At 43.0% G+C, this 72,089-nt stretch overlaps 2 protein-coding genes across 3 annotated transcripts; both read left to right on the forward strand.

Moving 5' to 3' along the window:
* Positions 1 to 2,879: 2,879 nt before the first annotated feature.
* On the forward strand, positions 2,880 to 6,331 carry hmgb2a (high mobility group box 2a). Of its 2 annotated transcripts, none has more exons than XM_029498080.1 (5): positions 2,880 to 2,903; positions 4,700 to 4,859; positions 5,085 to 5,233; positions 5,323 to 5,497; positions 5,700 to 6,331. In XM_029498080.1, the coding sequence occupies exons 2-5, from the start codon at positions 4,713 to 4,715 to the stop codon at positions 5,874 to 5,876; spliced, it is 648 nt and encodes a 215-aa protein (XP_029353940.1). In that variant the 5' UTR covers positions 2,880 to 2,903; positions 4,700 to 4,712; the 3' UTR covers positions 5,877 to 6,331. The 2 variants fall into 2 exon arrangements, with proteins under 2 accessions (XP_029353940.1, XP_029353930.1); XM_029498070.1 differs by lacking the exon at positions 2,880 to 2,903 and adding an exon at positions 3,800 to 3,914.
* A 445-nt stretch (positions 6,332 to 6,776) lies between these two features.
* wdr17 (WD repeat domain 17) lies at positions 6,777 to 53,817 on the forward strand. Its single transcript, XM_029500243.1, has 27 exons — positions 6,777 to 6,863; positions 8,909 to 9,037; positions 9,234 to 9,417; positions 9,502 to 9,732; positions 13,069 to 13,179; positions 13,641 to 13,781; positions 14,179 to 14,301; positions 14,392 to 14,591; positions 15,531 to 15,699; positions 36,254 to 36,345; positions 36,414 to 36,496; positions 36,575 to 36,661; positions 36,769 to 36,933; positions 37,998 to 38,113; positions 38,252 to 38,338; positions 38,608 to 38,757; positions 38,837 to 38,967; positions 39,284 to 39,409; positions 39,873 to 40,028; positions 40,104 to 40,168; positions 40,260 to 40,392; positions 40,474 to 40,562; positions 41,504 to 41,603; positions 41,725 to 41,864; positions 41,946 to 42,057; positions 42,130 to 42,271; positions 53,442 to 53,817. The coding sequence occupies exons 2-27, from the start codon at positions 8,915 to 8,917 to the stop codon at positions 53,567 to 53,569; spliced, it is 3,384 nt and encodes a 1,127-aa protein (XP_029356103.1). The 5' UTR covers positions 6,777 to 6,863; positions 8,909 to 8,914; the 3' UTR covers positions 53,570 to 53,817.
* The last annotated feature ends 18,272 nt before the right edge of the window (positions 53,818 to 72,089 follow it).

Raw genomic sequence — 72,089 nt, forward strand, 5'->3', positions numbered from 1 at the left:
AGTGTTTTAAATTGTGATTGACCTTGGGCACAATTTGACAACATAGTTCAGTTTTGAGCACAGATTAAACTGTTTTGAGGTGAAAGTTTGGTTTTGCAAGAAGAGTCTGAGTGTGAATGTAATTTGAAAATTGGGTTTTGTGTTCAGAAGAAAAAGAGAGCTGCTTTCGAGAAATGTGTCTTAGAAATCAAGAAAAACTGTATTTATAGTGTTTAGGCTGATTGCAAAGTGAACTAATTATCTAAAACACTTTTCGCATCTGACAGTGTGCCAGAAATTTGGCAAAATAGTGTAAATAATAGCCATACATGTGCATAGTTTTGCTAGGCGTGTGTTGATCATGTGGAAATTGAGTGTAAAGCAGTGAGTTCAGTTTACAGTTCCGCATGTGTTGCTGAGTGGCAGTGGACTGTACCTACAGTTTTGCAAAGTGTGTGCTACAAAATTGCAACTGAGTGCAAAGCAGTGTTTGTGCTTTTAGTTTTGTAAATTCAGTGAGGGGTTTTGCTATGAGCATTAATAGTTTTAGAAATTGTGCTATAAGAATCATGGTTAGGGTTTTAGCATTCAGAAAAAAACTGTAAAGAGGTTATTTTATTGTTTTTGGGTTTTTTTTTTTGCAAATTCTTGTCAAAAAAGCCAAATTATATTGCCCATCATTTAATTTATAACAGCAGTAAAAGGTGGAAACATCTAAGGGGGGAGTAAATACCTTATAGTCATTGTAGAGCCCTGTGGTTTTTGATCAATCAAAAATGGTAAAGATGATAGGGGTTATTTAGGAGTGCAAAAGGGAAATAAGGATCCTATCTTGATTTTCCCCCCAAATGAATATAAAAGGTATTCATTATCTATTAGAGCATTAGCGAAAGATAACCATGTGTAAATGAAATATATAAAGTTATGTTTGAGAACTTAAAGTTCACTTTTGAGTTTACTTTGTGCTATATTGTCAACTTTGCATGGTAAGTACCAAAGCAATAAACAATTTATTCTTTGCATTACTGTACTGTACCTTGCAGATTTTCCTCCTTGCTTCTTTTTCTTATGTGGGCTTATGTAATGTTTCAAAATAATAATTCTCACGGTATAAGTAAATTGTAAAGTTAAATGTTTTGAGTTTTTTTAGTCCCCAATTTCCAGTGCTTCCTCTGGATGATGAAACCTCCCCTGGATGACAGTGACTCTCTGGATAATAGTGCTCTCCTGGATGATTATTTTTTTTCAATTGTCTACACACATTTTCTGAAAGCATGCCTCATATTCTCAAAACTCTACACACAAATCAAAAAACAGGCACACAAAGGGGAAAACCCCTCAATTCTCCTGCAAAGTTAAACTTTACATTCAAAACCATGTTATTTCTTCTCAAAATGGTATTTTGTTTTCAAGTGACACACACAAACCATAAAATAAATAGACATTTATAAGACCCAGTTGAAGATTGAAGTGCTCAAATGTAAAACACTAGAAGAAGAAGAGGAAGAAAACACTTCTTCTTCATTCATCAGTGACTTAGGCCTTTTTTGCTCAGAATTACACTTACTACAGACAGTACATACATAAATGTTTTGTTAAATATTTTAGAATATTTTTTTTATACTCAGAACAAATAACAAACATATTTAATTTTCCCCACGAAAATAGTATACACAATTTACCTTCCAACCAACACAAAGTTGCACATACCGTCGTCGACATACAAAACAGCAGAATGATTATTTACTGTATACAGTTACTGTAAAAACAAAAAAGCAAAAAAAAAAAAAAAAACAACAAAAAAAAAACAACAAAAAAACAAAAACAAACAAACAAACAAAAAAAAAACAAACTGCGCTACATCCTCTGTTCTGTTTCATCCACATCACAAGCTATGTTTTCCCTGGCCAAGCAGTGGGGGAAATATCTCCTTGCGTGGCCAATCCAGCCATGAAAAGCATCAACTGCTATATTTCCACGTGTCTTCCACAGCGTGGAGAAGGGGTTCGAAGTTTGTGGATTTTGCTCATACACTTTCCATCTCCAGACAGAAACAAATTCCTCGATAGGATTGAGGAATGGAGAACAAAGAGGGAGATAAACGACTACAAAGCGTAGGTGGGCAGTGAACCAGTTACAAACCAGAGCGGCCCAGTGTCCCGGATGACAACGTACCTGAGCTGCTCTGGTGGAAGGAGTGTGTTGTGTAGGGTGTACAGAAATGTGATCAGATGGGCAGTGTTGTCGGGGCCAAGGGTAGCATGGTGATGGATGACGCTGTGGTGCTTAATTGATGCACACATTGTGATGCTCCCTGGCCTGGTCATCAACGATGGCACACTGGCCAATGTGTAGTAAAATACTGTAAATACTGTGTAGGAATACATTTCCCAACTTTAGAATTTTGAACGACAGTGTGTTCCTTGTGAAAACAAAACGTTTTCCTCATGAAAATTGTGCCGAATGCAGAGAATTGTATGCAGTGTTTTGAAAAAAGTGTGTTTTAGAACTGCAATTTGAGTGTAAAGCAGGAATTGTGCTTGTAGTTTTGCGGAATTGGTTCAGGGGGTTGATGCACAAGTTACATGTTGTGGTCATTGAATCTCAAGAATCAGAAAACGAGTGTAGACAATTGAGAAAAACAGCGCCTCCTCTGGATTACAGTGTGCCCTAGCATTGGCCCCTCCCACAGGTCAGTACTGCTACGAGGGAAACATGATCACAGACTATGAACGAGTGCAGATCTAAATATCCACCATGAAGCACATCAACAAACAGACGAAAGTAAAGCACAGCCTGTCTGATAGCCAATCACAATGGAGCTACACTGCATCCATGGGACAGTGAACCAGGGAGAATGTGTGCAACTATAGGGAGCAGGCTACAGTCTGGAAGGTTCTGCATGGTCTTCGCAGGGAGCAGAGGTAATTTGGCTGAGGTTTCTTTGATATGTATATGTCCCCCCGCCCTCATAGAGATAGCCCATCTGCTTAATTCATGGTTGACCTGAAGACAACGAGACTGATATCTGATCACCCTCCACCTTCTCCAGGTGCAACCATCATTATGGAAACACAGCCTATAGTCCCCTTTATGTTAATGTACAGGAGGATATGCATATCTTAGTCCATGCACTTACATACTGTAAGACTCCACGAGGTGCCAGTCAACGCAATCTGAGCTCAGACAGTATATGTAATTTTAACATACCATACGACTTCGGTACTACTTTCTTCCACTGTTACTGTTATTATGGTGGAAAAACTGTGATTCAGTCACACACCAGGCTAACATCGAACTCGTTAACCTTCCGACTAGTGAGGACGTGCGTGCGTATGTATGTTTTTTTTTTATGTATGTATGTATGCATGCATGCATGCTTGTTCTCAGGATCATTGCGATTTCTCGGACACACATAAACAAGCGGCCCAGGCAGCCAAAGTATATTTTGAAGGGGGTGAACCCGGAAGTGCTATTTTCCGTTGTCTACGGATCAGAAAAGGTGGGGGCTTGTGTTTTTGTGCTAGCGGTGGCTGCTGGACAGGCGACGGCCTTTGATGGTTCCGCTGCTTTTAGTCCCACGGAAGAAAGAAACGGTTAAAACGCTTGCGCACCAACACGCCAACAGACGGCCCTGTTCACAAACAAAGGAGTTTTCGCGCCGAATGTTTAAAAGCCAAGTCAAACCAATCAACGCACAGGCGATGCATACAAACTTGATTTCTCTATCACGCACATACTTCTACCAATCACAACGGCGTATCTGCCCTGTGTCGTACGTTTAAATTTAAATGCTTCCGTATAACCAATCAGCGGAGAGCGAGGAGGGGCAAGATGAGGAATTCTGGTCAAGTTAGTTGAGCCCTACAGACGGTGACAAAACAGTTGGCTTTCTTCCTCATTCACTCGTTTACAATTTGACTTGCTACAAACAGGTAAGAGCTGCCGCATTGACGCTGTTTTCAGTAAGCGCTGGCATTTACACATCGATTTTCAGGGATAGTTTGTGTATTGGTACGGCGGTCGCGTTTTACACTTTAGGTTTAAACTCTAATAACAGAATAAGTTGTTTGGTTTCAGACTTGTGTGTCGGTGCAAATCACAACGTTGCATACATTGTATATGGGAAGAAAACTCGGATATGATGCTTTCACCGGAGAACTGGTAAAGTTTCCGGGTTTTTTTTTTTTTTTTTTTTTTTTTTGGTGCTGTGGTCTGTAGTGTGCGCAGCGTACTATTCAAACGCCATTTGATCCGGTAGCTTAGCTGCTACGTGACTGCGGCTCCCGCCTTTAAAGTTTGAGTTCGGCGTCAGACTCGGGCCGGTAGTGGGTCACTGTAGCTCTGTGGTCAAAAGTAGATAAACCAACACATCAGGCCAGAACGATGCTTTTAAGGGACTTTGTTTGATAAGTTTCGGCGCAATTTAGTTTAGGCGGGAAGATACAAAATGGAGTCCCGTCTTTTTGACCCAGAGAGACAGAAATCCGATTAAAGCCTTAAAACAGCCCTGGGCGCCCGCTGGCTTGTATGTGCCGCTCTAACATTATTTGAAAGACGAAAGGTGGCTACGCTGTCGTGCTTTCAGAGTCCGTGTTTACATAGTCCAGCATTTCTGCCTTTCAGAAATACTTTTTTTAATCCCCAGGGGAAATTCCGCTATCTGCTGGGAGGCGGGTGTGTTTTCACAACTTAGTGTTTTTGTGCCGCTTCTCCACAGACAAACCGCCGCCATGACAAAAGACCCAAACAAGCCAAGAGGAAAAACCTCTTCCTACGCTTTCTTTGTCGCAACCTGCCGCGAAGAGCACAAGAAGAAACACCCAGGCACCAGTGTCAGCTTCGCAGAGTTCTCCAAGAAGTGCTCTGAGAGATGGAAGGTGAGCCTCAACATTGTTCATTAAAAGTTTCAGTCTGGGCAAGAGATCCTACTTTGTGTTGTGAGCTCTTTCAACAGTCAAGTTGTGGAAGTGCAGCTTCTGCCCTGCCTTCATTTTTTACCCCACCCCCTTAAACAACATGTGAAGTTGGCTCATCTTGCACACACCCACTGTTTTTATGAACCATAATTCGGGTGTTTGAGACTGAATTTTAAAAAATTTCAGACCATGTCGGCCAAGGAAAAGGTGAAGTTTGAGGAGATGGCAAAGAATGACAAGATCCGCTATGACAGAGAGATGAAATCATACGTTCCTCCTAAGGGTGCTAAGAAGGGCAAAAAAAAGAAGGACCCAAATGCCCCAAAGAGGCCACCGTAAGTCTTAACATACTGCATCATGTATGGTTTGTAAAATGATCTGAATTTGGTGAGTAGCCTGTACTAACTCTGCTTTCTTGTCCTAGCTCCGCTTTCTTTGTCTTCTGTTCTGACCACCGCCCCAGAATCAAGGAGGAGAACCCTGGTATCTCCATTGGTGACATTGCCAAGAAGCTTGGTGAACTGTGGGCCACACAGAGCTCCAAAGACAAAGCACCCTATGAGGCCAAGGCTGCAAAACTGAAGGAGAAATATGAGAAGGTACAAATGACTGTACTGTCATTACATGGCATGTAATGCCTGCGCAGTTTGGTAAAGAAACAGAGTTTAAATGCAAAATGGGTGCTTATGCTTTCAGATCTGCCGTGACTTTTTTTTTGGGGGGGGGGGCATGTTTGCGGCCCGGATGAGGCACCGTTTGTTGTTGTAGGGGAACGGGCCTAATTCATCTTCTATGTTTCAGGACATTGCTGCCTACAGAGCCAGAGGAGGTTCAGGTAAGAGTGATGCTGGGAAGAAGAGTGGCCCTGGGAGGCCTTCTGCCAAGAAGGCAGAGCCAGCGGCTGATGATGATGATGATGACGATGAGGATGAAGATGATGAGGAGGAGGAAGACGATGACGATGAGGATGACGACTAAGAAATTTTTTTTGAGGATGTTAACAGTAAAGTGAGTCCATCAATAGAGCCTGCTGTCCCTGTCGGTCTTGCCTCTGTAGGACTCAGACCTGTATCCTCCTTTATTCAGGGATTTAGTTTTATTTTGACTTAGCACCATTATGATTTTGTTCCCCTGCTGAACTTGGGTTTGTTACATTTTAAGTCCTTGTTGCTGTGGTAACAGTAGCCACAAGAACTTCCTGTGATATGATGGACTGACTCCTGTGCAGGCAGTGGACAGCAGCTGATCAGTTTTAAAGTGATTGTTCTTGGGGGCACTGCTCATTTTCTTAGTGGTGCTGGTTCTTCACTGTCATTTTACTACCAGGTTCTAGTTTGATTCAATGTTTGCAGCCATTTTAATGTGGAACTATGAAAACTTTCATGTAGAATGAATTTTTCTTTTGTAATAAAATTTTGTATATTGACAACTGATGGGTGGCTTCGATTGAGGTGCTTCTTATTGTGTGACGGGTCTGATGTTAAATGTTTTTGAGGTGACCCTCCAGTGAAATTTGGCGCCTTGTCTGATCTGGTGTTCTCCCATGGAGATGACCATCTGCTAGGTACATCACCATGGTAGCTGGTGCCAAACTCCAGATACCATTGAAACCTGTCAATATCCAACTTACTTCCCAATATATGTGATCTGAACAGTCTTTACTAAATAAGATAATGATAAAGCTCCACCCTCTTCATCGCTGCAGCTCAGCACATGAAATTGGGGTGGGTGGGGTGGTCGAGGTTGAGAAGAGACTTCTTCCTGCTGATCCTCCGGATTTCATACTGATCTCCAAGGGAAACAGTATGACTGACAATCTGCATAGCCAGTAACTGATATAGACACGCATTCCTGCAAGCCAATCGCCTCTGTGGTTAACACCCACCTCTTGCGGATGACGAAGAACAGGACACATTTCAGCACCGGGGAGCTGTCCGGCGTGCACGAACCAACCGACACTTGACGGTGAGATATAAATAAACAGGTGTATGTGTGAGTGTTTGCGCGCGCGTCTGTGTCCCCAGCAGCCATGACACCTCCAGCTCAAGGAAGCTGCTAACTGCAGCTTCATGTTCCCAACGGCTGCCCTGCGCTGCGACAGTCAGACAGCGTGAGCCGGATCAGACCTGTTGATGGGTATACGTGGTCCCGAGAGAGACCAGCAAACAAAGGGTCAGGGTCACCGGTGCTGACAAGTCGTTGGCATCAGTCGATGCGAACGGGGTTTGTGTATCGGTTCACCGTCGGTTGCAGCCACTGGGTGTTCATCTTATGTCTCTGGTGTAGTGCGGGACGCCTCTCTGAGACCCGATCCGTCGGGGGACTCGGACATAGAAACCTCGTGCTCACCTCTTGTGTGAGGCTGATAATGATAAACACCATAGCAACAGTGCCATTTCATACACTACATACTTTTTTATCGAGTCCTTTTACTAAATCTTCATACAACGCTAATAGATGAGCTTTCACGAGCAGCGTCGTTGAATGTGAGTAGTTCAATGATAAGTCTGTTGAGCAGTAGTGTATAGTAGTAACTGAGCGAACCAAGTTTTAAACGGAAGACACGGTTTGACTTCAGCTAGTTACATATAGCGTTCACTGCGGTCATCAAATAGCAAACAGGAAATCCTGGTCCTGTGTTTCTTTAAGTCCACGTTTTCATTGGGACTTATCTTAACTCGTCCTTAACCAGAGGCGGGCTGGCCATAGGGAGGTTCGGGAGGTTTCCGGAACGGCCGGTCCGTGGGTTAGGGTTAGGGTTACGTTTTATTTTTTTATTTAATTTATTTTTTCTAGTAGAAGTCAGTAGAGTAAAAAGGCCTCTCCAAGCCTAGCTCCCAGGCTGAATTTCAACCCAACACCGCCCCTGTCCTTAACAGATAATCACCAATGGGGTCTCTGTATCAGATGAAATGAGCAGATTTGTGAATTTTGGCATGCGCCTGACAGTCACATTTATTCTATAATCAAAAATCATCTCACGACATCTGAGGAAGATTCATGAGATATAGAAGACTGGTTGTACGATTAGCAGAAGAGATAAAACTATAAAAAGCAATGACTAACTTGTCCTAAATAAAAACTGACTAGTATAAAAAAACAAGTATGCAGTTCAACATGTGAGCTAACTAATGTAGACATGAAGTGCTAGAGGCTGTTTAGGCCTCTTGGTTTGAAGCTGTCCAAGCCTAATTTGGACAGTATCACCCCTCAGACCTGCAGTGATCAGTCAGTAGGTAAGCACCGGGCTCAGCCAATCACAGCACAGATTAGTTCAATCTTATCTGTAATCAGGTTATCTTCTCTAGTCTGTGGCTCTAATGTTGTGGTGGCACCCCAGTTGTAGCAACGCAGTCCTTCTCAGGGAGGTGTGATTCTAGGTCACTCTTTCATGTTGCGTGGTTGGTTTATTTAATTCCACCTGAGTGGACATATCCACCAAGGCCAAGCAATCAAACACATCTGAACTTTCTTATTTGAACCAAATTTATACTCATCCTCAGTAACATTTCTCCAATCTTGTGATGTTCCACTGGTTTCACTGCTTCCTGACAAACTCATCGAATATTCAAGAACATCTAAACACTTGGCCTTCCCTTTTAAGTGGACCTGTCCCTCAATCTGGGCCTATCCCTCAAATTGGACATGTCCCTTTAACTCAATCTGCCCCTTTAAATGGACTGCTGGAGCTGTCCTGAAACTGGACCTCTTCCTGAAACTGAACCATCCTTTTGACTTGACCTGTGCCTTTAACTGGGCCCAGAATCTGCCCTTTTAACCCATTTGACCCCCTTCAAAATGGACCCAGCCCTTTAATTGGTGGACCCAATTCTTAAAGATGACCTGACTCAGTATGTAATGGGTTCCTTCTGTGTCTATTCCCCATCCTCCACAAGTTAGTTTAGATCCATTAAAAACCTTTAGCTCTTCCAGTTGTATTCCCCAACTCTTCCTTACCTCCACAGTTGTCCTGTGAAGGGGCTGGTCCTGACTGTTGTGTATCTGTCCAGGTGAACATGTCCAGGGTAAAGCAGGTGGGGCTGTTGGCTGCCGGCTGTCAGCCCTGGAACAAAGATGTTTGTGCCGCCAGTGGAGATCGTTTTGCCTACTGTGCTACTTTGGCCATCTATATCTACCAGGTGAGTTCCTGTGTGTTACGATGGTGATGAACCTGTACCCCTGTTGTGTCTCTTTGTATATTCTATTAATCTTATACTGTATTTTCATGCTCAGTTAGCTGACCTACCACATGATGGAGCTGTTAAATACTCTGTGAGGGCCCTGCCTCTCGTGCTTACCTGGCCGTGTTCATTGGTTTTGTCTGTGTTGTTGCAGTTGGACCAGCAGTACAATCAATTCAAGCTGAGATCCATCATGTCAGAGCACAAGAAGACCATTACGGCCATCAGCTGGTGTCCTGACCACCCTGATCTATTCGCCTCAGCTTCAGCTGAGAACCTGCTCATTGTGTGGAATGTAGCAGAGCAGAAAGCTGTGGCCAGACTGGACAACACAAAAGGTAGATGGATCAAACCAGGTCTTGTGGACCAGAGGGGCCTCCTCTCAGGTCTTACACTTCACAGTGTTTCTTCTACTTACCCAGGTGTTCCTGCATCTATCAGCTGGTGCTGGAACTCAGCTGATGGCGTGGCCTTTGTCTCCCAGCGTGGTCCTCTCTACATCTGGGTCTATGCAGGTCCAGACCCTGGGCTCACTGTGCACAAAGAAGCCCACTCCTTCCTGTCTGACATCTGTCTCTTCAGGTGGCACCCCAACAAGAAGGGCAAGCTGGTGTTTGGACACACTGATGGAAGTCTCTCTGTTTTTCAGCCAGGTACCCACCTACTCATTCTGACCTGAAAAAACCAAAACCAGGAGGAAGAGACTCAGACTAACTAGAGCCAAGTTGCTCTGGGAGCAGGGGTTCACAACTAAAAGTCAAACATGTTTTTAGATGTTTATACAATGTATAAAAAAAACCTGAAATCTCTCATTAACTAAAGTTGCCAAACTGCAGTCAGTTGTTTCCTGTTTACTTTGGTCACCTGTTTCCTTGGGTCCAATTTCACAAAGCAGGTTTAGTTCAAACTCAGAGTCTGTTAACCCTGAAATGAGGGAAACTGAGTTTTCCGTTTCATAAAGGGAGGTAACTCAAACAGGAGAAAGCCTGTTTCCCAGAGAGAGGTAACTTAAGCTCTTGGCCAGTTACCGTAGTAACTGTCACATCCGCACAGCGTTTCTTTGCAAATGGGAGTTTTTTGTAAATCGGACATGCAGAGCATTTGAGTAAGGCAACTATATGCCATAATCAGAGATTAAGTCACCATCATCAACACCACCACCACCACAGTCTAGGATGAGAATGTGTTCATACTTCTGTGTAGGCTAAATATCACACAATTTTAAGAAGTGTGAATGGGAAGAGAACAATCAGTAACATATCAAGATGTTAGCTCTACAGGCCTTTTAGGATCCCCCTCTGTGAAGGCAGCAGACACAGTATCCTTCAAGCTCTTCATCCTAGATGAGTGATATGTTTCAGTATACTTAAACTACCATTTGGAAAAATCTTTGGAGTATTGCCTACTTACAGTTACAAGGCCTGTTGTGGCGTGAGGGGGCTCAACCAGGCAGATAGAAACATGATCAAAATGAGGGACTCCTGTGAGATTATGCTGAGGTCTTTATTCTGTTTGAATAAAGTTTTTATATTTGATCTTAAACTGCTGCCAAGTGCACCTCTCCGCCGCAGGATTGCACCTAAATGAAATAAATAAATAGGCTACCATTCAAGCAGTTTTCCCCTGTAATATTATTGTGATTGCAAAGGACTACATTTCAACTTACATATTAACCCGAGCAGAAATGTTCTCCCATGCCTTCTCCCTCTCTTTTGCTGCTGCAGTGGTGTTGCACTTCTTTCTAAAAACATGTTCAAACTTGCCATATGAACGCATTAAAATGCCCAATTCTATTGAGGTGAAAAACGCGTCCCTTCTCTTCCCCGAGTCTGACGTACATAACCCAAAGATAAGGTCCAATTAATCAGATCTAGAATGAATGGTTCAATTAAATAAAAAATCTCTTTAAAGAGGCTAGTTGGTACTGCATTTAATAGACAGGTTGATGATTTGGATGATGAGACTATAGAAGCTAGCTCTGAGAGATTCAGAGGTGAGAATGATTCCAGATGTACAATACGCATTGCAGTTGATTCAGTATTTTATTCTCTAATGTAGGTAAGAGCGGATGAATTATTTCTCTGATTGTAAGAATTTTATCTGTAAAAAAAGTCCATAAAATCGTCGCTGCTGAGAGCTAAAGGGATCACTGGTTCAATTGAGCTATGGCTCTCTGTCAGCCTGACTACAGTACTGTTGAGAAACCTGGGTTTGTTCTTGTTTTCTTCTATTAGTGCTGAGTGATATGAACTTCTAGCACTGCAGAGAGTTCTTTTATACATTTTTAAGCTTTCTTTCCAGGTTCGGTGAGACTCTTCTGAGTTACTGGAATGCCAACATCTTTCTAATTTCTTTGATGCCTGCTTTAAGGCACGGATTTGGGAATTATACCACACAGCCAGCCTCCTCTGTTTGATTACTTTCTATTTGAGAGGGCCGGCATCATCAAGATTCAAACACAGTGTGGCCATAGTGCTCCCCTAGATCATAAGGTCATCAACCTGTGTATGGGAGAAATCCTCATTTGAATTTAGATATGGCATTGTTGGGAATGATGACTGGATGTTCTCTTTAAATTTAGCCACAGCATCTTCAGATAAGCATCTTCTATAGCTGAATTTATTCCTAAAGGCTATACAGCCAATTAAAGTAAACTCAAATGTAAGGAGGTAATGGTCGGTTAAAAGAGAGTTTTGAGGAAATATTGTTAACTTGTCCATTTCAATGCCATATGTTAGAGCAAGGTCAAGGATATGATTGTAGCGGTGAGTGGGTTAATTCACATACTGGGAAAAGCCAATTGAGTCTAGTAGGGAAAGAAACTCAGAACTAAGGCCTCTGCCTCCTGGTCTCGACTCTGGGTTGTCAGGGTTTGGGCTTTCTAATAAAATCGGCCATATTCCTAGTTATGAGAGCGGCCCCGTCCAAGGTGGGATGGACACAATCTCTCCTAATCAGACCAGGCCTCCCCCAGAAAGCCTCCCAGTTATCTATGTAGCCCACATTGTTTTCGGAACACCACCTCAACAGCCAGTGCAGGGTTAGTTTTGGCATACTTGCACACCGATTCCACATTAGTTTTTGTGACTTCCAACTGGCGAAGTCGGGTGTCGTTGATGCCGATGTGAATAACAATATTACCATATTTACGTTTATCCTTCGCCAGCAGTTTCAGATAAGACTGGCTGTCGCCGGCTCTGGTCCCCAGGATACACTTAACTATGGCCGCCGGTGTCGCTAAATTCACATTCCTCAGAATAGAATCGCCAATCACTAGAGTCAGCTTTTCAGTGGGTGTGTCGCTGAGTGTGGAGAACCTGTTTCAGGCTGTCACCCAGCCGCCCTGCTGCTTGGGAGCCGCTGGTGGGGAGGAAATTGTCTCGGCTGCCGTAGGAGCTGGTCTAGGTCGGCCCGCAATGGCTACAGGGGGGGTTCTTGGCAGTTTACTGTTGATTAATCAGGTGAATAGCAAAAGAATAGCAGAGACAGCACACAAGGCAACAGCACAACCACCAGTGACCAGAACTGACGTAACACGCTTATGCAACACTGATATTATTATTCCTCTTCTTATTTCCTAGTTATTCCTAGTTATTATATCCTAGTTATTTCCTCTTCTCTTTCATGTGTCATTTCCTGTTTACCTTGTTCAGCTGTTTCGAATTTTCTATCATCAGCTGTTTCTTTAGTCTGGTCAGCTGTTTCCTGTTTTCTTTGATCAGTTGTTTCCTGTTTCCCATAATCTTCCGTTTCTTGTTTCCTTTGATCAACTGCTTCCTGCTTCTGTTGAAGCTGGAACTGCTGCTGAAGGGGGTCCCGCAAAGACCTGGAACAAGGGACTTGACACTGAAGTTATTGAGAGATTAAAGTTTTTTCTGTTATTGTGGGTGGTTAAAGATCAGGGTATTCTTTTATCCAAATGAACTATTCTAATGCCCTCCCAGAGCAGAGTCTTTTACCTGAACCCAAATGTCCATTAACCTTCTCAGGGACTAAGAGCCAGAAACATGTACTGCGTCCAGAGTCTCTGGAGGGCACAGATGAAGAGGACCCCGTCAGCGCTCTGGAGTGGGACCCTCTGTCAACAGACTACTTACTGGGTCAGTCAAACTAAGAACAGGATTTTGGGTCCCTTATTGTTTTGAATGTTCAAGTTATTCAAGTTTCCATTATTATTTTTGATGGAAGGAACAAAAGAGTATAAAAAATTTCTCAGCATGCCCCACCTGCATTAGCAAACAAACGCGTTCATTCTTGTGTCCAGCTATTTACGGCCCTGTTCTCAAGGAAATGGCTCCATTTAACGTTAGCAACTTGATAGGCAAATCTACAAATATGAGACACCACAGCTGCTGGCTCTATCTTGGATGTTTGTTGGGGTAAATACTTGTATCCAAGTCGCAGCGAGGAAGTATGATGACATGTAATAGTGTTGTCTAATTTTTTAGGGAAAATTTTTCATTTCTTGGGGGAAAAATCCCCACCGGCCTCTCCATAGGCTGTATTGACATACAGATACATGAAGTATGTTTGACACACAAATGTCTCCTATGTCTACCAGTGTCAAACCTCCATAATGGGATCAGGTTGGTTGACAGTGAGGCCTTGACCTGCATCACGTCCTTCTGCTTCCCCTCAGCTGCTGCATCGGTTCAGTGTCTGGCCTGGGTTCCCTCTGCACCAGGCATGTTCATCACCGGAGGTAAACACCAGGGCTGTGATTAAATGGATGGGTTGTGTGTACGACATGGGTAGACTTTATACATTGATCTCTTCCAGCCTGATAATGTGCTGCGTCACAAAGCAAAAATGCTTCAGGGATGGTTTGAGGAGCACAACAATAAGTTTGAGGGGGTGATCTGGCCACCAAATTCCCCACATCTCAAGCCAATCAAGAATCTGTAGGATATGCTGGACAGATAAGTCTAATCCACGGAGGCACGTTGCAATTTAGAGGGCTTAAAACACCTTCAGGGTCTAGTGGAGTCCATGCTTCGGCGGGTCAGGGCTGTTTTGGCTGGAAAAGGGAGACCAACACAATAGTCGGCAGGTGGTCATAATGTTATGCCTAACGGATGTTTTGTGTTGCATTTCTTCAGACTCCCAGGTGGGGGTGCTGCGGGTGTGGAACGTGTCTCGATCCACTCCTCTGGACAGCTTCAAATTGAAGAAGACTGGCTTTCATGCCCTTCATGTCCTCAGCTCTCCTCTCTCTAAGAAAGGTGACCGCCATTTGTATGTCCATATTTGTGTGATGATCCAGCTGTGGCTGATCATATGCTTAGCAGTAGCTGATTGGATTATCTCCACAGGTATCTCCACAGCTTGCAGTTCCTGTTCTCCATGTAAAAGTCAGCACACCAGCTCCACCAGTGAGGCAGTGCCCCCACCCACCCTGTCCCAAAACCACTCCTTCTCTCTGCCGCCAGGCCATGCTGTCTGCTGCTTCATGGATGGGGGGGTGGGGCTGTATGACATGGGGGCCAAAAAGTGGGACTTCCTGAGAGACCTGGTATACACACGCACACACACACATATTACTCACTTAACAGTGGGGACACTCATTAGAATGTCTTGCTAGTGATTATGGATACATATTTAAGTCTGTCCACTTCATCAAATGATGCTAAGGCCAGACCAGGTAAACTGAAAATATGATAACATTTAAATTTAGCTTTGCTTTACTGAGAACTGAAGCCACACAAACTAAAACTTTATCTGATTACACCTGGAGTTCAAGGACATCAGAAGATTTTTTTCGAGCAAAAGGGTGAGAAAGTAGAGGATAAACTTAAGAGTCATAATTTAGTTGGTTTTTAGTTTGCATTTATAAGTCTGAGAAAAGAGAAACTATAATGTGAGAGACAGGCTCATCTTTCTCACTAATTTGATAACTCATTGATGCAGGAAATGTGTCAAATGACTTGCATCTAATAACACTGACGAAGCCTGACAAATGCAAATATGACTAGGCTTCATTACTAACATTGATGTTAACATTGATTGATTATGATGTTCAGTTTTCTGCCATTGATTTTTGGGCAAGACATCCATCTATTTTCATTCATCTAAGTTGACCTTCTTAAGTCGGTTAAGCCTTAAAGTGGTTTTAACTGGTTCTTCATGACTGTGCCACCCTTGCTACTGCTCATTTTATGAAAACTTTAAGATCTGGTAAATCTTGAAAACTACACAGCAATGTCAAAATGTAATTTGAATAGGGTAAAAATGGTACTTGCGTTGCTTGAATTTAATCAGTTTAAGTTCATTTACATGAAAGAGGTCGGACATATTTAAGGTGAAAAGTTCAATATATGAATAATTCCTATGGCATCTAGCAGTACAAGAGGATTATGAGGGGTCCCCGAAAAAATTTCTTCCCTGTTATGGGGTCTTGACCCATGAATAACACCGGGACGAGTTTAACCAAGGTCTTGGTGTTGTTTTCCAGGGTCACGTGGAGACCATCTTTGACTGTAAATTTAAACCAGATGATCCTAACCTTCTGGCCACGGCCAGTTTTGATGGAACCATCAAAATATGGGACACAAACACACTTACAGCTGTTAACACCTCCCCTGGCAATGAAGGAGTGGTCTACTCACTGTCCTGGGCTCCAGGTACGTCAACACACACACCTCCAACATGTAGACAACAATCAAACATAAAAATTAACACAACTCAGATGAACCACTCCACAAGGAGAAGTATGACTCATGCTAGTCTGGCTAATGGATCCAAGAGAGCAACAGGAAATAAATCAAATCAAATCAGATTTATTTGTATAACAAAGTTACATCAAGGCACTTTACATATAAAGCAGGTCTAGACCAAACTCTTTATAAGATGATTTAAAGAGATCCCCCAATGAGGAAGCACTTGGCGACACTGGCAAGGAAAAACTTCCTTTGAGAGGCAGAAACCTCGGGCACAACCAGGCTCGGGGGGGCCATCTGCCTCAACCAGTTGGGTTGAGAGTGGCATGTGAGAGAGAGAGAGAGAGTTGATGGAGATGAGGCTGTAGTATGGAATTCACGGGGATAAGGGAGCAGCAACATGGGATGGCACTGAGTCACCACCTGCAGGATGAGGATAGGGAGAGAGAGGAGAGGAACTGGGAGAGACAGAGACTTCGGGAAAACATGGTTAGTAAATGAAGTAAACATGCTTAGAACTGGGAGAAACAGGAATTTCTAAGAAGCATAGTTATTGTAAGCGCATGCAAGGGGGAGGGGGAGGAGGGAGAGGGAGAGAGGGGGGGAGAGAGTGAGAGAGCAGCCTAGGCCTATAGCAGCATAGCTAAAGAGTAGATGGACTTTGACTTTTTAACTATAAGCTCTGTCATACAGAGCGTTTTTAAGCATGGTCTTGAAAATTGCGAAGCAGTCCGCCCCCGAGACCGATACTGGAAGTTGGTTCCATAGAAGAGGAGCCTCATAACTGAAAGATCTGCCTCCAGATTTACTCTTGGAGACTCTAGGAACCACAAGTAGACCGCCATCTAGAGAGCGGAATGGCCTATTAGAACAATAAGGAACTATGAGCTCTCTGAGATATGATGGAGCTTGGTCATTAAGAGCTTTATATGTTAACAGAAGGATTTTAAATTCTTCTACTACTATTTTACCGGCAGCCAATGTAGAGCAGCTAACACGGGAGAGATGTGATCTCTTTTCCTAGTTCCTGTTAATATTCGTGCAGTAGCGTTCTGAATCAACTGAAGGCCTTTCAGAGATTTGTTTGGACATCCAGATAGTAATGAGTTACAGTAGTCCAGACTAGAAGTTACGAATGCATGGGCTATTTTTTCTGCATCATCTTGAGAGTGGATGTTTCTGATTTTCCTAATGTTTCTCAGGTGGAAGAAAGCTGCCCTCCTGACTTGTTTTATGTGAGGTACAAAGGACATGTCCTGATAAAAAGTTACTCCAAGGTTTCTTACAGTGGAGCTGGAAGCCAAACTAATGTTGTCCAGACTGATTAGATGGTTAGATAGCGTTTGTTTGAGGTGCTTAGTACCGAGTTCAAGAACTTCATATTTGTCAGAGTTCAGGAGTAAAAAATTTTGGGTCATCCAGACTTTTATGGCTTTGAGACATGTCTGCAGTTTGACTATCTGACTGACTTTATTTGGCTTCATTGATAAGTACAGCTAAGTGTCGTCTGCATAACAGTGAAAGCTGATGCTGTATTTCCTGATAATGTTGCCTAGAGGAAGGATTGGTCCAAGTACCGAACCCTGTGGGACTCCATAACTGACTACAGTGCATGAGGAGGAGCTATAGTTAACATGAACAAACTGATGTCTATCTGATGAATAGGATTGGAACCACCTTAGTGCAGTTCCTTTAATGCCAATTTCATGTTCCAGTCTCCAGAAGTTTGGAGGCTGATCCATTGTCTGAAGCCATTAGAATGTAATTGGAGACTTTAACCAGTGCTGTTTCTGTGCTGTGATGGGCTCTAAATCCTGACTGAAACTCTTCAAGCAAATCGTTCCCATCCAGATGGTCGTGTAATTGGTTTGCTACTGCTTTCTCAATGATTTTCAAAATTAATGGAAGGTTCGATATGAGTCTATATTTGGCCTAAACATCTGGATCAAGATTTGGCTTTTTAAGCTGGGTTTGATGACTGCAGTCTGAAGAGTCTGATGTACATAACCCAAAGATAAGGTCCAATTAATCAGATCTAGAATGAACGGCTCAATCAAGTAAAAAATCTCTTGAAAGAGACTAGTTGGTACTGGGTCTAATAGACAGGTTGATGATCTGGATGATGAGACTGTAGTAAGTGAGACTTAAAGAGTTGGAGGCGCGGCTTTGCACCTTAGCTAGTCCAATTTATGCTAGTGTAGCTTGCCAGTGCCCTTTAGTTGCTGCGGGCCGAGCTACAGCAGTTCAGAGAGCCCCCCACCAATCAGTTCCCAAGCACCAGTAATCCAGTCATGGCGGCTGGGTGACTGTCCAAGACAAGAGGCATAGCCAAAGGCAGCAGCCATAGGTTCACCACCAACCAGTCAATGTTTCTAACAGGCTCTCCCCACTCAGTGACATACCTCTTGTGAACCGGGTCAAATTATTGCCACAAGTCAGCAAAACCAGCGGCCATAGTTGAATGCATCTCTGAGGCCAGAGCAACGACATCCAGTCTTATCTGCCCAAATCTTGGCCTGTCTGGAAAGTGGAAAACTATAATATATGTAACAGAAAACGCGCCAATAGCCTAAAAACCTTTTTAACTGCATCAGTAACAAAGAGTGCAGTCAGTAAACCAAATCTGCAGGGGAACCACAATGAATGAAAAAAGAGCCACAGAAAATAAACACCAGTCAAGCCTATTCATAAACAATAGGATCATGTACTATCTATGTACTATATAAATATATATATATATGAAAAATGAATTAAAATACTCAATAAATGCATTCAAATTCCAATAAATGCACCAAAAATATTAAATATCAATGTAGATAACAAATGATAAAATGTAACATAAACATAGACTGCATAATTATTGTTGTTGATTTAATTGCTGATTAATCTAATTCTTATACATAATTTTGGCAGGTTTTCAAGTGTGCACCATCCGCACTGATTTGATGGAAGTACGACAGGCATAGTGATTAGCGCTGGTGCCTCCCAACAAGAAGGTTGTTGGTTCAGTTCCTGGGCCTGGGGCCTTTCAGTGTGGAGTTTGCATGTTCTCCTTGTGCTTGCGTTTGTGAGCCTCAAGGCTTGTGCTGGTCTCAACCCTGGATAAATGGGAGGCGGCATAGCGGTTAGCAGTGTTGCCTGACAGTAAGAAGGTTGTAGTGCGATTCATGGGCATGGGGCCTTTCTATGTGGAGTTTGCATATGCTCTGCACATGTGTGGGTTTCCTCTAGGTTTCCTCCCACAGTCGAAAGACATGCATGTCTAGGTTGATTGGTGACTCTAAATTGCCTGTAGGTCTGAGTGTAAGTGAGTGATTGTTCATCTCTGTGTGTTGGCCCAGTAATGGACGGGCAACCTTTCCATGGTGTACCTCGCCCTCGCCCAATGTGAGCTGGGTTTGGAATCAGCACCCCCTGTGACCTGGAAACGGATAAATGGTAGAAGATGAATGAATGAATGATTGTTGGACACCATAGTTTTCTCGGGCCCTCTGCCAGATCTGACCAGTGATGACTAGGGTTGCCAGCAGTCCCTTAAAATATGGAATCGTTACTTAAAAGATGCGTCCTTATTGAACTGATAAGGGACACGATTTGTTCCATATTTTTTAAAATCTATGACATACATTTTGTCCTTCCAGCCTCATGTTGTCATTAAACTACTGTTTGCCAAGGTGGTGTCCAGAAAACAACGTGGGCTTTATAGATAACTAGAAGACTTTCTGAGGGAGACCTGGTCTGATTAGGAGAGATGGTGTCCAACTCACCGTGGAGGAGGCAACTCTCATATCTCAGAATCTGACAGACTTTACTAGAAAGTTAAAACCATGGCATTCCAGAGTCCAGACCAGGAGGCAGAGCTCCAGTTTAACACTCTTCTCTGCACCTCAATCAGAGTGGTTGCCTGCCCAGAACAGAATTGACCTCTTAAATTTAGAAAAATTATTAACAGAGCTAAAAAGCATCACTTGATTGAAGTTAGCTACACCAGCCAGGGATGTAGTTAAGCGTTAGAGCACATGCCTTGAATACAGAAGCTCTGGGTTCATACCCCAGCCATGACTAGTGCTTTTGCTGGTCCAAAGCCCAGAATTTTTTCTTTTACTTCACTTCAAACTCGAGTTCTTACCCATGCTACCAAGTTGTCATTGGCAGCGCTGCTGAATAAATTTTTATTTATAAACATCTCCCACCACCCAAGTCATATCTTGGCCTGAAGAGGCAGGTGATAGTCTCCTGCACCGTGACGCGAGCACCAGCCATTGTCATTCGATCTTTATGCAGCCCGCTGCAGACATCTTGTCTCACCACCTCGTAACACATTTGTTATTTTGCTAACGTTAGCTAACATTATTTTCTTCTAAACGGCTCCAGCATGGACGGCCTAGCCTTTGTTGAGCAACAAGAACACATCTCTTCAACAACAAGGGGCCTCCAGCTACAGTACAATGTGTTGGTCAGAATTAGCTTGCTCGCTAGCCATTCCACCAGCTAACCTAGCATACTGTGTAGCTACTAAAGCAGCTCATGTTGGATAAGAAGAAGCGTTGCTCCTAGTGCGGGAGACACACAGCTGACCAACAGCCGCAACACATGTGTTTTGTGCCTGGGATAGGAGCATGCGGAGTTGGCACTAAGCAAACCCTTCTTCTGCCTATCATGCTCCCAGCTCCCTCTTTCCACGCTCTGCCATCAACCCCAGCTCTGCATTCCCACCACAGACAGTACAGCTCACTCAGAGCCTGCTAACCCATGGACGGACTCCGACTTCCCGCCCCTCCCTCCCTCCGGAAGACCAGAGGGAGATGCCTGGTGCACCCCTCTGGACAGCAAGTGTGTTCCACAAAAAGAAGAGCTCTCAAATTTTCATGCCCGCCAGTGGGATGCCATGTTGGGCATGGAGGAGGATTGTGGGGAGGAGGAAAATGGCGCTAGGTTTTGCTGCAGAGAAGAGGAGACTGAAAACGAGGAAGGAGCTGCTGTGGGGCTGGCACTGAAGGGCCCCTTCCATAAGGAGTTTCTGGAGGTAATAGCCTGAGCTGTGGCTAAACTGAATATTGCGTGGCAAGGACCCCCCAGCTCGTCTCCCCTAGTTGCCCAGGGGTGCATATTTCCAAGGTTCAGCTATGCAGCCAAGGCAGATGCCATGCTGCAACGATATAAAGCAGTTAGTCCGGCTCTCTTCGGGGGGCACCGCACCAGACCAGATCCTCCATTCATGCTTTCATGGGGTAGTCCTCCATCAAATCTGAGCTGGAGGTGGGCTATTTAAATATGCCACTTCTGGAGGAGGAATTTGTGGTGGCTCACCTCTCCTCCTCATCCCACAAGCCTCAGCTCCTCTCCAAAGCCTGTCAGCTCATGGCCTTGCTAGCCGAAAAATCATACAAGGCAGCGGGGCAGGTGGCTGCAATGACGAATAATCTGGCCATCCTCCAGGCTTACCTGTCTCAAAAGGCTTACCAGGCCTGCCTCCTGCGTGATCTAGAGGGCAAGGCCACCACTGAGACCTATACGGAGCTCCAAAAAGTGACAGACTTCCTATTCATGATTCCATGCACTGCGCAGGATGCCGGGAAGATTATGGACTTCTCTGTGGTCACCAAAGGTCATCTCTGGCTGAATCTCACCCAGATTCAGAAGAAGAGGCTCCTTAATGCCCCTGTTTCCACCATGGGCCTGTTCAGCAATGCAAGACATCACACATAAATTTGAGAGGCAGCAAAAACACTTGCCAGCTTTTAAGTTGCTCATGCCTCACTGCTACCGTAATCCCTTGCCTGCCCACCAGGCCCATCCTAACTGGCCGGGTCGGAGCTACACACCAGGCCAACACTCTGCCAGTGCCTCCTGAGCCAATCCGCAGCTAACCGGAGCTGGCTTTATCACCCGCTCCTCCAGAAGCAGCACCACAACCAGGCGAACAGAGGGAAAAAGCCTCATAGGACATAGTTACTCCTTTTTGGGGAGGGGGGATGAACACCCTTCTGTCAGGACATACGGTCACACAGCAATCAGGTGTTTTGGAACGAAAGCTAGTGTTACAGTGTCCCTTGCTTGTGAAAATTGCTCAGCCCACACACACACACACAGTTCCACCTCACACTGCACAGCTCTGTCCACTCTGGTCACAGTAAGCAGAGGTGGGTGCTTGACTAACACTGATGAAGACTCAACTTGACTTTGACTTGGTCTTCATGACTTGAGACTTGACTTAGACTTGAGACGGATGGCTTGAAAGGACTTGCCATTTTTAATTTAAATATGTGCATTTTTTGCAACTTTTTTTAAAAAGGTTTTATTTTGAAACATGATCGGGTGATTTTCCAGTGCAATGTATGCAGCACACTGAACAGACTAACAGCCGTCAGCAGGTCAACAAAGGAGCACCATACATGGAGGCTAGACCAAGAATAATTCAATTTGGGTTCAAGGATTATGTTGTCGATGACAGTATAAAGAAGAAAACAGCGGTATGCAAGGTCTGCAGCTCAAAAATCAGTGACAACAACCACAACATTCAACTTCATCCGTCACTACAAAACCCACAAAGAAAGGTAAGCTTCGTGACTGTGTGTTTTAGCTAGCTGTTACGGCTGTTGTAAAAGTATGCCCATTCATCTTTTGATAATAACGTGAAAGTACTTATTACAAGGAAATATCACAGGGAACGTGACAAAATGTGACAATTTTTTTCACATGGATTCACATGCTGCCATCTCTATGAAAGCGTATCAGGGCCAGGCAGGAGAAAAATATTTGAGAGGAGGAAGATTTCTTTTTTTTTCATCATGCACTTCAAGAATAAAGTCGAAATATCTCCTCCATCAAATGCAGTTAGAAGAGCTACTGACAGCTATGCACGCAACTACACCTACTACATCCTTGGAGTGTAATGTTAAGGTTACGTTTCTGAAATTGTACTTCCACATTAATCTCGATATTTTGGCTTTTTTCTCGAAATTGTATTTGAACATTAATTTTGACATTTCGACTTTTCTGTACATCTCATATTGCATATTAACAGATTTTGTTTTCATGTATGAAAATTTCAGTGCATTTTAACACAGCCAATTCACATAAATTGAATAGTCCTCCTGATTTAGTCCTAGCTATATTGTCTGCAGTTCCAGGATTAATATTAAAACTATATTTCAAATGATTTACTATGCAATGACGATCTTAATGTTATATTTCTCTGTGCCGTGGGAGGATTCAGTTGAAGAAGCATATGAAAGGAAAAAGCTCAGGAATGCAGATCTAGGTAAGGATGCTGAGCAGCGAGGGTGGAAGGTTAGGATTTGTCCAGTGGAAGTAGGATGTAGAGGGTTTGTAGCCAGATCTGTTGTTGCTTTGTTGAGGGAGTTAGGAGGAAGGGGACAGAGTGAGAGGAAAATAGTGAAAGAAATGTCGGATGAGGCAGTAAGATGCAGTCAGTGGATTTGGATTAGAAGAACTAATAGTAGCTGGGGGCCCAGCAGGAGGAGTTCTTAAGATAGACAGACTCTAAGGAGAAGCAGAGGAAGAAATCCAGGAAGGGGAAGTGTATTTAAGTGGAGGGTGTGGCCTGTTTGAGCCTCTTTGAGACCAAGTGGTTAGTCCAGGTGAGTTGGACTGTATTATTTTGATTTGGTTTGATTATAGGACTGTCCAGGTGAGTTTGTTTGCTGAATCTGCTAGTGTAGCTTGTCCTCCACCTCCTGCACCCTCTATACTTTCATGTCCCCTACCCGAACCAGGGTCTGTATCCCATCCCTACTTTTATCTCCGCCTCTTCTATTTCTCTCCCCTACCCGGACCAGGGTCTGTATCCCATCCCTACTTTAATCACCACCTCTTCTATTTCTCTCCCCTACCCAAACCAGGGTCTGTATCCCCACCCTGCTTTCACTGGTGCAGTTGACAGTATTGCTGCTGGAGACAGTTGTCTTTGTTTGAGCAGCGGTGATGGCTGGCATTAGGGGAGTGACTCTGGGACGCCAGTGATCACTGTTCGCCTCCTGGAGGTGTCGTGGGCCTATCAAGACAAAACACTGGTGAAAGGAGGTTCCCCAGACATGTTAGCTATCACTGCTCACTGGCCTATTTAGATCTATAGGGATCTTGTCTATAGGGCACAGTTTGGGAGTAAGGGAGTTAATCACTGAGTCTGGTCCATTTTTTTGTTGCAAAAGTTTTTGTGTTTACTCTAAAAACTCTCTTCTTTTTATTGTCTACAGATATGAAGAGGACATCCATACCAAAGCAATTTTGGATCTTAATCAACCTCAATCAACCTTAATGACTCATCCTGCGGTCTGGTCAGACCGCAGGATGAGGGGCTTTCTTGGAGTCACAGGACTTTGGATCAATATTGAAGAATAAGTGCTGGATCCTTCATTTCCTAAGTTGAAATCCCAGTTGCTTGCATGCAACTGCTTCAAAGGTTCCCATACAGGGGAAATAATTTGTGAAGAGTTTGAGCAAATATGCGAAAAATATCAGATCAAGAAAAAGGTCAACCACATCATCTATGACAGTGACGCAAACATGAAAAAGGTGTTCACTACATGTTTTCCTGGAGAGGGAGATGAGGATGACGAACTTGATGATTTCAACATTTGAAACAACCTGACGGTGGAAGAGCAAGAGAAGATTGAAAATGTCTTGAATGCAAAGTCCCAGACAAGACTTCAATGTTTTGCACTCACTATTCAATTGGCTATAGGGGATGGTCTTAAAGAGACTAAATTACTCAGTGCAGCTCTCACCAAAGCTTCCAGGTTGAGCTCTTTGCTCCACACAAGCACCTTTGACACAAGACAAATTTGAGAAGGAGTTTGGACAGTGTGGAATCCCTGCCTCTGTTACCACAAGCTGGAATTCTGAGGTAACTGAAATCAGTTCTCAACTGTGACTACCTGAAACTGTCTACAGTTCTAAAAGATGCAGGACACAAAGAGACAGTATTCACAGCTAGAGAGTGGACTCAGATAAGGGAACTAGTGGATGTTCTTCAACCTTCTGGAGGAGTCACATATCTCACACAAGGAGAAAGAATTGCCACTACAAGTGCTGTGGTACCCTGTATCCTTTCTCTTAATCATCACTTGGAAAATCAAAAAGAGAAAGTGCGCTACTTGGGTGGCTTGATCCATAGCGTGTAAGGATCACTCCAAAGAAGATTCAGAGGGATCTTTGTAAATTTGAGGATTGCAGATGACCAGAGTGATGGAGCAACCTTGCCCTTCTTTGACCCTTTGTACCTAAAACCTGCTCTGCTGGATCCTGCATTTGGCACCATGTGCTTGACCCATGATGTTTTGGTCCCTGAAACGTCAAGCAGGATATGTCTGTGATGACAAAAAGAACGTTATGTTTTCCATAGCAATCCAATTTTAATGTCAGACCTGAGAAGAAATAGGCTATAAAACAAATGTTCACTATGTTGACATACACTCACTGAGCACTTCAGTTTTTATTGACATTTTGTGAAAGGTGATAATTCTACTTTATAGTTATTATGGAGGTTGTAGTGGGCAATAGTGGTGTAATGGAGTGTGTTATATTGAAAAGTGTTCCTAATATTTTGCCTCCCACATTTATGTTAGTGAAGTGGAGAAAATGACTATTGTTTTTGCTTGTTTATCAGACTTGATTCTCAGAGAAGCGGGCACAACTAGTCCAACTACAGACGAACAGGACCAAATAACACCGGCAGAGCCAGAGCATCAGTCTGTGCTGTTCTGAGCATATTGCAAAAAACAGAGGATGGATTCAAGTTCCAGTCCCCAAATTTAGCTGAACTACTATTTAGACATTTGTGATTGACAGCGCTGCCGTCGTAAGTAAGCAGTTAAATAAGTTAGGTCATTGTAAGCAGGCTGCAAAAATTTTAGTTATTGTTAATATTGAAATAAAACTTGTGTACCACTGTCTTTACTGATTGTAACTTTGAAAACTGGAGTAGATCATCAGATTTTTGTATGACTTGACTTGTGACTTGCTTGACCTGAGCAATGACTTGACTTATAGCAGGGATTCGACTTGACGTGCTTGATTCTCAACACAATGACTTGGGACTTGCTGGAGACTTGCTTGTGACTTACACGAGTGACTTACTCCCATCTCTGACAGTAAGCACTCAAATGAGCTTGAAGCCCGCTACGGGCTGGGACAGTGTCACACCTTTAAAGTAAACACAAATGAGCCCAAAGCCCGCTTAAGGGCCGGAACATTGCCACACTTTTTTAAAGCGACCACAAATGAGCCCGAAGTCAATTATGAGGCCAGGACGTTTTCAAAATGCATTACAAACTACAGCAGGCTCGTGGAGGGATGCTTTGCCGCAGCGGGTCAGGCTCAAAGGGGAGTCAGCGCGGCTCTCTCATGGCAAGAGGGCAGCGCTGTCCGAGAGGCTGTTAATATGGAAGTAGCTCAGCCATCCTTCCCCCTGGATACTCAGCACAATGAAGAATGGCTACGCCTTGCAGTTTGCTCGCAGTCCACCACACTTAACTGGTTTTATTCAGTCAAGTGTACAAGCCCACCTGGCCCAATTCTGGAACAGGAGATATCTCCCCTCCTAGAGAAAGAAGCCATTCACACAGTGAGCAAGGCAGAGCGCAACATGGGCTGTTATCACAGATACTTCTTGAACTCAAAGAAAGGAGGGCCGAAATACACAATTTTGGATTTGAGGGATTTGAACAAATCATTGAGGAATTTGCTGTTTTGCATGTTGACACAATGCCGGCTGTTGAAAGTGATCAGACTGGTAGATTATTTCACTTCTTTGGATATGAAAGATCTGGCGCACCCAAGGCTGTACTCGTTTTCCTCCCATCCCGCTGATCCAGCAGGTTCTGGACAGACTGAGGGAATGCAGGTTGCCACTCATTCTAGTGGCGCCGTATTGGCCATCACTGATGTGGTTCGCCGACCTATGCGCTATGGCGCAGGGGACTCCATGGACACTTCCGAGGTGCACAGACTTTCTGGCTCAGGCAAGAAAAAAAGTTTTCCACCCCTTCCCTCACAAGTGGAAGCTGGTGGCTGGGTTTCTGAATGGTAGCGCCTGCTATGTGAGCGGCTGACTTTAGCAGTTGTGGAGACCATACAGAGTGCCAGAGCTTCATCCGTCCATTCTCTGTATGTGCGTAAATGGCTGGTGTGCAGTGCTTAGGGAGGATCCAATATAATGCGGTATAGGGGTTGTCCCATGCTTTCGTCAGAGCTTGTTAGACAAAGGCTTGTCCCCCTCCTCCTTAAAAGTCTACTTGGAAAATCTTTGATGGAAAATCAGTGGGGTGTCACTCTATGGCATCTCGGTTCATGAAAGCCGCTCCCCGTTTGCGCCCCCCTTTAAAGATGCGTTTTTCCCAGGTTGGATTCTGTGACGGTGCTGGAAGGGCTCTTGGGACACCAATTTGAGCATGCCGGCACAGTTGAGTTGAAGTACTTATCCCTGAAGATGGCATTATTATTAGCCCTGTCTACAGTGAAGAGAGGTAGCGATCTCATTGCTTTGTTAGTACAGCAATCATGTATGAATTTTTCAGCAGATGAGTGGCGGTTGCCTAATCCCCCTTATCAGCCGAAGAATATTTAGGCTTGTTTTAGATCTATGGTTGTGGATCTATTAGCATTCTGCCCACCTACCTTTGCATCAGCAGAAGAGGAGCGCTTGCATAGACTGTGCCCAGTCCGTTCGCTCTCTGTGTATTTGGAGAGGATGCGTGCACTGCGCCGTTCTGACCAACTGTTTGTTTGTTATGGGTCCCAGTCTTGGGGTATGGCTCAATCCAGAGAGTGTCTGTCTCGTTGGATAGTGGAAGCCATAACTTTAGCCTATTCCTCTTTGGGGAAGGACCTGAGGGCTCATTCTACCCAGGGTGTTCCTAGTTCGTTGGCACTTTTGTGCATTGTGTCTGTGGAGGACATGTGTGAGGCTGCTTCTTGGTCAACTCCACACACTTTCAGAAGATATTATAGTCTGGATGCGTCTGATACGTTTTTTGCGCACTTTGTATTGTCTGCAGCCAGACATTGATACGTTTTGGCTTACTAGCATACCTCTGTATTGGATATGTAACTTAATAAGTGTAACTTATTGCGAGTGGGCCATGGTTTCCCATGTTAATTCCTCCTTGGGCCAGAAGGGTTGCACATGTTGGTGTCCTTTTCTTGGCCAGTTGGGGTGGTGGTATGCGTTGTAGCATGGATAAGAACTTGTGTTCAAAATGAAGTAAAACGTTAGGGTTGTGTTACAACCCAGGTTTTATGAGTTGTTACGATCCCCTAAATTATCCCGTACCCAGGAGACCAAACACAATTAAAAACACCCAAGAGTTGCTAAAATAAAAAAACAAGTTTCTTTATTGAAACATGTGATCATTACATGTGACCAATTCAAACCCTAAAGAAAAAAAAATAAATAAAAAACCTGACCTGAAACTACCTCCCCTCCCAAACTAACTAAATACTGGTGGACCAGCCAAAAAGAACAAAAGCAAGGGAGCCCACATGGGGCCAGCAGAACAGGGTTCTCCCCTCTACTGTGTTGCAGGCAGCAATGAGGAAGAGAGAGCCCGAACTGCAGTCCCTCCCCTGAGTAGCCACAGCTGTTAGAAAGGAGACAGACAGGATGAGGAAGGATCAGGATTATCAGCAAGGGGGGGTATGTAACATCCCCACCCTAAGTTACTGAACAATGCATATTAGGGGGAAAAAAACTGTTAATCCACAAAAGAACTTACAGTTTTCACAGGATACATTGTTCAGGTACAACTGTTTACAGGTGTGACAATGCATCAGCCATAACATTATCCCTGCCATGGATATGTGTGACTTCCACATTGAAGGCTTCTAACCGCAAACACCAATTCATCAAACGTCTATTTTTGTTTTGCATCCAGTGTAGGAAAACGAGCGGATTGTGATCAGTATAGAAAATTACAGGAGCAATAGCAGAGCCGACATAAACCTCGAAATGCTCCAAAGCCATGTCAAGTGGTAGCGCTTCCTTCTCAATGGTGGAATACCATTTTTGATGGACATCAAGTTTCCTAGAAAAATAAGAAACTGGGTGCTCAACCTCATCTGAACCTTCCTGCAGGGGGACAGCACCCACGCCAGCATCACTTGCATCCACTGCCAGCTTAAAAGACTGATCAAACCGGCGTGCTGCAAGAACAGGTGCATTCACTAAAAGATTCTTTGTCTGCTCAAATGCCAACTGGCAGGTTTTGGACAAATCAAAACTCACTTTTGGGCTCAACAGATCAGTCAACGGCGAGGGCATGGCAGAAAAACTTTGCCAGAAGACTCTGTAATACCCAACCATCACAAGATAACGGTGAAGCTCTGTTCGATTGGTTGAAACAGGAAAAGCTTCAATGCATTCCACTTTTGCTTGCACACGATGAACCTGACCTCCTCCCACTAATTTCCCAAGGTACGTCACTGTGGCCTGCCCAGACTCACATTTGGACAAGTTCACTGTCAAATCTGCAGTCTTCAAGTGACAAAACACTGTACGCAAATGCTCCAAATGCTCAGACCATGACTCAAAACAGACAGCCAAATCATCCAGATATGCTTAGAAAAAATGGCAAACCAGACAGAACAGCATTCATCAAACACTGAAAGGGGGCCGGTGCGATATGCATGCCAAAGGCCATGACTGTGTACTGCAGAAAGTCTCCTTTGCCCGTTCAGTCAAAGGGACCTGCCAATAACCTTTCAGCAAGTCTAACTTTGTCACAAACCTGGCACCCCCAACATGATCTACACAATCCTCCAATCTAGGAAGAGGGTAACAGTCAGGTTTCGTCACATCATTTCCTTTACGAAAATCTTTACAGAAGTGATCGTCACCATTAGCCTTGTCAGCCAACAAGCACGGGGCGCTCCAAGCACTATTACTGGGCTCAGCAATGTTGTGCTGCACCATGTACTCCACTAGGCTTAAGCCAGCAACGCTCGTCTGGGTTTTCTCGATATGGATGCTGTTTAATTGGCAGTGAATCTCCCACATCAATATCATGCTTCAACAACTGGATCTGAGAAGGAACACAAAAAGTAATCTGTTAGATTCAATTAACCCAATCAAATCCGAGCCCTGTGGCTCAGAGAGAGGTGAAAAATTAGTTGCAAGATCTTCCAAGATCTTCAAGTTCGACAACTTTCCCTTCATCAGGGCCTCAGATAAAACCCTGTTATCAACTTTAACACTTGACAGTGCTGAGACTTTCCCTGTCACAAGGCTAACACACGGTCCAGCAACTTCAGCACCAGACAGCACCACAGGAGAGACCTCACCTGCTTCAGAACTGGACTGCACCTTCTCCCTATCACAGTAAATTGTCAACATATTGATGTGACAGAGACAATTCCTTCGACCGCAATCTGGAGTGGCTACAAGATAGTCCCTATCACCCACCTTCTTCTGGATCAGGTAAGGACCACTGTAGCGAGCCTGAGGGCTAGACCCAGGGATCGGCAGTAACACCAAAACTTTGTCACCAGGCTGAAATTCCCTGCTTTAGCATGCTTATCAAACCATCCCTTCATTCTAGCCTGTGCCATTTTAAGATTCTCTGGCAATCTCACACACACAGCGCATCTTGAATCTAAAGTTACTCACACAGTCCAAGTTTTGCACTGTCCCCTCACACAACCAATTCTCACTCAGAAGCTTCAAAGGACCATGTACAGTATGGGCAAATACCAACTCTGATGGACTAAACCCCAGAGATTCCTGGACCACTTCCCGTATGGCAAACATCTGCATGTGAACCCTGTCATCCCAATCTCTCTCAAACTCCAGACAATATGTGTGCAGCATGGTTTTTAATGTCTGGTGAAAACGCTCAAGAGTGCCCTGACTCTCAACGTGGTGCACGCTGGAATGACAGTGTTTAATGTTTAGCTGCTTCACCAACTGAGCAAACGCGTTTCACATGAAGTTTGAACCCTGGTCTGTCTGTACAACTTTCGGTAATTCAAACAATGAAAACAATGGGAGTTGTGAGTTTCTCTGCCTGTTGTCTCTGCCTGTGTCTCTGCTTGTCTACCTGTCATCCCTTATCTCAGTTATTTTGTAGTGTTTGGTTTTCTTTGTCACAGTGTCTCTGTTATTTTGTAGTTTTGTTTTTTTTGTTCATTAAAAGTATTTATTTTCACCTGGTTCAACCTGGTTCTCGCGGCTCCTGCTTTGGGGTCCTCATTCCCGCATCACCCCCACCCAACTGTGACACACAGTCAACCAAAACACGTTCAAAAGGCTCACACACTACTGGAATTGGACACAGCGGAGCTGGAGGAATGGTCTGGTTTGGTTTCCCAGCTACCTGACATGTTCTTTGGTATAGAACAGGAACCACAACACACCAGTTATCTGCAACTGAGGGAGTCAACGGTGTCCATTTACGCAATAGCAAACCGTCCCTCACAAAATAACCAATTGACATAGAGTCCACTTTATCCCCAGCTACCACAGCTTCAAACAAGTGAGACAAAGTAGCATCATTCTTCTCAACCATCAACTGGTCACGAGTCAGTGACAAATGCTTAACCTCAGGAAAAGGCCCTGCATCCACAGGCTTACTCTCAGCGGTTTCTGGCGAAATCTTGGAATTCAAATCGACTTCACAGCTAAACTGCTTCACCCTGTTTATAGCAATACCAAGTAACAGCACAGGCCGCAAAAACTTTTGGAAACCTCTGAGTTAGCTCATGAAGAGAATGCCTAACAGGGACTGGTGTCACTTCAGGGCTAGCCAGCACCTTTCCTCTAGCCAAATTGTTCCCCACTGAAAAGTTAGTCCCCTGAATTGGGAATACAGGACGCACTACCACATTCACTGCACCTGAAACAAGGTCAGACTCCACACAAACCCTATGCAAAGATACATCTATGTCCTTCATACCAAAACCCAACACAGGAACTTCAGAACCCACAGCAGACTTGCCACTGAATGGCAAAACTCCCTCCAAAATAAAAGACTGTACTAAACAAGTGTTAAACATCAACTCTCTCAATACACTTTTTATCAACTCTAAATCAGTGTTATGCCAACAATAACGGCTCTTCTGAAAGTTTGCAAAAATAAAGGTTACATTTGGTTGAAACGCATTTATTTACAACAGTAACAACAGAACAATGAATGCTCTCTCACTGTCAGAGTATTGTTTATCAAAGGGTCTAAAATAAGTGAGCTGGGCAATACAAATCACAGCATATTCATAAGGTTTCTCCTCTGTACAATATGCATGAAAATGTTCATCAAAGTACAGTGTGGTAACAGTACAGCCTATTATAAACACACGTTGCTCATGTATTATAATATTGCTAATTCTTTTGAACACAGGTAGGCAATGGGATGCCTTAATGCATATAAAAAGACCAATTTTGTATTCAGTGCCATAATTCATCAACCACCATCCAACTTGTGGTTGAAACATCTGAACAAGCACTTAAATGTAATGTCTGACACAGTATTTGTCCACCTTCCAAGCTATCAATTGTTTTAGTTCTTAAAGGGCCAACTTCAAATTTCGTACAGCTAAAATTTCAAAATTTCATCGTGAAAAAACCAGTTGACGCTGGTGTTGCTTCACCCGAGATTTTGTAAGGTGTTTAACATTTTTTACAGACTTTTTAAAAAACTTGTGTTTCGTTTCAAATCTCATTCACCATATATGGATAAACGGGCCAATTTTTTTTAATGCATCTTGGATAGTGAATAATTAAATGGTGTCCATAAGAATTAATTTCTTTTCAGGAAACAAGGTTTCAAATATGTTATGGTGGTCACAGGTTTTAGGTAATATGTCATGCCATCAGTAAGGATAGGAGAGACAGTTATATTAACAATCTGTAAAAAAAAGCAAAACAAAGTTCCAGTGCTTCTTATCCCCTTCTACTTGGTCCCCGAAGATAAGTAGAGTGTTGCGGAGAACACACAATGCATGAATGGCATTTAGACCTGTGCTTGCTTTTGTCATCAATTTTTAAGCCACTTGGTTTGTTTTTACATTCTGTGTAGCCATAATTAAAACTCTGTATCCTGTCTGACAGCTTGCTTATAGAGATGTAACCATTTTTTATCAGGTACTGCAAAAACAACTTATACTGTACAATACCCTCTAACAAATCGTGCATGATATCAACTGCCAAATTGTCAGTGCTATCAAAATACTATACTAATGAATTGAGCACACAATATTTTTTAATCCCATAAATGTATGGTAAAACAGTATCTTCACTTAATCCATTATAATGTTCAGTATAAATTTCTCTAGTATGCAGAATAACTGCAGGATTATTTTCAGTAAATACAGATTGAGTTTCTTCTTTAGTTATCAAACAGAACCTACCCCAATGTGTTGCGCTGAAAGATTGCACAAAACCTAACAAGCTGTTTAAAGCAAAATTATCTCCTGTGACTTGAATTATAAAGCCAAACAATGGTTCTTCAAAAAATGGAAGTTGGATTCCTTTGGTTTCTAAAATTTTCAAATCATCAATTAGAAGCTTTAGTATTTCATCAAAACCGTATGTCTTTAAATCTTCTGTGCAGAAAAGAGCTGCAAGGTGGACATTCATTAGCACAGAGTTTAACTTTGGGGGTAGGTTTTTTCAAGTAAAATAAACACGTCCAACCTTTCTTAGAACCCAACGGGTTAGCGGTTTCAAAATCATCGTAATCATCATAATAGAGCAAAATTTGTAGGGCATGCCTCTGTTTTGAGAACATAAGGATGGTTCTGAAATTATAACCCATCATTAATGTCTCTGTATGTCCCCTTTTTACAGTGTTGCTCTTGCAAGAAGCAATCTCTTATCTCACTGTTTTTGAAACTAGATTTTAGCGTACCTAAAATCGGTACATACATATTGTATGGACAATATTGTATGGACAATGCTTTCAGAAAGACCAGAAGTTGTTGGCTGATCACTTGAATGTTCCACCTCAAAATTTCTTTGTCTGGCCACTACCGTTAAAATTTGACAAAGAACTGAACAGTTTTTGTGGTTCGCTTTACATACAAAACACCTGAACATATTCAGACAGATTTAACTGTGTTCTGACCTTTGTGACCTGGTGGCATATAAACGGTCTTGCAGCAGTCGTGCTCTCAGTTCCTTGACTCTCATCTTCTCTTTCACCACGGATCTATCTGTCGAGTGTCTAATTATAGAGAGAGCCTCCCTGCATTCCTCACCAAGAAGCTGTCCAACAATTACAAGAGATTCTCGGTGAGTTGTTGGGCTCTCCTGAAAAATCAACCTGATACACACCTGGAAGTCATCACTGGTGTTTCGTTGGACTGTCTTGAGTCTCCAAGCGAGATAGCCAGTATTGGCATCAGGATCATAGTAATGTTCCTGTTCATACAAGCATTCACACATAAACAAACAGACACAAAACAATGACTCAAAAACATTCGCAAAATTAATAAGGAAATAAGGTCTAATGACCGAAATGCAACAACACAGTCTTTGTCTTCAAAGAGACACTGAAACTTACATATCCATTTTTTGAGTATGGATCTTGGAGATATAGAAAAAGGGTCACAATTCCCAGTGCATAGCTGGTCCATACACTTATGGGTGGCTCCTTTCAAAACAAATATTTATTACATTAATATCTAATCTGTGTATATTATCACTGGTCCTTTAAGTGATCCATATAGTGACCCATATGATTCTGTCATTTCTGCAATCAATATGTTGACCATCTGTCTGCGTGTTGCATCTGACAGTGTTTATTTTGTCATACTCTTTGAATGGTTAGCAAATATAATAGTGAAGTAAAAGTGTAAAAAGTGTAAGTGTTGTTAAATTTATTTTAGTTTTAAAAACAAACTGGTATAAGCTGCATGATAGTAGTTCAATAGTGATGCTTATTCAATACTAATAATCCTAAAATATACATTTGTTGATGGTTACATAAGTTACCGGTCTTAATTCATCGCGATTCAGCTCTCTCAGGTCCCTTTTCCTATTCTTTGTAGTTGAGAGGAGTGGAGAGAAGTGTTATGGCCGGGTTTATAGTTCAGAGTGAAACATTCAGACTTAATGTTACTACAATTACCCTTGCAGATTTGATCTAAAGACACTGGGTTTTGACACTCTGTTTTAACACCAAAAATCTGTCAACTGAGTGTTAAATATACGCAGTTTGACTCTATCCAGAGTAAAATTTATTCTACTCTTGCTCACATTTCACCAACACCCAAAATTGAACTCTTTTCAATTTGCTGTGTACTTCATCAAAATCAAGGCTATCTTCTGCAGGAAGAGATGAGTAAACCGTCTCTGCACCTGCTTTACCACTCAAAACACATTGCAACAATGTCCACGCATTTTTCATCCACTTCAACATAGATGCCACCCACTGAAACAAGATAAAATATTTTATCAATGCCCTTCTCATTAAAAGGAGGAACCAAGCGAATGTTTTTGCTCACCATCGAAATCAGTGAATCTACCAGTAAGCTCTAATTCACACATGCAGATCCTAGTTTGCTGCTTAAGCTTTTTAGTTTAAGTTAGTTTAGTTATATATATATATATATATATATATATGTGTGTGTGTGTGTGTGTGTGTGTGTGTATGTATATAAAAATCAATTATTCAATCCAGTTATAGAGTTTTTTAAAGTCTTACCCTCAGTCTTTACCATTCATTCTGCTAGTTACAGTATAACGTCCACCTGATCCTTACTCAGAGTTCTCTGAGTTCCTGTCAGAATTAGTACTTAGAGCAGTTAAAAAAATATAGTGGCTGATTTCAATATTCATGTAGATGTTGTCATTGACAGCCTTGTTCTGCATTTAAGTCATTACTGGACTCAAGTGGCTGTTCCCAGTGTGTGAAAGAACCTACTCACTGTTTTAATCAGACCCTTGATCTGGTGTTAACATATAGCATTGAAATTTAGCAATTAATACTTAATAACATTTGGCTGAAAAGCATTTGGGAATAAATTTAGTTATATCAGATGTTTATCTGAAAATGCAGTGGCCAAAGTTAAGGAGAATATTCAGACATCATTTGCTAAACTGCCATGTCTAAATTCAATAGAGGACTTCTCTCTTACACAGAGTGCTGACCTTGTGAACAGCACTATGGCCTCACTGCATTCAAATCTTTTGATGCGGTGGAAAGCAATGAAACTGAAATGAAAAGTAAAGAGGCTGGCACTTTGGCATTGCTCTCAAGTTCGTGCCTTAAAACAGACGTCACAGAAATTGGAAGTGGTGGTCCAGTAATATAGATGAATTCTACTTAGCCTAGAAAGAAAGCTTTATAACATATGAAAAAGCTCTTTGCATTGGCAGAAGCTCCTACAGGGTTTCCGTGGGTCATTAAAAAGCATTAAAAGTCATTAGTTGGGTTTTGAAAAAATTAATTCCTCAAATGGATTTCAAAAGCAATAAATTCAATCACCACAAGCATTAAAAATTGCATGTTTAACCTGTGTATGTCCTGTGTCTGTGTGTCTTTGTGTGTCTGTGTGATTGAAGGTGACCTGAACTGCATTGCAGGAGCAACTTCACGGAACGGAGCATTCATCTGGGATGTCAGGAAAGGAAAGATTATCACTCGCTTCAATGAGGTAATTGTGTCACCGTTGTTGGTTTTTTTACCTGCCTGCATGTTTGATGTGACTCCTCTTCTACTAAGCACGGGAAGAACGGGATCTTTTGTATTTCATGGAGCCACAAAGACTCAAAGAGAATTGCTACCTGTAGTGGAGACGGTTTCTGGTGAGGAAACTTCTTCTTTTATCATGGTTTGAGATATGTACCTTGTTGCCATCCTTACCCATTTCCTGTTTCCTACAGCATCATTCGGACCATAGATGGTAAAATTCTCCACAAGTACAAACATCCTGCTGCTGTGTTTGGTTGTGACTGGAGCCAGAACAACAAGTGAGACATCATCTTACCACAGTTACATGACAACAGTCCCCTGTCCTCCGGTCCTGACTCCTCAGTCTCTTGACTTCAGTTTTCTGACCTCAGTGTCCCTTCTGCAGGGACATGATAGCGACAGGCTGTGAGGACAAGAATGTCAGGGTTTACTATCTGGCCACTAGCTCTGATCAGCCTCTGAAGGTTTTCACTGGACACATGGCAAAGGTTTTCCACGTGCGCTGGTCCCCACTGAGGGAGGGAATCCTCTGTTCTGGATCAGACGACGGGTATAAGTCACACACAGGCAGACAGACGGATAGACAGAGAGACAGACAGAGACACACAGTCAGACAGGCACACGGCAAGACAAACAGAGAGACAGACAGACACAGGCTAACAGACAGGAAGACAGACACACATAGTCGGAAAGACAGTTGGAAAGACACCCAGTGGGATAGACAAGGCAGCAGGAAGATGGAGACACATAGGCACATATAGACAGACATACACAGACAGACACAAACACTCACAAAAAGACAGTCACACAAATGCAAACACACTCAGACACACAGAGAAAAACATACAAAGACACACAGACAGGCATGGGGAAATAGAGAGACACACAATATCACAAACAGAGACAAACACAGATATGCATGGAAAGACATAGACACACCCTCAACCTGAATTTTGTTTTAATCATTGTGTCTCTGTGTGTTTCCATGTTTGTTTCTATGTATTTGTATGTCTCTGTGCCGCTGTTGGTTTGTCTGTTATTTCTTTGTGTGTCTGCATTTGTCTGTTTATATCTTTCTCTTTGTTTCTTTATGTGTATTTTTGTGTGTTTCTCTTTGTGTTGCTGTGTGTCTCTGTGTTTTTATGTGTCTTACTGTGTCTTGTGTATGTCTTTGTGTACCTCTGTGCTTCTCTGTGTGTGGCTATGTCCCTCTGTGTCTCTTTGTGTTTCTCTCTTTTTGCTGTGTGTATCTCCGTGCGCGTCTCTGTGTTTGTATGTCTTGCTGTAATTGATGTTGCTCTTTTTTGTGCCTCTGTCTCTCTGTGGTTGTATATATCTCCCTCTGCATGCCGGTGACTTTCTGTGTGTGTCTTTGTGTTTTGTTTTTTTTTCTCTCTCTCTGGGTCTGTATGTGTCCTTGTCTTTCAATTTGTTTCTGTGCCTCTTTCTATGTGTCTGTCTCTGCCTGTGTGGTTTGTGGGTCACTTTGTATGTATCGCCCTATGTGTCTCTGTGTGTGTTTCTCACTATCTGTCTTTCTGTGTCTTTCTCTGTATGTTTCTTTGTGTGTCTATTTCTCTCTGCGTATATCTTTGCATGTATTTGTGTGTGCAGCACTGTGCGTATCTGGGACTACACACAGGATGCCTGCATCAACGTCCTCAGTGGTCACCTGGCTCCAGTTAGAGGTCTGATGTGGAACACAGAGGTTCCTTATCTACTCATCTCAGGTGAGCTAAACGGTCCTGTAGGTATCTGTGTGTGACACAGTGTTACACTCACAGTGATCTCAGTCCTGTCACTTGTGTGTGATGTCACAATGTGGCAGTTATTGTGCTGATGCGGTTACATGTTGTGTGATGTTGTAGGCTCCTGGGACTACACAATCAGAGTGTGGGACACGAGGGACGGCACATGTCTGGACACAGCTCATGACCATGGAGCTGACGTCTATGGTGACTCACAACATGCACACTACACACAGACATGCAAACACACTGTAACAAACTCAGCTGGCACTACTGTAGTGGTCGCAACTGGTGACTCATGAACCAAAACTGGGCCACTGCATTACAGTCAAGATCAGAACTTCTCACTGTTTCAGACTGACCCATCTCCCCAGCTCCATTTGGAGGAACTTGTTACATTTTAACATTAGCAAAACTGATACACGCACATACATTGGGTACTTGAATCCACAAAGTGTGGTTGTGTGTGCATGCAGGTCTGACCTGTCACCACAGTCGTCCGTTCACCATGGCAAGCTGCAGCAGGGACAGCACAGTGAGGCTGTGGTCCCTCACACCACTCATCTCCCCCCTGCTGCTGAACATCCTGACAGATCAGCCGTGGGAGAAGATCATTGGAAACACAGGTGAGCGTGGACTCCCACAGTCCTCTGATCCCTGCTGTCCTGCCTGCTCACACTTCTGTGCTGTTGTGTATCTCTATAGACACAGTGATGGTCCCTGGCTCTCCTCCACTGCTCTGTGGGAAGGTGTCCCGGGACATTAAACAAGAGCTGGACAAGCTGAGCAGTAACTCTACCACCAAGAAGCTGCGCTGGTTCTCAGAGTGCTTTTCGGTAACTGATGCTAATTGGTCAGTGGGGACCCCCCATTTTTTCTAATTGTTCTCTAAGCTATCTGCTATTACATTGCATTGAACAGAGGCTTTATGGAGTCACAGATAGAGGCAGCTGAGGTTGAGCTGATTCTGAATAAGTGGAGACATTTTAACAAATGAAAAGCACAAAAGGAGGAAAAAAAAACGGGAATGACTGAGTGTGGTGAATAACCTGCAGCCCATTCAGACTCAGGTCCAGCAGACAGGGTTCCCTTAGACTGAGTGTGTTTGCTGCATGTGTGTTTGTGTCTGTGTGTTTGATGACATAATCTCAGCCTCCAGGGGGCAGCTGTAACCTGTGGGACCTGGTGTCCATCATCAATGGTCAGGACGACTCCTTGCTTCCAGCCAGTTACAGCAAAGGAGTGATGCACATGAAGCACCTGCTGAAGTTTAAGACGGTGAGTGCTTCACTATCAGGGGGAAGGCTTCAAGCTACACTTCTCATCAGAGCAGTCAATCGGCAGTGGCAATTTCCCTCAAAGAGAAAAAACACAGAGAGCAGTTTCTGCCTTAAAATGTCCAAAGAATCAATGTTCTTTGCCTGCTCATGTTTAGACGGTAGTGACAAATAGCTCACGCATTCATATAGATCAGAATAAATTTCACTGATCCGAACAAGCTCTGAATGAATGATCTAAGTACACACCTAATGCTAGCAATGGCGTCTCTTTATTGACCAGCTTAAAAAAAATATTGAGTTAAGCATCAAATTTCCTGCTTACTCATCAACTTCTGTTTCCGGAGGTGGAAATACGCATGGTAACTCCGCCTCTGTCATTTCTGTTCCAAAAGTTAGCCTGCAAACCAGCTAGCTTTCTGATGTGGATACACTTGATTAAGTGTCATCTCTTGTTGCCCCAGTCGGAAGCCCAGGAGCTGACCATAGTGAAAATGTCCAAGTTTGGAGGAGGCATCGGTGCTCCCAGTAAAGAGGAAAGACTGAGGGAGGCAGCAGACATCCACCTGAGGCTGGGGCAGATTCAACGATACTGTGAATTAATGGTGGAGCTGGGACAGGTATGGGAGAGGGGCAGGTAGAGGGAGCGAGACAGAAAGAGGATTGGATGAAATGCAGTGCTGTGTCCGTTTTAGTGGGAGAGGGCATTGGCTGTGGCTCCAGGTGTTTCCATGAAGTACTGGAAGAAGCTCATGCAGAGGTAGCAAAATTTACATTAATTGATACACAGCACATTAATTGATACACAGTGTGTATACACACTGACATATGACATCATACTCATGTTGCAGGAGAGCAGACCAGCTGATAGCTGAGGACAATGACGATGCTATCCCATACTGCGTTGCTACAGGAGACATTAAAAAGCTGGTGACCTTCTTCAGTGACAGAGGACAACTGCTGGAAGCCTTGCTCATAGCAAAGGTAGGTGAGGCAAAGTTGGAAGGGCCCTTTTACCTACCTGTGCTATATCACAGAGGTAATCATCATATCTCCTGTTTCCAGGGAGCATGTGAAGGCAATATCCGCACACCTCAGAGCTTTGCAGTCAACAATGCAAATAATGATGTGGACAACAGACAACAGTATCAAAGGTACACAAGCAGACACACACAACAGAGACAAACATACAGAGACACAAATATTCATACTCAGACAAAGGCAGGCTCAGAGACAAAGACAGGCACAGACATAGACAGAGACTCAGAAAGAGGCTAGAGACATACACACACTGAACGACAAAGAAAAAGACTGAGCTAGACGGACACAAACAGGAACAGACACAATAACACACATGAACACACACACAGCAAGAGATACAAACAGAGGAACAAAAACACCAGTTTGTTCCCTTGTGTGCAATTTGAGTGAATAAAATGCAGTGTGTGATTGTGTTAGAGGTGTTAAAGGTGTGTAAAGGCATGTGATTGTCTGAAAGGTGTGTGACTGTGAGTGAAGATTTTATTGGTAGTTAATATGTGTGAAGATATTAAAGGTGGTTGAAGGTGTGCAAAGATGTTTGAAGATGTTAAAGGTGTGTGATGGTGTATGAAGGTGTGTGTAGGAGGTGCATTTAAGTTTATGTTACTTCTGTTTACAAAATTATTTGACTTAATAGGATAAGCTATGATCAACATTTTATAGCTATTACATCCACCCTTACCACCTGAGGAGGAGGGTGAGGGCGGGGTTTAGTCCAAATCAACTACTAGCTTCAAGTAGTAGTTAATTTGAAGGTGATGTAAGCGGAGAAAGGTGAAAGTCATTGACCGCAGCATCAGACACACACTTTAGGAAACTTAATGCAAGGTCCTTCAAACTTTTTCCCTTACATATTTTTTGGACAATAAACTGTGATCATCAAAGAATAATAATCTCTCAGTGGATCCTTTGGTTTGCTGTGTATCAGGCACATTGCTTTACTGCTAGGGGTAAAGTTGTAAAGGCACTCTCATGCCACTACAGTGTATGAAAATAAGTTTTTGTGCTAATGTCAGATAGAAACAGTGGCTCATGTGATCTGGATCTTCTATAGTTTCCTTCATCAGGTGTGTGAGCAGCTTGCTGACTCATACTTCCAGGATGGATGCTCTGTGCTGGCAGCCTGTTGTCACCTGGCTGTGGACAATGTTGAGGTACACACACCAGTCTATGAACAGCACTGCATTCACACTGAGCACTGGATGATTCAGGCATTTGGCTTATCTGTGTGTGTGTGTGTGTGTGTGCGCGCGCGGGTATGCATTATGTTTGCAGTTAGCCATGTCTACTCTGATCCGAGGGAATGAGCTGGAACTTGCTGCATGTGTGGGCATCGTCCTGGGAGAAAAAGCCAGTCAGAGCACTGTGTACTGCCTTGAGCTCTTGGCAAGGAAATACATGACTACACCCACATGGTGTGTCTCCACGTGTTCAGCTACTGTGTCATCTACTGTGATCAACTGACTGTGATCAGCTGACTGGCTTTGTTTCCTCAGGGAGGTGTCAGCGAACCTGCTGCACATGATTCCTGAGAACTTTGTCTGGATGACAAAGCTGTGTGCATTATATCCAGGTAGTGCTGCTCAGATCAACCGCTTCCACGAAACGGTGAGTTTCATACAGCCTGTCAAACCTTAGTGATTGACACTTGGAAGGTGACAGGTGTTGTGTATCCTCCAGTGTGGTGTCCCCGACTCAGAGGAGTGTGAGGCCCTGGCAGAGGCAGCCAGGTCTGAAGGAGACCTGTTCTCTACTGCTCAGTTCCTCCTGCTGGGACCAGAGCCGGAGAGGGCCCTGAGTATTGGGATACAGTATGTCAAAGGTATACACACAGACACACACTGAAATTGAGCATTGAGATACAACATGTCAAAGTAGCACACACAGACAGGGCTGGGTTAGATTACTTTTTCAGTTACTGAATACAAATTACATGGCAATTTTTGTTATGAGTAACGTAATCCATCTGATCACAAAAAAGTGCAATCTACTTTTGGATTACTTCAAAATAAAATCTCAATCTCTGTGGTCCAGATCGGATCCTCGCATGCCCATTGTTGGCGCTTTTACCTATGCACAGGGGCACCCTGACTGGTCTGTGGGTATGCAATCATATTCACAATGAACTGCAATGCACTGAGTATTCTGACACCTTACTATCAGAACAAGCATGAAGTTCTTCAGCAATTTCAGCAACAGTACCTTGTCTGTTGGACCAGACCACATGGGTCAGCCTTCGTTAATCACATGCATCAATGAGCCTGGGCTTCCCATGACCCTGTCACCAGTTCACCACTCTTCCTTCTTTCGAACACTTTTGATAGATGTTGATCATTGGAGACTGGGAACACCTCGCAAGAGCTGCAGTTTTAGAGATGCTTCATTTCAGTCGTCTAGCCATCACAATGTCGCCCTTGTGAAAATTGTGCAAATTCTCATGCTTCTAACATATCAACTTTGAGGACAAAATGTTTACTTGCTGCCTAATACACCCCCCCTTCACTAAGAGGTTAGGGGGGTGTGTTTTGCTTCATATGTCAGTGCTCAAAATGTCATACCTGATCTGTGCAATTACAATTTGTCAAATCAAATTGCCTCTACAAAAAGCTGATGGCATAAGTATTTACAAGTCGTTAAGGATTTCAGGACTTTATCAGCAGCACCACTTTTCACAATGGAATTCTCAGGTCCATAACTAGAGAAATTTCATCTCACAGTGTGGAATTAATACTGCTGTCTTGGAACTCCATCATCTCCTGGATCCAGGAGGGGTGTATGACACCAACACCGCATGTGTTTCCTTTCATTCAGCTTCTGCCAGCCACCACCAATGGAACTGTGGCATAGTTGCTGCTGCAATTTTTTCCATCCTGGCTGTTAAACAAGTGTGCAAAGTGTCTGTTACTGCCAGGTTGATCCCAACAACATCAGAGAAAAAGCATGTTGCAGCTTTCTGCTCACATAGCTTGTTCTTCAGAGTAAGTTCTGTGGGTGTTAGTTTAGCTTCTCTCTTTCGTTGATATTTTCTTTGAGTTCCTCATTTAACCATGGGATATCGACATTCCTCACTGTGAATTTCTTTACCGGAGCATAATAATCAACAATCTTCATTAAAATCTCATTGAAAGCACAATGCCTTGAAAGATCTTAATGCCTTCTCAGGATCAATTTAGAAAAATACATTAGAACATTTGGCATTTGTAATATCTTTAATATTCCTTTCTTGATCAAATCGTTAATATGACCTTTTTCTGATTACTTTCAAGCCTAGCTTTGGCACCTTAGTTTTTCTGACTATTGCTATTTACTTATGGTTACTACAATCAATAGAAACAGATATAGCCTTAGAATAAACCTCCGGGTTGTTTAAATATATATGATCAATACTGGTCGCGACTTGTTTACCATTGCTCTATAAACATATTATAGTGGGTTTGTTTATGACTAGGTCAGTTTCATTCTCATTGGACAGCAACTAGAGTTCCAATCAATATTCATATCAACCAAAAAATAAATTTAATTCCTTGTAGAACTAACTTGTTCAAGCATACCACAACTAACTTCTTCTAACATACCACACTTAATCCAAGTACAGGATATTAACATTGGGGGGGGGGGGGGGGTCAATAGAAACTTCCTATTAAAATTGGTTTTAGATGTAAACCTGCAGCCAGAGATCTTCAATATCCTGTACCATTGAATCTTTTTTTTACTTTGACAGGTAAATGACTTTGAATATATGTCAATCACCCTCCAATAAGCATTTTTATACATGTGAAACTCCAATCAGTTTATTCCTGATACATACACTAACACTCTTAGAAATTAATTGCAGCTTCCATCAATTATAAATTAAGTTACATAGGTTATTTTATCCATAATTATGGAAATAACCGTTATGGCTTCTAGCTCAGATCCCAGAGCAGATAACAGGATAAGGTTTCACAAAAATAATCTTTTAATAGCTCCAAAGGAAAATCACTGCAAGGGCAGGAAAAATACAACAGCACAAAGTACCAAACAAAACACAACCAAAAAAATCACTGCAAAGGCAGAAGCAAAAGGCTTGTAACAAAGATGGCTGCCAGGAACACTCTGTTACAGAGTGACAACAGGGCAGAGAATAAATGGGGAGACTAATGAGGAAGAATGGATACAGCTGTGCTTCGTCAACCGCTGCATCACCTGTCCTGAAATACACAGAGGGAGAGTCCGAAACCTTCATTATATTAAAGTTAGGAGCCTAGTAAGAGACTCAAGTTCAAATCATTCAGTGTTGAAAAAATCAAATTATATTCATACAAGGTATTTCCTCCTGTTTATACCATCAGTTCTTAAATTTTCAACAGCTTACTTCACACATGTCAAATGCATGGCAGTCCAAAAAGTGTTGAGAGTTCATTCCCCGTTCTTTGCCCATAGGTGAGTTTATGTACAATATGTTCAACGTTGCTATTTCTCACCTGCTCACCTCTCCACCACCGCCACCTCTCCTTCTCACCCCAAGCAGCCTTATACTGTTTTGTTGTCCATTAAGTGTTTTGTCTACATGAATATTGTTGTGGAAATTCTTTGCTGCTGGAGTAGAGACTTTTCCCAGCTGACAAGTTTTTATTTTTTTTGCTAAGAAAAGGTCGATCATCACACGAGCGGTAAAAATTCAGACATTAAGACACCAAGCATGGTGGGAGCTAAACATTTATACTTGAAGAACACCCCCTAACCCAAAGGTATGTTTTCACACCCTCTGGTCTGCTGTAGGTGTCGTTGCCGACTCTCTGGGGTATGGTTCACACCGGAGGTATCCTGCAGGGTTTTGTATGTTGGTGTTAAATGGTCTAAATGTCAATATTAAAAACCCAAAAGGATCTGACATTCTGGTGAGGAAAAGGAAAGTTTGGTATCACAAGTAGATCAAATGAAAGGAACTGAACATTACAATTTCTCCCTTTTGATTATTAAATAATTACAAAAAAGAACAAAAAATGAATGAAAAAAGAAACAATAACTTATTTATGTTAGATTAATTCACACAGATTTTAAAATGCACCATCATGGCAGCTGTTTCTGAAGAGACAAAAAAGGATAAAAGAAAAATAAAAGAATGAAACAAAAACAAATCATTATGTACAGCATGTCATCATCAGAGTCTGAGTTGTGGTAATTTATCTGCTGGGAGATGAGAGAGAGAGTGGAAGATACGTTTTTGCAATATTGCAGCATGCCATCCTCACATAGATCAGTGGTGGGGAATGGCCTGGTTACAGGTTCCACTCCTAGCGATGGTGGTCCACCGAAAAGAATTTCAAAGGGACTCATATTCACTCTGGATCTTTTTCTCATTCTCATGTGCATTACATAACTTATGTCCAAGATTTTGTCACAAAATTTTGCTAACTTTGTTTTGATAGTGCCATTATCTCATTCAACAGCACCTCCACTGGCAGGATGGTATGCACAATGTTGTTTGAGGTCAACGGCAACAAATCCACTGATTTGGGTTATTGCAGAATTGACAAAGTGAGAGCCATTATCACTACTCAGCTTCCCAGCAGTATTCCCCATCTAGGAATAATTTCAGATACTTCAGTGTTTTGCTGGAAATGCTTCAACTAGGACTGGGTGATATAGAACAAAATCCTATCATGATATTTCATATCAAATCATATCGAAGCAGATTTATTTGTGTATCTAATCTGTTTTTATCTCATTTGTGCCAAATCATAACAAAGTTACATCAAGGCACTTTACATATAGAGCAGGTCTAGACCAAACTCTTTATAAAATTATTTAAAGAGATCCCCAATGAGCAAGCACTTGGCAACAGTGGCAAGGAAAAACTTCCTTTAAGAAGCAGAAACCTCGGGCAGAACCAGGCTCAGGGGGGCGGCCATCTGCCCAGCACAGGCAAGGGGAGGGGGGGGGGGGGGGAGATGCTCAGTCCTTCCCCCAGCAGCCTAGGCCTATAGCAGCAGAGCTAAAGAGTAGATGGACTTTAACTTTTTAACTATAAGCCTGATCTTGAAAATTGCTAAAGAGTCTGCCCCCTGCACCGACACTGGAAGTTGGTTCCATTGAAGAGGAGCCTGACAGCTGAAAGATCTGCCTCCAGATTTACTCTTGGAGACTCTAGGAACCACAAGTAAATCTCCATCTAGAGAGTGGAGTGGCCTACTAGGAGAGTAAGGGACTATGAGCTCTCTGAGATATGGTGGAGCTTGGCCATTAAGAGCTTTATATGTTAACGGAAGAATTTTAAATTGTATTTTACCGGCAGCCAACAAAGAGCAGCTAGACGGCATCATCAAGATTTGAATGAAGTGTGGCCATAGTTCTAATCACAAGGTCATCAACCTGTGCATGGGAGAAATCCTCATTTGAATTTAGATATGGCATTGTTGGGAATGATGAGCGAATGTTCTCTTTAAAATTTAGCCACAGCATCTTCAGATAAACATCTTCTCTAGCTGAATTTATTCCTCTGTGCTGTGCAGCCAATTAAAGTAAACTCAAATGTAATGAGGTAATGATCGGTCAGAAGAGAGTTTTGAGGAACTTGTCCATTTCAATGCCATATGTTAGAACTAGATCAAGGATATGATTGTAGCAGTGAGTTGCTTCATTCACATGCTGGGAAAAGCCAATGGAGTCTAGTAGGGAAAGAAACCCAGAACTAAGGCTGTCCCTTTCTAAATCTACATGTATATTGAAATCTCCCAGTATAATGATTTTATCTGTGCTCTGATATAAACTCAGAAAACTCTGATAGGAATTCTGAGTACGGACCAGGTGGACGGTATACTGTAACTAACAGAACAGGTTTTTCACCTTTCCAGTCTGAGTTGGAAAGACTAAAAGTGAGGCTTTCAAAAGACCTACAGTCAGATTTTGCTTTCGGGTTGATTAATAGGCTTGATTGAAATATTGCAGCCACCCCCCTTCCTTGACTTGTGGCACGTGAAAATTAACATGAGTGGAGGGTGTAGCTTCATGAAGACCAACATACTCATCCTGCTGCAGCCAGGTTTCTGCTATACAAAATACATCAATACGATGATCAGTTATGAGATCATTAACTAGTAGGGATTTTGATGATAGTAATTGAATATTCAAAAGTCCACATTTAATTGCAGCATTACTTGAGACCGAATTTTTGGCTGTTTTGATTACAGTTAAGTCTTTGTTTTTAGCTCCTCTTCTGTTTAATTTGGGTTTTGTTAGTTTCCTAAATTTAGGTGGTCAAGTGTTAGACACAGTTTCTATAGACCTAAAGATAGACAGAGACTCTGTTCTATTCTCGGCAGGTGACCGCTCTGACTGAGGCACAGAGGAGCATGTTAAACTGCGGCTCTGCCTCCTGGTCTCGACTCGGGATTGTCAGGGTTTTGAATTTCTAATAAAATTGGCCATATTCCTAGTTATGATAGCGGCCCCATCCAAGGTGGGATGGACACCATCTCTACTAGTCAGACCAGGTCTCCCCCAGAAAGATTTCCAGTTATCTATGTAGCCCACATTGTTTTCGGGACACCACCTCGAAGCCAGCAGTTAAATGACGACATGCGGCTGTACATGTCATCACTGGTCCGATTGGGGAGGGGGCCGGAGAAAACTACAGTGTCCGACATTGTTTTAGCAAAATGACATAACGAGTCCACATTAGTTTTTGTGACTTCTGACTGGCGAAGTCAGGTGTTGTTACTGCCGACGTGAATAACATTACCATATTTACATTTATCCTTAGCCAGCATTTTCAGATAAGGCTGGATGTTGCCTGCTCTATATCGTGATATATCACGATGTAAATCAAATAACTAGCTCTGTCAGAAGTTAAACATATGTACTACATGCCTTGCAGAACTGTACTTAAATAAAATGTAAATAAATAAAAACAATTAAATAAAATATAAATAATAAAATGATTATACCATAAACTAAAACATAAATCTTAATTCTGACCAGTCAGAAGCTTCAAGTGTTACAGGTGAGCACAAACAAATCGACAACTAAATTCTTTGGCCAATCACAAAAAAATTAAAAAGAAAAAAAAGAGCTAATACAAAATAGAAAAGTCTCAATTTTGACCAGACACAATTTGCAGTGTATGCTACTCTACTTCTTGTCGGACTTTAAATAGCCAAAATATCCCCATATTACCAAATTCCGCAGACCTTTCTTCGCAACAATAACCTCGTCTTTTGAGCCTTGGGCTGTGTCCGTTGGGGTGTCTTCTTCGGGGACGCTGTCGTTCCTGTCAACATTTTCTGTCATTTTCACACATTTCACTCCCACTCCTAACATACTGGTGGCCAAAACATAAGCACGTGTGCTTATGTTTAAGCCTGCTGCATCACCTACTCTCTGTGTGTGTCAACCTAGCCTGACATGGCTAGGCTCGGCACAGCGCTATTCTCATTGGCTGTTTGTCAAAACATGGATGGAATGAGTTCTGTCAACCATGTCTTTAATTATTGTTACGTCAACCGTCACTAAGCAGTGTTTCTCTCCCTCTGCTGGTGACAGTTCTATGAAATCCATAATCAAATGTTCGAATGGTCTGTCTGGCAGTGGGTGTGCAGCGTGTGCGATTGGCTTGGTTTTACCTGCATTATGTGTTGCACACATCATACATGACTGACAAAACTTCTGCGTATAGACTGAAAAACCTTTGGTGAACCAGTGAACCATGCTCCAACATGTCCCCTTTTGACACATTGTGCCATTGTCAGGCCGGGACTCAAACAGGACTCAGGAGCAGAGGTTTTGTCAGTCACAGACTTTATTCTTGGTAGCAATGACCACAGAACCGAGTGAATAAAGGAAACCAGGCTATGAAACCTTAACTGTAGCAGGGAGTCACGAGGGAAAAAGGGGAACAACACAAAACTCTCCGTAGGGAGGAAAACCTGACTAAACAAAAGAAAACTCACTCGCGCTATTAAGCGGAGGATCAAGGTAACTCTATAAAAATGTATAAAAACTCAAAATCACTCTCGAGGAGGAAAAACACAAAAGCTATGAACATTAATCTAAATAACAGATTGTACAAAAAAAAAAAAAAAAAAAAAAAAAAAAAAAAAAAAAAAAAAAATCGCTCATATAGAGGAAAAACAAAAGGCTATAGTTGAAAACGAGCTAACTCAGATATATAAATTTACAAACAAAAATTCACCCCGTAGAGGATCAAAGGCTTACGCAAGGAGACGAGGACTGTGGCTTGGACGTACGCTGGTGTGAGACATGAAATGACGACACACTGGCACAAGACAAGGGAAAGACAGGCTATTTGAACTGTGGGGAGAAAATGGGGAACAGGTGGAGACAATCGGTAATCAGAAGGACACACCGGAGACATGAGGAAGGGCAAGTGTTCTGAAACGAGAGGAGAGTTAGGCATTTCAAAATAAAACAGGAAATGACGAGACAGTGAGCCCAGACAAGATGACCTCACCACGGTGTGACAGCCATGTGTCAATTTTGCGAAAGAAATGTTTAGGCAGGCAAGGTTTGTGGGATAACTGGTTTGAGTTGTAAGTATGAGCAAGCCATTTACAAAAAGCAATTGACTTTGGAAGCAAAATGGCATCTAGAAGAGCTGCAACCTTGTCATGATGGACAATGATGGAGTTTCCATCAGATGTTAAGAATTGTCTGTGTTTCAATTGACTGCCAAAATCATGCACAAGACCATATTTAGAGTCAGTGTAGGTAGTTACTGAAACAGGCTTGTGTAGGCCCCAAATGCAGCACAACGCCAAGAGATAATTTGTAATGGTCTTTATTGAGTAACTCACAACAAGCAATATGGCAGAGGAGGAGTGAATGAGTCTAGGGTTCTAGGAGAGGGTCTGTGGCTGGGAGCACGGTTTGGGAAGCAGAACCGGGGCCAGGGAACAGCATAGTACAGAGTGAAATGCCAGGGACTCAGAGGTGATAACGCTCAGGATGGCAGGTGAGCAGATACCAGCAGGAAGTGCGGAGGAATGCTGAGCAGATCCAGAAGCAGGTGAGCAGGGGAACAGATAACTGGGGATAATCACTGAACAGCCAGGGAAACAGGCAGAACTCGTGGTCGGGGACGAAAGGCTGAGGTGATTACAGGGGGTGAAACAGATGAGCAGGTCAAAGGCAGGCAGTGTCTGCAACAGGAGATCAGTCTGGACAAAGGTGCTGGAAAGACTTGCATGACACAAAGAACAATCTGGCAATGAGTAGCTGGAGTTGGGTGCTTATATCCAGGGGTGATTACTTATGAGGACCAGGTGCAGAAGGTGGGAGAAACTGATGACTGATTAGAAGGGGGAGCAGGCAGGTGAGTGAAGGTGTGTGGAAAGTTCCAGGGTGCAGGTGAATGGGAAAAGCAGGCAGGAGACCGGATTGTGACAGTTACAGTCTTGTTGCTCGCCAGTTTGCATGCCTCTGTCAATGCTGTCATTTCTGCTGCTTGTGCAGGAATAGTGAGAGGGGCGTGAGCCTGAGACAAGAGTTTCATGATAAGTGACAACAGCAAATCCAACTCTGTTGTGATCACTTTGTGGGTCACGTGAAGCAGATCCATCTACAAAAACAAACAAATCAGGGTTAGTCGATTGTGTTTCTTGTAGATCTGGTCTTGGGGAGCAAACCTGTTGGAAGACAGCAACACAGTTATGTTCTTGTCCATCATCTGGTGTGGGAAAGAGAGTGGCAGGATATAGAACATTGCATCTTTTGACAGTGATATTTGGCATTTCTAAAAGCACAGTGTTGTATCTTAGCCATCGTGCTGTGGAGAGGTGAGTTTTTTCTTCAAGTAAAATCTTGGACATGGCTTGTGGAACCATTAGAGTTACATCAGAGTAGCCCACAGTGTCTCTGGAGGCCATACCTGCCTTTTCAGCAGCAGCCACAGCTCTGAGACATCTTGGGAGGCCTTCAGCCACGGGATCCAGTTTTGAAGAAAAATAACATACATGGCGTAGTTTATTTCTGTGATCCTGCAACAAAACAGAAGTCATACATCAGTTTTTCTCATCTACAGTTTGAGTGAAAGGTCTGGTAGGGTCAGGTAGGCCCAAAATTGGAGCAGTCTGTAAGTCAAGTTTTAGTTCATTGAAAGATTGTTCAGCTTCAAGAGTTCATGTGATCTTGTCTTTTGATTGTAGACCTTTGCCATGAGTGAGGGAGGCAAGTGGAGCGTCTACAGTAAGAGCACATGCAACAACATCATTTGTTTTTAGTGATGGGTCTTGGATGATTCTGAATTGAATCCACTCTTTTTGGTGAAAGAGTTTTCTCTTCAGAAGTAATGACATGACCCTAACCCTAACCGCTTCGCACTGCTCTTCGGTTGAACTGCAGATCATAAGATAATCAACATATTGTAATAAAGTAGTGCTTGGAAAGAGAACAAGAGATTCAAGACTTTGTCTGATAGCTTCATTGTAAATGGTTTATGGTATGGTAAATGGTAACCTTGGCACAAGCAAGTGAATGTGTAGCCTCATCCATTGAAGTTGAAAGCAAACCAGAATTGACTTTCTGGATGAACTGGAACACTGAATGAAGCATTTGATAGATCCACCACTGAAAAGAATTTTGCATTAGGTGGGACCTGAGACAAGATGGCATAAGGATTCTGAACATTTGGGGCTCTGGGTTGGATTGCTCTATTTACTGCTTGCAGATCCTGAACAAAACGCCATTCTTTTGGTTGATCTTTATCTCTTATTTTCTTGACAGGGAACAAAAGTGTACGTACTGGAGAGTCATCACAGGGACCAATTATTCCTGCTGTTTTCTGCTGAGACTCAAAAACCGATGTTATGCCATTGATGGCTTGTTTGAGTGGATATTGAGCCTTGCAAGGTCTGATTGCAAGTCTGCAAGTCTGATTTTGGAGTGATGACAACAGATTCACAGTCTTTGTTGAGGCCAACATCATACTGACAACCCAATGTCTTAGGGACCTCCTGTAGGGCTCTAATAGCTGTAGCTTGTTCTTCTGACAAGAAAGAAAAAGAAAAAGGTTTGGAAGTGCTTTTTGGTGCAAGCTGGATTGTTCTTTGAGTGTGCACATCAGATGTTAAACTATTTGTGCAGTGTTGGTGAAAATAAAATAGATAGATCAGATATTTCTTGCCAATCGGCTGCGTGCTGACATGATTTCATAAATGGGCCCAAATCTTCCCAGTTATCTGATGTGTGTTTTGAAAATGTGATGTATGGGACCGAATGGTCCATGGTATATACATCACATTGGGCTGGTGTAACAGAGAATGATATACTGCCACGCCTCCAACTCATTGACTCTGTCCTCCATATCTGCTAACATCCTGCATTTATTGCATGTATGAGTATCATTGAGGGAAGTAGAGGAGTAACTGAACATGAAACACAAAGCAAGAGAAATTGAGAGCAGGAGGATCATTGTGCCATGTGTGCAAGAGGAAGAAATCAAGAGAAGAAAGAAAGAAGGAGAGCCAGAACCTAAGCTAAGTTAGCAGAGTTAAGGAATCGCCCGAGTGATGTAGAAAGTAGTAAAAACTAAATGCAACTGTGAGTTGAGTGAAAATTAACTGTCAGTAAGTTTGAGTGAGTGGCTGATTTAAACCATAGAAACCCACAGAGATAGATGACACAAAGTCAAACGGCACCACCAATGATCGGAAATAACAACGCATTTACAGCCATGAAAGACGGAGTCACATCATGTAATCCTTTATGACCCAAGCCTTCACACAGACAGACAAGATAGACAATGCATTGATCATCAGGATCCAGTGTGTTAAAGATACATACCAACACGCAACTCACCATCCAGATACAACACATCAAACTTACCCACACAGACACACAATGCACTTACCATCAGGCTACAGCATGTTAAAGGTACATCCACAGACGCCCAATTGATTTGGGTACAGCACATCCATGTGATGCACAAAGGCACTAATCATTGGCATAAAGCAACGAATGTAATGGCTCTCATCTTGCATTCCCCTCCTCTCCAGATCAGCTGAGTGGATCTGATTGGACAGTGGACAGCATCCAGCCAATCCTCGACCTGCTAAGTTACATAAGGACAGAGCGTCTGATCCTGGACCAATGGACTGAGTACAACTCTTTATTACTGGGGTGATAAGCTGCGTCCCAGATCAATGGCCATATCCTTCAATCAAGAGGGGCAACTTCAGGCCACCCAACACAAGCTGTTCCTGCCCTTGCTTAGCAACCTTTTGCTGTAGCTGAGCCCCTGATCTTGGACAGTTTGGACCAGTTCTGTGTTGGTCTGAAGGAGAAGGCCATGGTTTGGGACACAGCTTATGCAGCCCTAAATAAAGCATATATATAAAACATGAATCACCAACTATCAGGGTTGATTATCTTCCATTATCTGTTTCTATATGTGCTTGTGTTTTTGTTCATGTGTGCCTGTAGAGCCCGCAGTGAGCTGCTCATCTTCTGTGGTTATGTGGGCGCTCTCCTGGCCATTAGAAGACAGTACTCCAGCATCGTACCTGCACTCTATGAATATACCAGGTGGATGGTAGAGGAAGTGAATGTGCTCACTTTGAACATTTGATTCATTGTCCAGGAGACTTATTTGTCTCAATTTTGTCTATTTGTTTGTCTGACTGTTTTGCATGTCAACCTTCAGCTGTCTCTGTCTGGTTGACATCAAACTGTTCTCTGTCTGACTTTGTGTTCAACTGCCATTTGTGTGTCTGGATGTAGTTTGTTTGTGTGTCTGTCTCGTCATTTTCTGGCTGTTATGTCTGTTTGTTGTCTTTCCAACTGTTGTTTTGTGTCACAGTTGTCTGTCTGTAATGGGCCGTCTGACTAATTATTAACTGTTGTTGACTGTCTAACCCTCAACTTCCATCGGATGCGGAAAGGCTGCGGCTTCGCTCCGGCACAGTGGCAGAGCCAATACGTTTCAATTCTAGTCAGTGTGTGTGATTCCACTGGCTGCGGCTCCAGAACAGCCACAACACGTTCGCATTCACACCTACGGTCAATTTGAAGTCCCCAGTTAACCTAGTCATGCATATCTTTGTTGGGTTTTTAGGTGTCAGGCATCACTGATACCATGGACGAGGAGATGCTGATTCTGGATGTCCAAAATCACTGAATAATCTATAACCCTTCACATCCTTTTTATAAAGATGCCTATAAAAATGATGCGGCATGGAATACCATTGCAGGAGTAATTAGAGTGGATGGTAAATCACTGATCTGGTCCAATAAATGTCCTCTGGATGGACACAATAAACTGTTAAAATGGTCTTGTGGTTTTCTTTGTAGAGGCTACCACCTGATTATGCGTAAATTCGCGAGATCTTGTGAGTCCTTGCGACTCCCATTGTCCGGCTATGCCGCAACAGTACGCATCACAGACGGATCCGGTGGGTGTTGACGGATGGTGGAGTATGGCGCAGAGACGTTCCGCATCCAATAGAATCCCGGTGGAACTATATTTGTTCGACTGTAACTTAACTCTCTTTTGGGTGCCTGTTGTGTGTCTTTTGTCAGCCAACTGCTGAAGCGCAGAGAAGTGTGTGTCCCCCTGAAGATCGAGCAGCTGTCTGTGGAGCTGGATGCCTGGAGGGCCTGCACACAAAGCAATAGCACGTGGGTCACACAATAATATTAGTACAATGAATTGCAGTAATCCAACTGTGAGGAAATGGAAACATGGATCACTTTCTCTAAGTCAGCAGTGGATAGAAGGGGTTTGATTTTTGAGATGAGTCTGAGTTGGAGAAAACATGGGAGACAATATTAGAAACTTGGCATGGCACCTTGATGTTAGGAGTCTGGCAATAGAGGGATGCAAGCATATAGTTGGTGGAGAAGGAGGGGCCAAATAAAAGGATCTCAGTTTTGGATTCATTTAAAAAAATTAAGTGCCATCCAGGCTTTAATTTTTGTAAGACATGACAATATACAGGTTGAATTGACTGATTCGCTGGGTTTGAAAGGGAAATACAGCTGGGTATCATCTGTGTAACAGTGAAACTGAATGCCATGTTTGCGGAAAATATGACATAGTGGAAGCATATAAATTGACAATAATAACCAATGTAAGATTGACCCTTGGGGAACACCAAGGAGGAAAGGGGGGCCAAGGAAGAGGATACATTTCCAATTTTTACCGCAAAGGTTCTAGCTGAGAGGTATGAACGGCACCACCCAAAAGCTAGGCCTTTGACCCCAACCAAATTTTTGAGGTGGTCAATTTAAATCATATGATCAACTGTGTGAAAAGCAGAGCTTAACTCTAACACAATTGAAATTGAACAGTTTCCAGAGTCAGTGGTTATTAAAAGGTCATTAGTAACCTTAATGTGTGTTGTTTCAGTACTGTGCCAGGCATGGAAACCAAATTTTTCACAAGTGCTATTGTGAGTCATAAAAGAAGTCAATTACATAAAAACAAAATTTTCTAGAATTTTAGATAAAAAATACAGTTTTGAGATAGGCCTAAAATAATTTAAAACGAGGATCCAGAGAGTGCTTTTTCAATAGGGGTTGGACTATGGCATGTTTTAAACTTGTAGGGACTACGGCAGAAGATATGGAGCTGTTAACAGTTTGCTAACAATTGGCTTAAAGTGAGAGAGTACAGCAGGTGGCTCACAAGGAATGTTAATATGTACAGAGCTTGTGGTATCTGACACCTGATCCCTTGTTTGAGAAAAAAATATAAAATATCATTGTGGTCATTGTTCACAGGGGAAATTGAAGGGGGGGTTAATCAGAGACCCAATAGCCTTAAATTGCACCCTTGGATTGTGACTGTGAGAAGCAACCAGCTTAGAAAAAATTGATTTCTTGCTTGCTAAAACATGAAACGAAACACACAGCTCATGTTGTTCAGATGGACAGTGGTGATGAAGAAAAAGGTGACATCACTCCTCTCTCTCATCCACTTGGCGGAAATACTGAGGTCTTCACTTGCTCCGCTTTAGTCAGGCCTGGTTTCAGTCATTGAGATTGGTTACCTGGAAAGACAGGAGCTAATGCAACCATCAGAAACTGAACAAGTGTGTGTGTGTCTGTGTGTCTGTCTGTCTGCAGCAGTCCCCCATCGGAGCGTCAGAAAGAAGAATTCAGCCGCCTTCAGAAGAGGGTCCAGCCTTCAACTCCTGGTAAGAACAATTCCAGGTCATTCACACCAGGTTCACATGAGGCCTGAAATAATGTGGTTATGATCATCAACCAGGTGGATGTAGAGAGAGTTGAAGAGAGAACGAGAGTAGGAGGAGTAAGATGCTACAAACATGCAAGCTCCTTTTCTGTTTACTTTTGGTTAATAGATCTACTCAATTCAGGAGGTCAGGGGACAGACACAGTTTCAATAGACAAAATTTCTATTATATTTTGGGCGGGTAATCTGTCTTATTGACAAACAAAGAAGAGTGTGAAACTGCAGTTCTACCTCCTGGTCTGGACTTGGGAATGTTATGGTTTTAACTTTCGAGTAAATTCAGTCAGATTCTTAGATGTGAGGGCAGCCTCCTCCACGGTGGGATGGACGCTATCTCTCGTAATCAGACCAGGTTTCCCTCAGAAAGTCTTCCAGTTATCTGTGTAGCCCAAATTGTATTTTGGACAACACCTCAACAACCAGCAGTAGAATGATGATATGCAGCTATACATGCCATCACTGGTCGGATTGGGAAAGGGACCCTTTCCAATCTGATCCCTAAAGGAAACTACAGTGTCCAACATTGTTTTTTCAAGTTTCACACATTGACAGACTGCATTAATCTTTAATCTTTGTGAACTCCAACTGGTGTAGTCAGGTGTCATTACTGCTACATGAATAACAACCATACCATTTTTACCATTATACTTGGTTGACAGTTTCAAAAATCATTGAATGTTGCCCGCACTTATCTATGGCCACTGGTGTCGCAAATTTCACTATTCTTAGAATAGGATCACCAGTAACTAGTTTCATAACGGGTGTGCCACTGAATGGAGAGAACCAGTGGAGAATCCAGGCAACAGAATGCCATCCTGCGAAGGAAACTAATGTCAGGGGCTTGTTTCCGGGATCATATCCTTTTGATCATGTCCCAGATTTCATGACCATAGGTGAGGATAGGAACTTAGATTTACTGGTGAACTGAGAGTTTCCCCGTTTGGTTCAGCGTCTTTTCATCACAACAGACTGGAACATAAGGCTCAGCATTCAGGTGTTGTGCTTAGGATTGTGTATATTATTGCCTCTTATCAAGTCTCAATCTGGAAGGGATCTTTCGATACCAGTCAGATAAGAGTCTGGGAATCTGGGACATCTGTGTTGGAGGCCACAGTCTCTTTGAAACCTGAGGGGTTCCTTTCCAGACCTCGCAACACAGGTTACTTTGTTTGTATCCATAGGTAGATTTATTTACAGTGAATGGCATCACTGCTGCCAATGTACCAATGCATCTGTTCTCATACTCCATCCTTCCATCACTTGTGAACAAGACCCCAAGAAAATTATTGACTTGAGGCCAGGACTGCCGTCTGACCAGTAAATGCAGTAAATGTTGAAAGTCCTGGCTCAAAGGAGTCAAGAGTACTAGATCATTTGCAAAGAGCAGAGATTACATTTCTTGAACCCTGAACCAGACTCCGTCTAGCCACTGGCTGCACCTAAAAATCCCTTCCCTAACTGGGAACAGGTCTGACTTGCTGCTGGCAATGTGAACCAATATCCAGCTGGATAATACAGAGACCAGACAGCCCTTAGCAGAGGGCTCCTGGGGAACCTCCCACAGACCGCCACGGAGGACATAGCCAAATGCCTTCTCCAAGTCCACAAACATATTTGGACTGGTTGGGTGAACTCCAATGAACCTTCAAGCATCCTGTACAGAGTATAGAGCTTGTTTAGTGTTCCACAACTGGGACAAAAACCATGTTGTTGCTCCTGAATCTCTGGAATAGACTTTCCCAGTGGGGCTTAGGAGTGTCCCTCTATAGTTGTAGCACACCCCAGTCCAGAGGCACTGTCTCTGACTTCCATGTGATACTGCAGAGGCATGTCAGCTACCTCAACAAATTCAGTTTGGGTGATTTGATCTTGGTCCTCAATAAGGAAATTTTCTAATTGTTCTTCATCTGACCTTCATCTAGAACTTGTTTGCCTTTTGAGATTCTACCAAGGGCATTAAGTCCCTGACAACATAACTGCTAGGATCATTTTGGTGCTCAATCCTCTCCACCACGATAAGATGGTGGTTCATGGGGGGGTATGGGAAAAAGGAAACAAAATAAGTCCTTAACTGTGAGGTGAATAGTAATTTTACTGTCAATATATCAAAGTGAGTGGCAGCGATAAACCCCAGGTATTGACAACACAAAGTCAAATAGCACCTCCATTGATCAGAAATGATATAACATGACTACATGACTAGTCACAGTTAGACCACAAAGACTATGGTTTAGACACACAGATACTAGACAGTTGACAAGATTAAACCTGTCACAGTAAAAATGTGTGTGTGTGTCTGAGCAGCGTTGGTCCTGTCTGGAGCTGATTATGTGACAGGCTCCAACCTGCCGAGCCACTCAGATGTTCAGTTGTCCTGCTTCACTGGACACAGGATACAGGTGGGTTTTGCCTGTTTTGACTATATGTTATAATGTGTGCTGACATTGTGCAATGCTCCTCATGTGTTGTCCTGTTTTTGTACAGGGTCCAGTGTTTGTGTTGGAGGATGGTAAATCAGCAATCTCACTGAATGATGCTCTGATGTGGGCTAAAGTCAATCCCTTCTCCCCACTGGGAACCGGAGACCGTATCAACCCATTCTAAGAGACATATATATACACACACGCACACACAAACATACAGACTGATTGGTGGGGATAAAAATTGGAATAAAACAATGCCTGTGGATTCAGAAAGAGACGGATGTCTTATGTTTCACTCACTGACACAACGACAACCACCACAACGGATCAAAGAAAACAGGTTTTTCTTTTTTCTTGTAACCATTTATGGTCTACCATAAACATTTGCTAGAGCACATATCTACATTTTAAATGCTGTAGTGCCAGTTTTAGGGGCATTTTACATTGATATACATAAATACAACCCTTACATCAAATATTTTAATCATGTATCAACTTATGTCCAATAAATTACTTGAAAGTGCAATAAATCATAAAACATGGAAATAGCATTTTTTTCACACAGTGATTCTAAATACAAAAATGTCAGAGCTACATCCCCTTAAAAATGTTCATACTGTGAACGCCTGTGCTCTGGACTTAGAGAGCTGATGATAATCCTTCAGCCATTATTGATATGGCTCTTTTCTGTTCAGAGAAAGGGTTTTTCATCTACCATTGTCTACCTAACTGATTAAGCTACTGAAGAGATCAAGCAATTTAACGTTGGAACCTGCTGGAGCATTTTTGATTCTGAACTATTGTTGCATATTCACAGTCCACAAGTCCGTCCGTCTCCGGGGACGATTTAACAAGCTTCTTTTTCCATTGTTCCACATGGGCGCTTCTGGTGTCACTGCTCGCATATCAGGTAAAAGGAGACTAATCATTCATTTTTCTTCCACTCATGTCACAAATTCAGACTCTGAACAGTGTCATTCCCAGTCAACATTTCTCAATGCAATATGCAAGTATTGAACATACCATCACCCTCATTCATCTAGCAGCAGAGGGGTATTCCAGAAAGCGGTTTATGTGAAATGGTATATTAACCCTGAGATGAGGGAAACTCTGAGTTATCTGTTCCAGAAGGAGACTCTGAGTCAATCACCATGGTATCAGACTCTGTGAACATATCCTGCTCATTGGTAGGTTTCTACCTGTCTCCTCCCACACAAAGAAAGCTGTTAGACATGGATTGCCTGTTCATTCTGAATCCAATTGAGATTGAAGCCCAACTTGGCCTTACATGGTGAGAGAATCTTCCGACCGAGATTAGATGTCCTGGCATTTTCAGAGGAGCATCTGTTACCGCTTTTCATCCAACTGTATCATTTACCCCAATAACATTCTCCGGCCATACATCCCCAACCTCACACACCATGGACATGCGCTCACATCACAGCAAGTTTTTTTTTTTTTTTTTTTTGCAAATGGTAGTTTTCTTTACAACATCAGTGATGCAGAGCACTTTGGAAAGGCAACAGCGTGTAGAGCTGTGAGTAAAGTAACTCTTGTACTGAAACGGCTGTTATCAATGAAGGTAGTGTTCACGGGACACAAACCTGTAAGAAACATCAAAGAGGTTTTCAACAGGATTGCAGATGACTGATATAGAAATCATAGATTTTATTATTTTAAATGGCATTCTGCTGCTCTCCCTGTGGCAGGAGACAGTATTTCATTTTCATCATCAACATCATCCTCCTTCTCCTGTGATGCAGAAAAAGATTCTGTTTCAGAATACTTCGAACAGCCATGTGGGGCAAGATGTGAGTATAGAAAGCTGCCGGGTGTTCAATTGTTTCAGTCAGAGGCTGATCAAGGTAGATGACACCATCCACAACTGTTGGGGGGGTGGAGATTTTATATATAAGAAGAGTTATATATAAGTTTTATTTTTTAAAAGAAACAAGTGTATACTTACATCTGATGTGGGCACTTGTGTCCTGAGGGATGAACTCATATGAGCTTACCCTCAGCCCTTAGCCACTGGTCGTTTCAGCTCCTCAGCCTCTGTCAGAGGTGGTGGTGATGGCTCCACCCGTTTTTCAGGCCTCTGCCTTTCTGTTGGCTAAGCAGAATTCAAATGTTAATCTCTTTTTTAAAATTAGTAGATTTTATTTTGTGTACATATCTGTCAGGTTTAAGCCACCTAGAACAATATTAAACAGACAGGGAAGAAAGACAAAGGACAACGGCGCTCATTTTTACTTGCAAGGAGAACAGACAGAGATATGTTCAGTTACATTCTCTAACTGCTCTGACGTATCTCTTCTGTTCTCCCCTCTTTATTTCCTTAGGGTGGTCCCTAGTTACAGGATGTTGCAGCTCTAAAGGGTGGGGAATACACAGCTGCAACGTAGTAGATGAATAGATGCTTTTTGTATAATCATATTCAAGTTATGCCTCTGAAACATGACACATGAACACTTTGAGGAGCTAGTTCATAACCGAAGTAATCTGGTTTCAGCCTCCTCCTGTTTTCATGTTCCTCTTCGAAGGTAGTTGCTTATCTCCCGCCAGGTATGATCTCAGTTCCTGTAAGAAAAACACAAGTTTCTGCATTCCTGCAGGGTTAATAAAAGTAGAGCAATACTGTGATAATCATTCTATGTACATTTATTCCAACAACATCGTCAAATTTTAAATGACTTCAATAAAAATGTAAACATTGTATGATGTATTAATCTACCAAGTGGGGCATTAAATGAGATGACGTTAAAACATTTTATTAGGAGTTTAAATTACTATTTGAATTAATATTTACTTTGTTTAATAGCTTATGTCAATTGAAAAAAAAAAAAAAAAATTAAATCAAAGTGAGGTACAATCATAGCCCAGCAAAATATGCTTTACCTTTTTGAATGATGTTTTTATATTTAATTTTTAACTGCTTCCAAGTACGCCTCTCCCCTGATGGACTGCATTTATAACTGTAAGCTACAATCTCTTATGGTTCAATACAAAATCAGTGTACATTCAAACTTACGTTTTGGCTTGGGTGGCAATTTTTTCCCATGCCATTGTGTTACATTTTCGGCTAAACACGTGCTCATACTCTCCATAGGCCAGTATTAAGACCTCCAACTCCATTGGGGTGAAATAATGAAAGTTACTAATGTAACTACAGCATTATGAATCCCGAATGACCACCAGAGGCAGTGCTTTAAGCACTGAACCCTGCACAGTTCGAGTATGTATACCAACAATGCCACCTGTGACCTCTGGATGACCCAAAAGGAGACCATATCTTCCGTTGTCACCTGAGGATCGTTTCCTACAGAATCTTCTCAAGAGCACATGAGGATTCTGAGTGACCAAGAGCTCTGGCAGTCATTCAGGATTCATAGAACCGCAGTTACATCAGTAACTTTAGTCCTATTTCATCCCTGCTGACTGCCACATGCGGTGCTTTAAGCACTGAATGACTCATACATGCAGAGTCGGAGTGCAAACCTTCAGTGTGCAGAGCTAGAGGACTCTGGCTGCAGGACCACAGCCAGTGAATGGTCAGTGGTGGAACACCACAGAGTGACCCCTGAGCCTCATTGATACTGGGACACTCATATTGGAGACGAGTGGACAGCACTCTTGCGTTCATTATAGTGCATCTGACAAGGTCTGCACAGAAGCTCAGCAGCGGCTCAGGCCCTCCAGCCGCCAAACACACAGTTGGAGACGTCGTGGATTGGGGTGCCAGATCCACCCTGCCAGTTGGGACAGGAGATCCCTCCTGTTGGGAAGGCGCCATGGTGCACCAGAGTCCGTGCAGCAGAGGAAACCAGCTCCTCCCTGGTCAGAAGGTGGCCAAGAGCAGGTGTTAGAATAAATGTACATAAAATGATTATCACAGTATTGCTCAACTTTTACTAACCCTGCAAGAATGCATAAAGTTGTGTTTTTCTTACAGGAGCTGAGATCAAACCTCCGGAAGATAAGCAACGACCTTCGAAGAGGAACGTGAAGACAGGGAGGAGACGGAAACCAGATTACTTCGGTTATGAACTAGCTTCTCAAAGTGTTTGGTGTGTCATGTTTCAGAGGTGTACCTTGAATATGATTATACAATAAGCATCTATCCACTACGTTGCAGCTGTGTGTTCCCCACCCTTTAGAGCTGCAACGTCATGTAACTAGGGACCACCCTAAGGAAATAAAGATGGGAGAACAGAAGAGATACGTCAGAGCAGGTAGAGAATGTAACTGAACATATCTCTGTGTGTTCTCCTTGCAAGTAAAATGAGCGCTGTTGTCCTTTGTCTTTCTTCCCTGTGTGTTTAATAATGTTCTAGGTGGCTTAAACCTGACATTAACTTGGTCCTTCGAGCCGGATTCCAACAGACCGGAGGATTCCAGCGGGCAGGGTGGATTCCAGGAAAACGAGTCCCAGAAAGAGACCAAGGGAGTCTCGTGAGACCAAGGGAGTCTCTGCAGAGGATGACGGAGTCCTGGTGTGCACCCTTAAATTCCGAGTAGGAGAGTGAATGTGAGTGTGAAAGGAGATTGACATACCACTAGGTATTTCGTCTCATATAAAACAGTGGGATTTGTAAGTAGTCAACTGGTGTGGATGCAAAGGCAAGAATTCTCCACTCGAAAGAATTGAAGTGAGAATTACCACAACAGGAATTTGAGAGACTACCCCACTGATAAAAATCGACCTCTAGAATACCCTAGGTGTTGCAAAGGTCGAACCAAATTCTTAAAATGGGGAAGGGGTTGAGTAAAGAAAAACCAAGAGATAAATTGAAGTGTCAGGATTGGAAATTCATAGAACAACAGGATCCATGTAAAAATCGAAAAACTAGACAGATGGATTGTTAAACACAATTTCGACGGAAGTTTAAATACACAAAAGATAAGTGTATTACAAGACAGCATTACAAAACTAACCAAAAAAAATCCAAAAAAAATTAAGAAGGAAGGTTATGAAGAAACACAGTACTGGATGAAAGTGGCAGGACAAAGAGAAGGAGGAAAGAGAAAAAAAACAGAAAGAACAGGACCATAGACAAAAAGATAAAGACGAAGACCGTGAAAAAGACTTAATGTATCAGAGAAAAGAAGACAATGAGACAGGACCTAGCAGACGACCTAGAGGCGACCGAGATTTAGGCCAAGAGGCCGAAGGGGGAGCTGCAGGTCCAGCTCCCTCAGGACCAGGACGAGGACTTTACCCAGACTTAAGTGAGTTACCACCATATGATGGACCAACAGAAACTCCTAGAAGTACTCGATCTAGGGGAAGAGTAGGAGACTGGTCCAAAATAATGGGAAAAGTCTTCCCCGGGAGAGAAATCTCCACCGGTAATACAGCAGGATGAGATAGGGACTTATCCAATGATTGAGGTAGCAAATCCAAATGTTAAAGATCAGGCCAACAACCCTGTTATTCTAGTTTATAGGACGTGGACTATAGATGATGTAAAGAAGGCCATAGAAGGAGTGACCTCCTATAAGGAGGATGTCACACAGTTCGTTCAGGATATGGAAAAGTTGCGACATTCTTATCACCTGAACGGACAAGAAGTACAACAGGTTTGGATGCAGGCACTAGGACCAGACTGGCACTACATCAGGGGCCGATGGAATGCTTTGGGCCTAAATGGCCGTCCCCTGACTCTTGATGACCCGGAGTTGAATAACCGCGTACGAGACCTGAATGACAGAGTTATTCTACGGTTTAGACATATAGCTAACTACACCGAGGAGGTGTAGTTATACTTTTGTTACTACACAAAAGGAGGATGAACCCTTTGAAGAATACAAGATAAGAATGACAACTAAATTCAAAACCCACAGTGGATTGCAAGATGAAGGGAATGTAAATGGGGCATTCCAGCAACAATTAAAAAATGCTCTCCATGCAGGATCGAAAGATGGAATACGTTGCTGGGTTAATAAACATTACATAGGATTCGCTACAGGGACCATGGAGGACTATGTTAACCATGCCCTCCATGCAGAAAAAGTAATTAAGGAGAAAAAAGGTGGAAAGGCAGGGGGAGTATTTTATCAGGAGGAAGAAGAGGAAAAAGAGGGAGAGGTGTTCTACCAAGATAGCGGCAGAGGCCAAGGACGTCGTGGATACAGAGGGAGAGGAGGTTTTAGAGGCAGAGGCCGAGGAGGAAGTTACAGAGAAGGATATCAACAAAACTCTAGAGAGTGTTGGTGTTGTGGAAAAGAGGGACATATTGCTAGCTAATGTATGAAGAAGATTTAAAGATGACCTCGCCTTTATGCTGGACCGGAGAGTCAGAAGAAGCATTCCGTAAGATAAAACAAATGTTGGTGTCCAGTACAGCGCTAGCATTACCAGACTATAGTAAACTTTTTATTCAAATGGTGGACTGTAAAGGCCACTTCATGACGTCTGTACTGGTGCAACAGCATGGTGGTAAAATGAAGCCAATTGCATATTTCTCGTCAAAACTAGATAGTGTGGCCTGTGCGCTACCACACTGTGTCAGAGCAGTCATCGCAGCATCTATGGCAGTAGAAGCAAGTGCAGCCATAGTTTTGTTTCATCTACTTGTGCTAAAAGTACCACATGCAGTCTCAGCACTATTGTTACAAACTAACTAACTAAGACTTTTCTATCACCAGCCAGACACTTGTCGTGTCTATTCTCTTATCCCAACCTCATTTAACAATAGAGAGATGCACGGCTTTAAACCCGGCAACATTGTTGCCAGTGCCTGATGATGGAGTGAAACACGGTTGTCAAGAATTAGCCAAGCAAACAGCTAAAAGCAGAGCAGATCTTAAAGATCAACCACTAGAAAAAGGATAAGTGTTATTCGTAGATGGTTCCTCAAAGAAGAATGAACAAGGGAAAACCCAGACAGGCTATGCAGTAGTTACACAAAACACAGTGTTAAAAGCAGAACAATTACCCTCCCACTACTCAGCACAAGCTGCAGAGTTAGTGGCACTAACGGAAGCATGTAAATTGATGAAGAATAAAGAAGCCACAATTTATACAGACAGCCAGTATGCTTTCGCAAAAGTACACACTTTTGCACAATACTGGAAAAACAGAGGCATGGTTACCTCTACAGGTAAACCAGTAACTCATGCTGAACTCTTATCAGGCCTGCTGCAAGCAGTGCAGCTGCCAAAAGCCGTTGCAATATGTAAATGTGCAGCTCACACGACAAGCACAGATGAAGTTTCTTTAGGAAATGCATTTGCAGATAAAATAGCAAAAGCAGCAGCAGCAGGACAGGTTCAAGTGCTAACTGTGGAAGAATGTACAACCTTAGAGGACACTACACTAAAAGATATGCAACAACAAAGTCCTCAATCTGAAAAAGATATATGGTTAAAAAATGGAGCAAAGCTACAAAACGACATGTATGTATGACCAGACGGCAAACCTATCCTACCAAAAAATTTATACAAGTGGGCGGCAATATTGAGCCATGGTGTAACGCATGTCTCAACAGGAGGGATGGTAGGACAGATACATCAGCATTATACCACTTATGGATTTAACTCTTATTCAAAATGTTTTTGTAGATCATGTTTAACATGTGCAAGACACAACCCTCAAGGGAATTTGAGGCCACGTAGAGGACGATTCCCTACACCTCAATATCCATTCCAAATTATCCATATGGACTTTATAGAGCTAAATCAAAGTGAAGGAAAGAAATACTGTCTAGTCATAATAGACGCCTTTTCAAAATGGATAGAGCTTTTTCCAACAAAACATCCAGATGCGATAGTAGCTAAGGCACTATGTAAAGACATAATACCAAGGTACAGAATTCCTGAGAAAATATATAGTGATAACGGCACACATTTTGTAAATCAGACAGTAAAAAAGATTGGAATAATGTTCCATATCGATCTAAAGAATCATTGTGCTTATCATCCTCAAAGTGCAGGCTTGGTAGAAAGAATGAATGGAACTATAAAAAATACATTAAAGAAATGTATTGAAGAAACAGGAAGACCATGGACACAGTGTCTTGATCTAGTGAAACTGTATATCAACATTACAAGCTCAATAGGTCTAACTCCGTACGAAACGCTATTTGGAAGACCTTATAGATTACCACAATTCAAACATCAATGGGAATCTGATGACGAAGCATACTTGGCAGATTATATGAGGAGAATGTTAGAAAAACAAAAACAAACATCTGTTGATTATAATCCTTCTGTTTCTCAGCAGGAGGCCCAGTTAATACTACCAGGAGATTGGGTGCTGGTACGAAGTATTAAGAAGTACTGGTATTCACCCAAGTGGGAAGGGCCCCATCGGGTACTGCTGACCACACCTACAGCCGCAGAAAGATCAACATGGATTCATCTAACGCACTGTAAAATGGTCATTTCAGTTGAATGCTCCGATAGGGGGGGTGAGCCAAAGACTGATAATAGGGTAGATCCAGACGTTTAGAGGCTGGATAGACCTGAAAGTCAGTGAAGTTTTTACAAGACACCAAACCAAGTAGAGGAGACTGATTTTCGACTAAAATGACTCCTAAGTGGTTATCATGGGCCATCGGAGGATGGTTGGTGACTATATTCCTTATAATAACCTTTCTGTTAATATGGTACCTGTAGGAGCCACCCCAAGGGGATGGAACAGATACAGTACAAACGTTAAATCAGACGAAAGAAGGAATCAGACATACAATCCGTGTAACCGTCCCCACAATGGGGAAAGAATCACTACTGAACTCTATGTTTGTTATAATGCAAGCAAGTTTGTTAGCACTGTATACATAGCCCGGAATTCATTTAAACTGGGTGGATATGCAGCAGATCAGTGGAAAGGATATATGTTTTACCTAGACTCACATGTTGGAGGGAACGGATGGGGCCAAGTGTTTGCATATAGTGGAAGCGGATGGTCACATGGTTCATACAGATACCATCCACGTGCACAGAACTGGACTAAACGATTACAACTTGGTGTAGATAACAACCAGATAATTTTGGAGTTTCATACCACCGCAGTTCCTTTGCAAGATAGTAGTGAAGATCCTGCTTCACAGACTCCGTGCCATGTTTTACGCCTTTGTGTATATAGACAGACTGCCAAGGACCCCTGTGTACATTTGAGTCTCTGCCCTAATATGACCAGCCCTGCTGAAGCAGGACAAACGGAACAGAAAAATGACATCATAGGAGGCCTCACAACTGGCCCCAAAAGTACTGCTAACATACAAATTGTTAACCATGATGGTGAGATAAAAGTTGATGAATGGTTCCAAGTTATAACAGGTATTTCAGGACAAAGCAACAATTGGTTACTTATGGTAGAACAAGCTGCAAACACGACTATAGGTGATTGTGTAGTGTGTATGGGTCCTAGGCCAATATTACAAATAATACCTGCAACGATTGATAAAACATGTGTTGTGGAAGTGATGAATAAAACAAATCCGAAACATCACTTGTGCGAAGTGGGATTTTGTGTTTCCCGTCACTATGTCAGAAAAAGAGAAACCTATTTTTTCCAAAAGAGTTGCACCTGGAAACTTCGCCTGTATAAATATAACAGGAGGTGGAGAGCCTTTGGGCAACCTCTCTAGTGAGTGGTGCTCTGAGATAATAACTGTGACTAGTCATTTCAAACCGGTGCCTCGAGGGGACATTTGGTGGTGGTGTGGTGATGACAGATTATTTGACAAATTGCCTAAAAATGTGAAAGGATTTTGTGCTCTAGTAACACTATTACTACCAGTGTCCATACACCCTATCTCTGCTAAAGAACTTACTGCTAACTTATCTAGTGTTTTGCCTGAGCAATGGCACCGCAAGAAAAGATCTGCAACCTGGTTAGCAGACGGTGATCCTACATATATTGATGCAATCGGTGTACCACAAGGTGTTCCAGATGAATACAAATTGGTAGATCAAGTAGCAGCAGGATTTGAGTCATTTTTATGTTGATGGTGTACAATTAATAAAAATGCAGACAGGATCAACTACATCCACTACAACGTTCAAAAGTTAGGTAATTGGACACAGAGCGGCTTCGAGGTGGTACATGGACAGTTGTCTGCGACTTCTCTCATGGCATTCCAGAACAGGATAGCCCTGGACATGTTGTTGGCTGAGAAAGGAGGTGTGTGCTATGTTCAGCGAGCAGTGTTCCACGTTCATCCCCAACAACACAGCTGTTGATGGCAGCCTTACTAAGGCCATAGAGGGACTTCGAGCTCTCAATGGCAAGATGAAAGAACACTCTGGGGTTGACACCTCAATGTGGGATTCCTGGATGGATGTCTTTGGAAAATATAAAGCTCTAGTGTCCTCTGTTTTGGTCTCTATAGCAGTGTTTGCTGCATTCTTAACCTTGTGTGGATGTTGTTGTGTGCCCTGCTTGCGTTCTCTTATTAACCATCTAATTACTACAGCAATTTCACCCATGGAAGATAAAGTGGCTCAAATGTACCCCTTGCTGGATGGCACTTCTCAAACTAATGAGGAGAATAGTGGGAAAGAAGAATTTACAATTTTTACAACTTTAAAATTTACTGGATTTGTTCACTGATTAAAAAGATTATGAATATTAAAGACATAACCTCTAAGTGTAAACTTTCTTGTGCTCATAAAAATGATCTCGCAGTTGAAAATCTTCATGGAGTGACTGAGTAGAGTGATATGAGAATTTGAGCAAGAATGTGATAAACAGGAGGGAAATGTTAGAATAAATGTACATAAAATGATTATCACAGTATTGCTCAACTTTTACTAACCCTGCAAGAATGCATAAACTTGTGTTTTTCTTACAGGAGCTGAGATCATACCTCCGGAAGATAAGCAACGACCTTCGAAGAGGAACATGAAGACAGGGAGGAGATGGAAACCAGATTACTTCGGTTATGAACTAGCTTCTCAAAGTGTTTGGTGTGTCATGTTTCAGAGGTGTACCTTGAATATGATTATACAATAAGCATCTATCCACTACGTTGCGGCTGTGTGTTCCCCACCCTTTAGAGCTGCAACATCATGTAACTAGGGACCACCCTAAGGAAATAAAGATGGGAGAACAGAAGAGATACGTCAGAGCAGGTAGAGAATGTAACTGAACATATCTCTGTCTGTTCTCCTTGCAAGTAAAATGAGCGCTGTTGTCCTTTGTCTTTCTTCCCTGTGTGTTTAATAATGTTCTAGGTGGCTTAAACCTGACAGCAGGATCCTGTGACCCTCCTGAAGGACCCTGTGGAGTACCGGTTGAATCAGAGGAAGTGGAGGGAAGGCATACAGAAGGCCATCTGGCCAAGGGTGAGCCAGTGCGTCCTGGCCTAGAGGGATCGTCGTCTTGGCCAAGGGGAACCACAGAGGGTAGTGGGTCGACACTTCTGAAGCGAAGAGGTCCGCCCATATTGATGCGTGCACCCCAGTCTCCCATGGACCACCGCCCTGCTCTGCCACACTGCACCCCATCCTGAGGGGGAGGCATCTGTGGTGAGAGTCTCCCTGCAAGATGGAAAAGAGCCCATAGGGACACCCCCATGCATGTAGGCCCTGTCCCTCCATGGGATCAAGGACAGCCTGCCCTGATACCCTCAGCTTCCTGTAGCTGTGCTGCTTGGCATCCAGGTGAAAGCTGTTCAGCCATCTCTGCAGGGGGTGCAGTCACAACGAGCCCAGAGGAAGCACAGCTGAAATGGACGTTAGTTTGCCCAAGAGGCTGGCGAAATAGGAATAGGGCAAGAAGGTGTAGGATGTCATCGACCCGGTGGGGGGACGGTCTGGCTGTCCTCGTGACACTGTTCAATGTCACTCCGATGAAGGATCTAGTCTGTAATGGCACCAGGCAACTCTTCTCCAAATTTACCCTGAGTCCGAGGCGGGCCATGTGGGACAGGAGATGCGCTGTGTCCTGGAACTCCTGGGCCCAAGGCAGCGCACAGACCAGCCAGTTGTCAGTATGGAAGAATTTTCATGCCCTAAGACTGGAGAGGCGCAAGGACTGTGGCCATACACGTTGTGAACACCCTTGGGGAGAGGGAGCGCCCAAGGCTAGCACCCTGAACTGCCACTAGTGTCCTCGATAGACGAAGCAAAGGAACTGCTGATGTTGCTGAGCGATGGGGACATGAAAGTAAGTGTCCTTGAGGTCGATGGACATGAACCATTCTCCATGTGCTACAGTTCGCAGGATATCTGCTGTGGTCAGCATGTGGAAGGGTATGACATTCATGAATCTGTTTAGCCCTCTGAGGTCGAAGATCGGGCAAAATTCACCAATCTTTTTTGTCACAAGGACATAGGTTGATTAGAATCCTCTGGGACCTGACAGAGGATCCACAGCCTCGATGGCGCCTTTGGCCAGGAGGGCGGATAACTCCTAGTCCAGTGCAAGAGCCGTTGCTTGATGGAGGTCATTTTGACCCGGGCGGATGTGGGGGGCCAGTGGCAGAATTGAAGTTTGTACCCATGGGTAGCAACTACCCAAAGGTCTGAAGCATGAGCAGCCCACTGCCGGAGCTGCTGATGCGACAAATACCTGGCCGCCGGCCCCAACCCTAACCCAAGGCCTCAATGTCTGGCCCCCCAGCCCCTAAGAGCCCTAGAGGGGGGGGCAAGCAGGCTCTGGGCCATGAAGTTGTCTGGAGGGCAGGCGGGTGGAGACTCAGCGGCCAGTGGAGTGGGTTGGTGGAAATAAGCAGGTGTGGGAGGCAGCCAAGGGGCCTCTAGGCCTGCTGGCAGGGGGCCTGGCAGGAGGAGACGTTTGCCCAAGGCCTGCAAGCTGTTGCCTGGTCTGTCTGGCCTGAATGGTACATTCCACTGCTTCCTGTGCTGCTGGGCCAAATAGCTCCCCTGGTTCCACCGAGAGGCTGCACAGGGTTCTTCTAGCTGCCTCTGTCAACTTTGACTGCAAAAGCCAAACCTGGCGACGTGCTTGAACCAGGATGAACATCATTGGTCCAATGACATAAGGCCCAATGAGGCATCAAACAAGGTGATGGAATCAGCAGTCACAAATTGCCCTCCTGCAGCGAAGCTGAGAG

This window comes from Echeneis naucrates, chromosome 1 (genome assembly GCF_900963305.1).
Source record: "Echeneis naucrates chromosome 1, fEcheNa1.1, whole genome shotgun sequence".
Taxonomy (NCBI): domain Eukaryota; kingdom Metazoa; phylum Chordata; class Actinopteri; order Carangiformes; family Echeneidae; genus Echeneis; species Echeneis naucrates.

Bases quoted from the DNA above. Each gene is read 5' to 3' on its own strand.
- hmgb2a (XM_029498080.1), top strand. From the start codon at position 4,713: ATGACAAAAGACCCAAACAAGCCAAGAGGAAAAACCTCTTCCTACGCT. The intron at 4,860-5,084 runs GTGAGCCTCAAC...AAAAAATTTCAG, and splicing joins AGTGCTCTGAGAGATGGAAG to ACCATGTCGGCCAAGGAAAA. The intron at 5,234-5,322 runs GTAAGTCTTAAC...TTCTTGTCCTAG, and splicing joins AATGCCCCAAAGAGGCCACC to CTCCGCTTTCTTTGTCTTCT.
- wdr17 (XM_029500243.1), top strand. From the start codon at position 8,915: ATGTCCAGGGTAAAGCAGGTGGGGCTGTTGGCTGCCGGCTGTCAGCCC. The intron at 40,169-40,259 runs GTAGCAAAATTT...CTCATGTTGCAG, and splicing joins TGGAAGAAGCTCATGCAGAG to GAGAGCAGACCAGCTGATAG. The intron at 42,058-42,129 runs GTGAGTTTCATA...TGTATCCTCCAG, and splicing joins TCAACCGCTTCCACGAAACG to TGTGGTGTCCCCGACTCAGA.